This window comes from Liolophura sinensis, chromosome 7 (genome assembly GCF_032854445.1).
Source record: "Liolophura sinensis isolate JHLJ2023 chromosome 7, CUHK_Ljap_v2, whole genome shotgun sequence".
NCBI classification, from domain to species: Eukaryota; Metazoa; Mollusca; class Polyplacophora; order Chitonida; family Chitonidae; genus Liolophura; species Liolophura sinensis.
The window spans coordinates 1,949,281-2,021,369 of NC_088301.1; the positions used below are offsets into that span (position 1 = coordinate 1,949,281).

At 39.7% G+C, this 72,089-nt stretch overlaps 2 protein-coding genes across 2 annotated transcripts; one reads left to right on the forward strand and one right to left on the reverse strand.

Annotated features, from left to right (window-relative positions):
- Positions 1-2,918: 2,918 nt before the first annotated feature.
- On the reverse strand, positions 2,919-10,943 carry LOC135469876 (MAP kinase-interacting serine/threonine-protein kinase 1-like). Its single transcript, XM_064748505.1, has 8 exons — positions 10,650-10,943; positions 9,710-9,887; positions 8,068-8,165; positions 7,724-7,845; positions 7,365-7,501; positions 6,937-7,192; positions 6,460-6,759; positions 2,919-6,250 (listed from the first exon to the last, which is right to left on the reverse strand). Exons 1-8 carry the CDS (start codon positions 10,665-10,667, stop codon positions 5,938-5,940), a joined length of 1,422 nt encoding a protein of 473 aa, XP_064604575.1. The 5' UTR covers positions 10,668-10,943; the 3' UTR covers positions 2,919-5,937.
- Positions 10,944-11,491: 548 nt separating this feature from the next.
- LOC135469822 (calcium homeostasis endoplasmic reticulum protein-like) lies at positions 11,492-56,723 on the forward strand. Its single transcript, XM_064748431.1, has 20 exons — positions 11,492-11,635; positions 21,954-22,124; positions 27,990-28,240; positions 33,871-34,008; positions 38,271-38,347; positions 38,655-38,729; positions 39,682-39,793; positions 40,387-40,437; positions 44,606-44,644; positions 45,188-45,380; positions 45,699-45,895; positions 46,406-46,765; positions 47,690-47,807; positions 48,421-48,626; positions 49,256-49,389; positions 51,221-51,421; positions 51,904-52,047; positions 53,289-53,368; positions 53,794-53,988; positions 56,288-56,723. Exons 1-20 carry the CDS (start codon positions 11,611-11,613, stop codon positions 56,320-56,322), a joined length of 2,802 nt encoding a protein of 933 aa, XP_064604501.1. The 5' UTR covers positions 11,492-11,610; the 3' UTR covers positions 56,323-56,723.
- Positions 56,724-72,089: the final 15,366 nt, after the last annotated feature.

Genomic DNA, 72,089 nt, shown 5'->3' on the forward strand with positions numbered 1-72,089 from the left:
TAAATACTTCCAATTCAGACATGAGGAAGAGAAATAGCCATCTATATGTTATTACTGTCTTCATATATGAGGAGAATAATAACATATTGATGCCACAGAGACCAGTAGTATTCCGTCTATAGATTCGAATGGTCTGTCAGCATGTATCCGCTTTAAGTAAACATGAAAATTAAAACCTAACCAATGAAAGGGTGAAAACTGTAACCATTTTTCAGATTGGCGTTAAAAGGCGTGAGCGCGCGAGCTACTCAGCCACAGTTAGGTTAAAGTTTAAAATCGAGATACAAAGGCCTGCAGCTATGTCCAAGATGTCTATAAACCACTTGCAGAACTAGCCACAACACAGGTGAGTCGTTGTCCTCTATGCAACTGTTCACATTAGGCAGATTTGACTTATTTCAGTGATGTTTTGCACAGTATAGTCGACAGTGTCCAGTTTATGTGGTGGCTTATTCGTTGCTAGACAGTTTTCAAATTTTAACCGATTTTCGGGGATACCCTACACAATTTCACCGCAATCTGATTAGTACTACAAGCGTATTTTCCTTCGTGGATAAAGATCATTTTTACATGTATTATATGACGCCATATACATGCGATATGACTTTTTTTGTCAATTATCTACGGCACTCTGTATCATGATCGCAGACGTGTTTCTTCTGTATATTCAACATCCGCTTGAAGCATGACTTGGGTCTCTTTACCCACACAGTGGGCCTGCCCATGCACAAATCTACCCACTCTAGCACATTTCAGAACAATAAACCACTTATTCTGTATACACTATACTAAAGTTTTGTGTATGGAGGCGAGAGAATTGATGATGGCCTAGTTTTACACTCACTCATGCATGACGGCACTCATAGGGCCACTGACGGTGACAGGACACGTTTGGCTTAGAGGGAAAATCTCATCAAATGACGCGTACAAAACACTTTATTTTGTTCTCGAGACGTCACAGAAGGGGCCTTTGTTGTATGATATCCAAGTAATATGTTCTAGACTTACACGTGGCTTACCACATACCTGTCCATTCATTCCCTGGTGATGTTTTTTTTTACTTTCATTTCATTTCCACGGCTTATATGTTGAAAGAACGAGCTGTGAGGTATACTTAACATATTAACCTGAATATATGATCAACTATTTAATTACTTAAAAAGTTAAAATAACATTTACATACGAACTATTTTTGTTTTATTGGTCTTGACGTTTTAATTCTAATCATGTATAACCTTTCACAGGTGTGAGTTTCCGGCCAGATAACTGCTCTATTCTATACCTGATTGGATGATTATATACAGGGATACATCGACATCAAAGGCGCCAACCCGCGTTCTACGAAGCCCACGGCAGACTAGAGTTTCTTTTTTACCAGCTTTTCCACCTGTGAACAATACACGAACTTTGTAATGGCCATACCATCGTCTTCAATCGCTTAATGTCACCAAGGCCCCTGCGTCCAGAGGCGGGATTGAACCGGAGCAGTATCTTGTATGTTCTGAAGATAGAAAGGTGACATGCGCCTTAATTATGACCATTCTGTAACGACCGCTTCTGAAACTGTATAATAAGAGCCATAATGAGGTACAGCTCTAATGGTCTGCGAAAACAGGTGTTCGTGCCGTTTAGAAAGTGGTAATCTTTTACAGTATTTAGTTTCTGTGCGTGTCAGGATGTTATGGTTACGATAGCGGGGTAAGGATTGCTTTTGATGGTCGCTGGAGGAGCACTTTTGACAAAAATGACATGAATGAAAACCTTTTATGTGTATAACTGTATAGGTGGTCGTCGGTTCGAAACCAGGTTGTCTCAGCATATTTTAGCCATGTGCAACAGAGACTCTAATTAAAACAATGGATACAACAAACATTGACCTGTTTAATTTGGAGGTAAGCAGCCTACCCTGGCTCTGGAGCGCCCTAAAATCTATGTCCTGTTTACCAGGGTAGTCACGTTTGCCAGTTTGGAGTGACAGACAAGTGCTGAAGTGGATAGAGTGGTTTGTGAGGGGGCAGGGGGGGGGGGCAGGGGGGCAGCACAAGAAGCGGATGTCCCGTGCAGACAGCTGTGGCGAAGTAAGAACGGCTGTTCTGGTGTAAACAAGTCCGGTTTATGCGGACCTGCTCTCTCCCCACTACCCCTGGATCCACACGTTCATGCACCGAGTCACTGCGTGATGTGTCTGTATACAGAGTTCGTGTGTACAGAGACCCGATGGGTATTCAGGATCTCACTCTCCTACGTCTACGCTGACATGGAATTTATAGTGCTCATAACTGTTTCTTTATTTGGTTGGTGTTTTACGCCGTACTCAAGAATACGCTTATCACCTACATGTAGCAGTAAAATTCGACTGTGTCTCGTCAAAGACTCTGTCCACCCGAGTTGAGGTACAATATACTGTATCCCAAGTACACCCGAGACTGACAAACTTATTAACTTATTAGATGAGATATAAGCGTCGAATGTCGTACCACATATCCCACTCGGGAAGTGAGAAAGATCGACTCAAGATCAATTATCTCACGATTAAGTTCAGACAAGGAATGATTCTTTACAAAAGCTAACGACGAAAAAAAACTTGCTTTTTGTATATTTGCATTTTTTCCAAACCTCTTTGAAAAATACTTAAACTTGGTACATCGTTTTCCAAGTGAATGGAATGTTGACTATAGTCGACAAACCTGGTCACGCCGCAGAACACCTCAGACTATTCAAAGAGCGCACATACACTCTACATGAGCTGTCCACAGTTATAATTCAACAGGCACCTTGTCGTCCTTAAAAGTCTTTTGTAAGAAGTGATTCGAAAAAAAAGAGACAAAGCTCACTGTAAATCAGGCTTCAATTAATCAATCATTCAATGGAAACTACCAACATACATGTACACTTAGAATAATGAAACGGAGACAGTGTTCCAAAAGGTCGAAACGTTTATTTTCATCAGCATACACAGACGACTTCGTCACAAACTGAACAGGTATCGTCGTGTTAATCTCGTGACGAGATTAGCGTAAAATAAAGCCAAAAGAAACAGGAGTACAGTTATAGGTATAATGATATATAGTCCATAGGTTGTATCTCGTACCTGCAGTCTGCAGTTGCCATGTTCGTGTAAACATACAGCTTTAGGTTTGAGGGAAGATCAGCCTTGTACTAGTCACATACATAACAGTAATCAATAACATATACGATATTCATTTGTATATTAAGGATACTCCTGCACTTAATGACGATGCATAACTGACTTAGCAAACACAATCACTGGGTAAAAAAATAAACAAAAAGAAAACGAATCCCTCCTCTGTTACCAGTCCCTTAACAACTGGCGTTTCAATTTAACAACATAAATGCGTAGCTGGATCCAGACATATTGGGGGGAACACTGCAGCCTGGAACTCAGCCATGCTGAGATTCAAGAAAATAACCTCTACTCTGGACTGCTTGTATTGCCTGGCGGAAGATGATAGCTGGCAATGGGACAAGGAGCACATGAAAACCTGTAGATGACCAGGACTATTAGACAGGCTGCTTTCTGGTGGCCTCGTGTCTGCACAGTTGTGAAAGAGATTTGGCACTATAGATTCTATTGTAACATGAAAGTGCATGTATGCTATTACATTCCCTGAGTATTACAAATAACAAGGGTTGCTTTGAGAATTATCTAACAATTTCTTTGCTCTGTCCATCAACCACATGGTCAGAGTGAGCATCAAAGCATGTGAAAACAATGGAAATTAGGCTTGCCAGGAAGTCAGGGGAGACTAGGTGAACAAAATTAGGCCTGGGATACGTTAATACAGATGGGAATGTCATTTGAGCAGAAAATCACAATTGCTCTACATCATATCATTATCACAATACAGTTCAACCAAAGACCAGAGAGGCAAAAAAGTAAACCTTCCAACAAGTGAACAATTTGACCAAACACCCCATGCTATGGGTCTCCATTCGCAGTTTTAACATTATGCATGGAGATGGTCACAGCTAGTCTTGTGAAAAAGGGTGCCTCAAGTAAGTAGCTATCACCCTCACCCATGTCTAGGCCTACTACTATTCTGGTAAATGGCTGAAGTGTTTTTCAATACTGGCAGTTGGGTGTCAATAACTGACTACAAGCTATTCCCCATGACAAGGTTGTTCTTTGACAAGACAGCCGTGTTGAGGAATAGTATGGTACAATATATTTTACATCTTCATAAATAGCAGTCATCTGCACACAGGCAGTTGTCACATGTTCAAACATACTGTTGCATTCACTCATCTTGTGCTTTGGACTCTGCAGCAACATCGATAATAACTTCATATGCATGCATATACATGAATACATGTACAATCAAATATCAGTCCAAATATCCACTATCATACCAAATGCTTGCAAAACCTGCTAGTACGCAGAGTAATCTAGCAAAATTCAAACTGCGTTTCAATCACTCAACCGAACCAAGCCAAAAAAAAAAAAAAAAATTAACAGAAAAAGCTGCTCAGCTTTGAAATACACATCTACAAGTACAAAAAGCATATAAAAGTACAATCTCAATCTTCTAAAAAAATATTATGTGTAGCACAACTCTGCTATTATACATAAATGAGCCAGGGCTATTATTATAAAGCATACCACAAGTTCACAATATTGGTCCCAGGAACTATCCAGAAGACAGAAATTCTTCATACTGCTCACATCTAGCAAATAATGCTCAGTCAGTATGCCACTAGTACCGAATAGTGGAGCAATTATTTTGGCAAAAATTTTAAGCAAGCTAAAACTACACTGCTGGAACACTGCCAAAAAACATGTGAAGCTTATTGGATGCCAAAGATTGCACTTTTGAAGGGCAAATTAAGCACTGTTTGTGATGAGGTGACCAATCACAATCAGTTCATCTGTCACATTTACACACCTCAGTCATACATGTATAGGCCACATCGGTTCTATTATATAGAATACATATTTAGATCTAGTACATTTATCCGTTGACAGCATTAATCTAGCAGGTCAGTCACAGCGCACTCTCAGAGGTAGACATTCTATCACGGAACCCCACATCAGGAAACTGTGTACAAGGATATTTGATTGTCCTTTGATATCAATGAAAAAGGGTATGACTGGTATTACTGCATATGTAAATGGGAATGGGACCAATCTTTCACTTGTACATTTTGAGCTGAACTGTTCAACTATGACCCATTCAATGCTGGATTTACACGAAAATAAAATGCCCCTGCTCACGAACAGTATAAGTTTTATCAATCACAATAGTTAGCTTGGATTTTTCCATGGTATTATGCACAGGGCCATCTCAAATGAAGACTTGGATTTGGTATTTAGCAAAGTTAGACAAATATTTTGTATCTTACATGTACAACGATAACTAAAGTCTTTATGTTTCATGTCAACCAAAATGTATATAGATATAGTATTATGTTTAACAAATGCTCACATCTTTTTCCTTGTGCGATGATAACAGTGTGTGACCACAATAATGTACGGAAACTAAATGTTTATGCAGTTGTTCCCCCTGCTGACCCTTTAGCACCGACAGTCACAGAACAAGTTCCAGCAGACTGGCTGCTGGTCACACCCCATAGCATGAGGACAATGTTCGGTGTCTGGACATGATGGCTGGGCAGAAGAGGGCCTGCATCTTACCCATGGAGAAACCAAAACAACCTTCAGGCCACTCCATTCATAGACAAATCAAAACCAATTAACACATCTCATAAATAAGCACAGTGATCTTAATGCAACTTAAGTTCCAACAGAAAGGATTTACAAGTCCATGAACACCCTTTTCACAACCAAGGCCAAAAAAAAAAAAAATGTTCATTCATTTGATGAAAATGGAATTGATGAAGGAGAAAAAAATGAAACAAAATGAAATCGGTCAAATGGATGATGAAAGTATGAGCAAATGAGATGGGATTTTCCTGAGTTTACGGGAAGAAATCAATTGAGGTTTGAGATCCTTCAAAATCACTGCTGCAACTGCTTTGGCTGTTGCGCTGCGCTCGTCGCTTGGCTAAACTTGATGAGGGAGGGGACAGGCTCATAGGGGGCAGGCAGATGCCCTCATCACAACTGTCATTGTCGTCATCGTCGATATCCTTCAGGGGCTTGTCATCGTCTCCAACAAAGAATCGCGGCACATCAGGGTGTAGGTCCGATATGGCCAGGTGTTGTTGCATCATACGATTAATAGAAATGGCAGCGTCGGCAAATGACTCCAAATCCTTAGTGCTGTTATGCCTGGAAAAGACCAAAGCATTTGGTAAGTCCAAGTGCCAACAGGCGTCTGACAAAGCTTTTATAAAGAAACATCACGAGGTTATCTCTTACAAACCTTTTCCTTAAAATTTAAACGATCTTGGATTAGAACTGTCTGCTGGACAAAGGCTTGTAAATTATCTAGCTTAATTCCAACCGGGTTAACAGCCTGGTTTAGGAGGCATCCTTACCTGAGGAGAAGTCTGGGCGTCAGAAGTGGGGTTGCTGCTGGGGAGTTGGCCACCCAGGGGTGACACAGGACATCTCCGGCTGAGTATCGCATGGCAGGATCTCGTACTAACAGGTGTCTGATCAAATCCTTCGCATCTTCGGATATCACAGCCCAATCTCCCTCGGGGAACTCAAAGATACCATCTTGGATGCGGTTGAACAGACTCTCCTGACACTCCTCACAGGCCTCACCCTTCTCCCAGCCACAGTCCTCTCCGCACTGCCCATAAAATGGAGGGTAGCCGCATAACATGATGTACCTGGCAAAATAAATCACAGGTTCGTTATTTTTTTTTTTTTTTTTTTTTAAAGCTACACTGGTTCCTTTATATTTTGCTTAAAAATTTTTTTTTTCGACTTTAGCATACACGTATTGATTGAACAATCCACTCCTCGAAGCTTTGTTACAGGTGGAAGGTTTTCAGCTTGGTACTTACAATATTATTCCTAAGCTCCAGAGATCACATTTCTTGTCATAGGAGAAGGATTCCCCGACCCAGGCATCCACCACCTCCGGGGCCATGTACTCGGCTGAGCCTACTGGAGTCTGTAGCTCAGGTGTTGTCACGGCCTCACTGTCCGACTCAAACATCACTCCGCTGGCCAGGTCAAAATCACAGATACGCAACGGCACCACCTCTCCCGCCTGTTCGCACAGGATGTTTTCAGGCTTCAAATCCCTGTGAGCAATACCTGCAACCAAAAAAGCAGCCATTTATTTCAGGTCACAACATACATGCTTGAAACATCAATCTTATTTTGGTAACATCCCATCACAGAACCAATCCCTCAAATGAATTTTTTCACTACTCCCTTGAATCCTAGCAATAAGATATTTCAAAACAATATAAATATGAAAACTTACCTTTGCAATGTAAACAGTTCAAGGCAATGGCAATATGTTTCACAACCAAACTTGCTTCTCGCTCAGTCAAATGGCCTCGCCCTTCAATGTTCTCCAGCAAGGTACCACCATACATTTTCTCAAAGACTAAATAAAACCTGGAATATGAGGAGAACACTATTTAGCAAATCGCTTTATTTCTAAATGTACGGTAAAACTGTTACTCAACACGGCATATACATGTACATATAGCATTCTTCATGGATTTATTGTAATGTTTCAATGCTCTGATCATGTTACAGTGCGTGAAATCCTCTGCTCAACATTGTTTCAGTAGGTGGTCCTCTAGTTAATAGCATTACAGTAATAAAAATCCTCACCTTTCCTCCTCCTCAAAATACTCAACAAGGCGTAAGATGTTAGGGTTATCCTGGCACTGATGGAATATCTCGATCTCCTTGAACACCTTGCTGCGTAGCCTCCCTTGACTCTTTTCTATCACCTGTCAGCAGAAACATGGCACCCATTACAAATTGGTCAAATACATGCTGGAGGTAAAAACTGAGTAACTTTAAAACCTGCAAGGAAGAAAGTAAGATGCACACTCTGCATACTTAATTTACATGTCTATGTAACATTTTATATTTTTTTTCTGGGAGGAAAATAATATGGATTAAAAAACTACATGAATCAAAACTTGCACAAGTCTTGAGTGTAAACCTACCTTAACTGCATACTGCTTCTGGGTGTGATCATTGACATAGGTCCGCACTGATGCATATGCTCCCTTCCCTAAGATCTCTCCTGTTGGCTTATATATGTCTGCAAAAAAGAAATGAAATCTCTTCATAATGATTTGCCAGCTTGGGAGTTAATATATAGCACTGCGCCCGATGTACTAACACCTATACCTAAGTCTGCAAACTGCATGTGACATTTAACACATCTGGTGATTCGTTTGTTTTCTAGGTCAAAAGAGAACATCGACATGGAGTTGGCTGCTGCATTGATCAACATATAGACAGCTGGAGAGTAAATAAAAGGGGACAGCACATGACTGCCAGCTTATTGTTTACAATGAACAAGGTCAGCTTTCACCAAGGGAACTCATCCAATAGGTCAGAATGACTACAACAGCTGAGTGAGTCAGACAGTTGTTAAATATGTGACCTAATAATGTAAATGTTGCCATTTGAAACAACCAGAACAATATGTACAGCTGTCTCCTCAGGCGATATTGACAACATTTCTAAATTGGCAGAGGACCATTTAACGCCACGAATGCTAACATTGTTGTACAAAACAAGAAAATCAATGTCACAAATGACCTGTTGGTATGTGCACAAGGCAATTGTCCAAAAGATAACACAGTACACAGGAAAATAATCTTGTCAATTTATTAATGTAAACAAATTATAAACAACTGATGGTAAAAAAAAAAAAATATGTGCACTAAAGTACGTACAACCATGTTAAGTCTGCTGAGACAGACTGAGGTCATCGGTCTCTGTAACCGTGCTCTATGTCTTCAAATGCTGAAAACCTTTATGACCACGGTTTTCGCACAGGTCAATTACATTATGGTACCAAAACTAAACCCACCAAATGTGGTGCCATGGTGTAGTGCTGTGCTAAATGCATACACTTTTAAATTTATTGGATAAAAATTTCAAACAAAGCAAAGGTGAGATATCAGTCTGATGTAAGAATCAAAATAGCCTGTGATACTAGTTCCTTATACATGTACAAGTTAAATGCTCTCTGTCCAGGTGAGTGCTCAATGTATGAATTTAGCAGCACTGCAACTCAAAAGCCAGCCTGGGTCTATAAGCAGACCCTGGGCTGCCAGAGCAGCTGGGGCAGGGGTTCTTTGTGTCAGCTAGCAGGTTAATTCTAGCTCAAGCACAAAACAACCCAGTTGGCATGAATCTAGGTCACTGTGAATGAATGCTCAGGAAAAACCTCTGCTGACAACACGCATACATTAGCATATCATACAGGGCAGTCATGTGACCATGACATCGCCAGAGCGTCAACCAATCAAAATGGCCCAATACGCAGACAGGAACTGACAACACACACTCCGGGTACTAAGGAAAGGGGAGTTCTATTAATAGAACTGGCTTCATGTTGGGTTTTCCACATTTCTCTGCCAAATCACTGACACATACTACAAAATTTGCCTCACAGGTTTCAAACCTATCATTGGTCATTACAACCAAATATGTCCACAAGTTGTTGCATTATAGACAACCCAGGCAAATTCTACTAATATGATACAAAATAATGTATGCCTAGCATATTTTGTAACCTGTACAGCTGACAGATATGGCTACTGAACAGAGAAGCCTATCTGAACTACTTACCATGGAAATGACGTTCTTGTCGGTCCCTTGCTCTTCTCTTCTTCTTCCGTGCTTTGCTGGTCTCATTGTTGTTAGAATCATTCATTTTCAAACTCAGACTGAGTTCGTATGAACAATTTTCTAACAACAATGAGGTTGGCCTTGAAGCTGGCACAGGTATTGGGTTCATTGTCTCCATCTGAAAAAGAACACAAGAGTATAACTTTACTTCACAGGCTGTTGCCATTCCTTAATTGAAAGAAAGGGCGCCGGGGTGGGCACACAGTGGAGTGCTGATAACAAACTACCACAGCAGGAATTATTTATTTACTTATTTGATTAGTGTTTTGTGCCATATTCAGGAATATTTCACTTCTACGACGACGACCAGCATTATGGTGGGAGGACACCAGGCAGAGCCCGGGGGAAGTCCACGACAATCCGCAGGTTTCTGAAAGACCTTCCCACTTAACAGCAGGAATTAAGCCAGGATTATAAGTAATGTAACAATACTGTAAATCCATGTCACTGGCTTGAATCCACAGGTATTCTCACCTGTGATTCTCTTCACCAGAGGGGGTAGGGTATAGCTGTTTATTTAATCCACAGAAATTACTCTTACAAATATATATGTATTAACCCATCAATCAAACTATCCAGGATAATACTTAAAGAAGGTAATCTAAGAATGTAATAATTGGTCAACGTTTTCAATATCAATATTGGGAGTTTTCCAATCCTGAACAAAATTAACATAATAATAACACATGAAAGTCAAAAATAACCAATAGGTTTTTAAATCAATCAATTCAAATATTTTCAATTATAGAAAGGCAACAGTAGTCATGGATTAATTTCCTTATGTCAATTATGAACAAATAAATCTGACATCACTTCACCTCAAATAGTCCAGATATTAATCAAAGGTAAAGCTTTTATACAGCCAGTATTTTGTGCTTACCGGTCGTTCTGGAATCATGATGTGAAGTAGGGCTTTCACTAAGATGGTGAAATAACAAAATCTAGCCGAGTTGTATATAACTCTCTGGACACCTCTGGAACGCCGTGTAAAAGACGGCAGTTCAGCTTATTAACTGCTACAAAAACAAAGGCACAGTCCGCTACTTCAGCCTGGACGGTAAAGTCTCTCCTCCTCACAACTCTGGGTGTAAAATACACGAACATCTGAGCTCGAGAGAGCTATCGCCTTCTGCTACCTCACCATATCCTTTCTTCAGCCAACACTGGCTATGATGTCGTCAGCAGGCCTATTTATACGGCCCGTGCCTCGACTACGTAGCCAATCCGGGTGAGTCACGCCAGACAACCTGGCAGTTTTCGACCACGCTACATTTGTTTACGTCGTGGAGAGTGGCGAGATGTTTACATCAGCACGGAAGCCATTAAACACGGGATTTATGTGCAGACCGATCGCTCCACAGGCTAAACAACAATGCAATGTTACGCAATACTGTCACACCACCCCCGGGAAAATATATGGGACAGGTTTATGCAGCTAAACCCTTGAAAATATCAGTTACTCACCCCCAAAAGAGCTGTGTAGCCAGAGCCCAGCGCACGGTAGTCGGCCATCACATCTCTCACTCAAAACAGTGCTTCGTGGCTTTCCGTCTGTTAGATACATTTATATGGAAAAAAGTAAAATTCTTTACATACTCTCTTGAAATGAAATAAAAAAAAACAATTTGCTATGGAGATTGTTGGGAATAAAAAGTTGCATGTCTCAAATATAGGCCGTTAACGGAGTTTTCCGGAAACATCCGAAAGAGTGGAGCAAAGCTGAGAAAATGGCTGCTGCCATGGCACACTCATGACTTTTCCTCAACAACTGTGTCTCGTCTGTATCAAATTGTTCTTTTTCTCCCCCAAATCATACTGAAGATTGCAGCGATTACTTCAGGATGGATCTCCCTAAACCACCAGAAGGTAAAATGGTGTAATTTATCAAAATAGGTAAAAAATGGCAACACACTGTCGTTGTTGTTGTACATATAGCCGGTTACCGTTGTCCGTCTAAATGAAGGATTAAGCAGGAGCCGGTACATTTTTGGTGCCTGAAAATAGTATCATGACACTTTTTGCGTTTGTACTCCATGGTATTAATGGAGAAAATGTTCAGCTTGACAAGTAGGGGCCTACAAAAAGGTCAGTGTTAAATTCAGTTTCATAAATCTGTATGATCAGTTGACAGCGGCTAGAATAATATGATATAATACGTGAATATAATTCGTTTGCAATATTTCTCTCCTGTTGTATGTGTATGAAGCAGTGTAGTGAATGGAAAAAACAGTGAAGCCTGAGACTCGATTTTGGCTAATTGCACATGGAAGCTTCATAAAACTCATTAAACTGAGGAACACTGTATCCCCAAAATTGGTGAAAGTAATAGACAAGTCATATCTAATCTGTTGAACATGTGTTGTATACAGGGTCATTCCCCTCTGCATCTCGATGACCAGCTGTTACTTTCTCATTAGTTTGTTGACTCTAAAACTGAAGTCAGCAAGTACACGTGTATCCGGGGTCAAGGTGGACACAGAATGTGGTGGACCTGGAATTGTCATTGTATTTTTCTTAATTTTCTTAAGATATACATGTACTTACTTGAGTCATGCAGTATTCATGATAACAAATGGAAGGACTCTGATGTGTTCATCCATCATAAAACACACCTTGGACAGTTCTGAATTATTTCCAAACAGCTGTATGTGTGTCAACCAAGCTGTACATGTTGACAAGTGAATTGAAATCCCATGTCCATCCTCAGAATGGATGCATGGATTTTAGTTTCATGTCAGATGTCTTATTTGTAACAGATACAGAATGTTGTCAGCCTATCTTATTCTCTTGTGCCCTTCTTGAAAACATTAATGCCTGGAATAAATATGTACTTTTTTTGTAAGAATAATTGTATTTAGTACATGTAACTGCAATCTCACATAGGGATTATTGTCATGATTTTGAAGAAACCTATAACTTGTTTAAAATTGAAGCTATGCAGATGTATTAACATATTTAATCATTACAATTAAATGATTATTCAGGTCAATGTTTAATAACACTCCAACAGCTTACTCATTTTTTTTTTAGTGCATTAAACATTGTTGTTCATATTTGAGTTTGGACTCCTTAGCATAAGGTGTACTGACAAGCTGTCATTCAACATCATTTGCTTGATGGAAAGACTTTGCATGTAGCTTTAGTGCTTTTGATTCACAAAAGCGTTACGAAACTGTTGCTTATAGAATGTTGTTTAAACTACTTTACAAAGTTGTTGATACAGGGTGTTGTTTAGGCTACGACATAACACAAGAAGGATTAATACTTTGGATAGTGGCTTTACCTTTGTAGTCAGCTTTTGTTTTCTGATGTCATGCTAAAAGCTATCTCCATGTTTTGATATCCATTAGCACCAAAGAGAATGAGCCTGGATTAGGAATGACCCGACAAATAAAGGTACAATTGTTCACAGGGTGGGGTGACGGTGGCATACATTGAGGAGTAGTAAAGCTTGAAAGCAACCCCAAACATCCTTGTAGCTTAATCTACAGGGGTTCGATAGGAACTTTGTAGTGATACACGCATTACAGTCTTTTTCAGGCAGGTGGGTGGGTTTGTTATTTTTCCATGAAGCCTAACCAATAACAAAATTCCCAGTTTTTGAAATGTAAAAGAAGGTCTTTGAAACCTTCGGTTTATGCTTGTGGTTACTAATATTAAAGCCTGATTGTTACACCTACAAAGCAAGTACCTTTTCAGTGTATCAGTTGTTTATACTGTATACGGTGTCACATTTGTACATACATGTATTTGCAAGAGTTGTCTGCGTAATGGTGTTCAAGTGTAAAGACATATGCACATTAGGTGATCACCATGCTTTACTATGGTCTGTCACATGTGGAGCCAAATGTACTTATGTGAGGTTATATGCAAACTGGTTATTCGGATATAATCGTTTGTGGTATTAGAATGATTACAGGCTAAAATTATTTTGACTCAGTTAAAATGAGAGTCACTGATTCTCTGTATCACAGTTTACCAGCCCTTGTTTCGTTTCTTGTTTATTTCCATTTTACTTGTGCTGCTTTCATTTCTCAGTAGCTGATTGTATTTGTGGAGCGAATGTACGTACGATAGAACAACAGAACATCGTAGACTTTATGCGGGTACATGGATATTTATATCTCATGCCAACACCATCATAAGATTTACAGAGGATGTTCCCATAATTTTAAGAGGTGACTGTAAAGCACATTTAGCTTTAAAAGGTATTTGTTGATATTTGTGTCATTCATTGGGATGCTTAAACCTTTAAATTTCGATTGACAAAAAAATTTGTCTTGTATTCCTCGCCATTGAGGATTAACAGAAGATATAGTGTTTTTAGTGTTTTTAGCAGATTTTATTATTGGGAGCAAAAGCAGGATATGAAAATAAGAAACACATTTCTAAATTCAAAATACATAGTTGTGGGCTTATGTTCAAAATTAAAATAAGGGCTAAGGGCTAGAGCCCTAAGGGCACCTGTCCTTTAGGGCTTATGTCTCAGATTGGCTCTTAATATGGCTTCCTTTAAGGGGGAAAATTTCCAGGTGTGTTTGTTTGTGTTTGATAGATTGATAAGTTCAATCCATATGTTAACTAAGATCAAGGAATACAGTAAGCTATTAATAAGACCTGAGCTTCACAGTGACACTTTTGGGCAATGTGGTAAAAATCCGAAAGACATGTATCGGTAGAAATGTAAGTGTGAAATGTAGGAAAGAGTACACAGATAGTTTTTCTGGGTGGAATTTAACCGTCTGGGCTTTTATCTCTTGCTCTACTTCCTCAGCATTGACCGACCTCCATGACTCCTTCATTTGCTGATAGGGTTGGAACCTGCCTGTAAATTAGCTAGGTCATAGATAAAAACATCACCCCATCTTCTCCATGTACTCTGGCTCACCCCAGATTTTATTTATTAACCGCCCTAATAGCCAGAATCGGTAATCTCTGAAAAAAGATCTCTGGAAATGAAATTCTGTAAATGTTCCTCCAAACAACAGTGCCATCCTGTTTGCCCTCAGTTTAGTATCCTGCAGTTGGCATAGTGATTTTTAGATCTTCAAGGTATTTTTTTTCTGAGCAAATATCTACTATTGTAACTACATGTGCAACAGTCATGCCAGATGCTGCACTTTGTGACCTTACAGGTATGCAACGTGTGCATATGACAAGAAATGGATTTATGAATAGAAGATAATTACTTTTTTAAGTGCATTTTATCGGCGAGAACAATATTCTTTGCAGCCACTTGTGGGCTAAGTTTTCTTATCATGAATTTTCATGACAGATTTATCAGTGCTGCTTTAATGTTTGATTTCAGTGTTACAGTGAAAGAGTTACTAACAAATGGAAGTCAGTGCAACTTTATTTTTGCACATTACATTCTGAGCGTTTATTTCCATGAAATAGCTTTTTATGGCATCTTGAAAAAATGTCAGTTTGGTATGTGGGAGTGGGAAATTAATGTTAATGTAGTATATACATTTTTCTGCCAAGGCAAATTCATCTCTTTGGTTGAAATTTATATAACCTTGAGTTCTTGCTTGATCAGACTCAGTTACAGGTATAGTTTCATATGCCAAATTGATGTATATTTACAGGTAATGATCCAATGTTTCTGAGTACAGTGCTGTCCCTGGGGTGACTGTGTCACAGGGGTGCTCGTGTTATTTGTCAGGCTAGCCTAAAGAATGACCACTGTGTTTGGGAGGGTGGGGGTGACTGAATGACTTGTCAGTCTGGGTTGATACCAAAGCAGGTCGTTGGGTAAACAGTCTCCTCTACTTTACACCAGGTAGACAAAAGTTATCTCGTCATTTACTAAGTGATAATAGTCTGAACCTTCTCACCGTCACGCCATTCAGCAGATGATATGGAAGACTGCTCATTTGCATACTCTCCCGTCAACACAGATTTCTACCAATCAGAATAGAGATCCCCCACATCAGCCCATGGTATTTGTGCTCAATTGTCTCCTGACCAAGATTTTGCTTGCAGAGCCCTATCTGTTGTTCTGCTAGATTTCTCTTCCACATACATGTAGATGATTATTTTTCATATTTATAAATTTGCTTTTGACAGAAAATGTTTGTAGACAGCATGGCTGTTATATTGAATTTGAAACTACATGTAAATGTATTTTAACTGATCATAAACAATATCAACAATCACTTAAATTTGGTGTGTGAATTTGGAATGGTCAGTGCACATTTCCACGACTGCTGATTTTCTTCATGTAAGTCGATGAAACTTCTGGTTTTTGATGAATCCAAAGTACATGTACACCATGATGTATGAAAGAAATATTTTATGTCATTTGTGAGACTTTTGAGACATTCCAGGAAATTTCATTGTGGTTTTTAGCTCAGATAATCCTGCAGATCTGACTGGTTATAATGTGGTTTATTACTATGTACATGTAGATAAATTACATTTTTTAAATGATCAATGAATGATTTAGCCTAGAACAGAGCAGCTAAAGCAGGATTGTCAGGTTGCATACCCGCTAAATACATTTGTACCTTTTACAGTCATTGACTACAAACTTCGCACACTTTGCCTGATTCTGAGAGGTCAGAATTGTTCAAAGGCAAAATTACACCCATGTGAACAAAAGTAGTGTCCAGCACCAAGATTAGTATTTAAGGTGAGTGATTGAGTTCTTTGGGTTTAACATCGTACTCAACAATTTTTCAGTCATATGACGACGAAGGAATCCTTAGGGTGCATGTACGTGTAATGTGCTTCCTTGTTGCAGGACGGATTTCCACCGCTCTTTTATTTAGTGCTGCTTCACTGAGACGACTTACCGAAGGCAAGTAAGGCGCCCCACCCGAGCCATTATACTGATACGGGTCTACCAGTCGTTGCACTATCCCCTTCATGCTGAACGCCAAGCGAGGAAGTTACAACTTCCTCTTTTAAAGTCTTAGGTGTGACTTGATCAAGGATTGATCCTGGATCTACCGGTCCTGAAGTATTTTATGCCATTTGCCTCTAAAACGGAGACACTTTTTGGAGGACATTTTAGGTAATTCACCAAAACTTCAGCACTCAAAGGATGCAGTGTGTATGAAACGCTTGGTTTTTATTTCTTAATGTGTAGTACTAGTATATAAGATGGCCTGACGTATACAACTGCAACAAAGGTTTAACAGCTTTCTTCTTAAGGTGTAAAAATGGCTTTAAACTTTAAACCTCAGTTTTCGTAAGCCGCCTCGTCGGCCAGACGGGAAATTATTAAGTAACTTGCTGTGGTGGCGAGTCTGGATGATAGGCACAAAGCTGCTTCTGCTTCCCCACATAGGTTAAGCCACAAGAGGTTCTCAGTGTCTTGGAGACTTCCTGTTCTGAGAAAATTAACATGGGAGAGAAATTAAAAATAGAAGAAAGTTGGAATTGAAATGGCCTGATTTCACATTCTGGTTAAACCTATTCTGTAAGATGGACCGGAAGTTAGAGACCACCTGATCTTCTTAGTAACAACCGGCCTGGGTGAAGAAAAACAGTCCTCCCAACGTTATTGTGTAGGAAAATGCTTATTTTTGAATTGCTGGCAGCAATCTTGTATCTGTTGGATTTGTAAAATTTTCAGCTTTCCATATAGTTTTGAGTATTTCTGAAGAGCGTTTGTGATGTTATTGTGGACAACTAGGCTTTACTGGTTGCTAGCGAGACAGTGGCAGAAAGTGACCTTTTCTGCAATGCTTTAACATTTTCGCGGCCATTTTGTCTTAGACACAAAAGGGTGGCCATGTGACCTCCAACTTCCGACCCGTCTTACAGAATGCTTTCCCAGTATGTTAATTGATGACGTCTTTGCTAAGAAATAAGATAAAAATGCCTCAAGAATGAAAAATTTTATGCCAGATTTGCAGTTGAGACAGCCACCATTTTTGTAGTAGAAATGCCACAAGATCTCATAGTACAGGCAATAATTTTCTCTTGGTGACCTATGATTTGACCTCTTGGCATTATTTTTCATTGAAACTCTTCATTGTAAATTGTATGTCCATTTGCAGTGGCATGGGGTAAAAACAATGGAGAAAATGAAAATACATGTACCAAGAAATTGTTACATCGCAGTGTTGGCCTTTTATTAGGCATAGAAAGATACTACAGGATTAGAACTTCAAAGACCCCTGTCTGTGACTGGGTGACAGTTTGACTGTGGCTGCTTTGTTGTGGTGAGCATAGGAACACAACCTTAATTTGCTGAAATATGAATGTGGCTTCTTCAATCTTCTCATAATAAGATGTCAGAAATAATATAAAGGTGGAGAAAATTAGAACATATGTAACCTCCTCAAAAATGTGTATATATTTCTGACTTTTCTAACTTTGTGTGACATGTCATGTAATGATCTGGAGTGCTGTTGTGTCCACATTGACCCATCTCACACCACATCTGTGGAGATTTCTGGTCTACTTTTCTGGTCTAAACCTTCTCTAGTGAAAGTTTTCAAGAGTGATGAAGCCATTCTGAGCACTGGTTGTGAACTTGTCACTGTCATATTGTAGATAGCCAAAGAGAAGATGAGAGACACTAACAAGTGACAGTGTGAATTTAACATATGCCCTTTGATGACCTTTACAGATAAGACTAGCTTTCACAGAAAATAGCTACCTTAGCGGAATTTATCTCCTGTAGGTTCATGTATACTTCAGTATTACATACCCTTGGGGTCAAAGAAAGGCAAATTAAAAAAGCCAAAAAAAAAAAAAAAGTATAAAAAGAAAAGATGAAAAGATGTCTTACTCAAGGATGTATCTGAAATACCACAACTGGTTGGTTTACAAAATTTAACGTCATTAATTTGTCTGACATCTTAGTTAATGATTATTCGGAGGTTTTACATCGTTGCGGATCCTGGTAGCACAACACTGTTCAATGGGATTGTCAACATATTTGTTCTCATTTTCTTATTTTTCTTTGTCTTTCACTGCTGTAAGTTGTCATGAATTAAGTCATGCTACGGGTACCTTTATGTTTGAATTTAGTGTCTAATACAGCATAATTTTGGATAAGTGTTTTATTGCGTAAGGAAAAGGTACATGTATGCATAAAAAATAAATTGTGACAGTGGCATGAACAGAGCAATTAGAACATTGAAGAACGTTTTTCATTTGCTCTTGTTTTCTTAGGAAAGAATTCATGTGATCAAATTTAATAATGATAGTAACTAAGGAGTAGGAATTTTATCGTAATATCATAGATTTACACATATAAATACAGTCAATCAGTTGTTGCATTTCCTGTTTGCATATGTACCTAGATGTATTTGTTTGTCTATACATATTTTCAAGCTTGGCGTCGGATTTAACAAAAACGTTCTTAGGTTACAAGTTAGATTGTACTGTTTATAAAAGTTTGTGAAAATGGAAGCAAAGTTTATTCAGACATGTCTTGTATCTGACCAGTCTTTCACATGATGGCGTTTGTTTCTTGGGGAAGATGTCCACTATAGAAAATAAAGTATGTGCAGTACTCCCTGCCTACAGTTTCCCGGCCATTTGCATGAACTTATCAGAGTGAATGGGACTTCTGTTTGCGTACATAGAACTTACGATGTTGATATGAGAGTTTTTAGTAGGAACAGGTCCTTGACAATATTTTATCTCTTAAGATAACTTGTTTGTGTTCTACATGGATATAAAACTCATGGATATATAACACTACACGGATATATTCTCTCATGACAGGCACGTGTCTTCAAAATCGGAGCGTTTCACTATCACAAGAGTTCAAGGCAGTCACATGTGTCTTTGATAAATCCATAACAGCCTGAGGTTTTGAGGTTTTGACAGTTTTCTGCGTTTTTACGTATTTGAATTGTTGTCAGGAAAAATGAAATGCTGTAAGAAATAAGAGTATTAATAATATACACGTGGGTAACATCACAAAGTTTGTACACTCATAGTGACTTTTGATTTGTTTTGTCGCAGCAGTTCAGTGTACATTCTAGCATTGTTGTCAAGCATGGCTGTGATAATCTCATATCCTTAGTTTTGGGGTTGAAGCAGTGACACATTCAGATTGATTCAGATAATGTTTGGAAGATAATCATGTACTGTAACTCTGGATTTTAAAAATTTCATCGTTTTGTTTTTGCCCCTTCGCTAGTTACAACCAATTGAAAATATTTAATCAGTTGGAATAATTTGTAAATGTGTATTTATTTTTACTTCAGATTTCGCAAAATAAAGGAATACTTTTTGTCTCATACATGTATCTCCAAAGATAAAACGATTCTTTATTTATATAAATACAACCACGAACTAATTTTCTTGTTACATGTACATGAACAATGTATGTGGGTCCAAGTTACAGGAAAACTCAATATTCACAGGATAGAATAGATGGTGAAAGGCCAATGGCTGCAATATCTGAGGATACTTGTTTCATGTTATACACATTTTATTGTTCATGCAGTAGCCAGATTTGTGAATGTATACATGGTGCATGGACAGTTCTAAGTGTAGCATCTACAGCAAACTCTCTTTGACAAGGTATGACATAGCTGGCATGCTTTCATAGGCTCAGTGTCTACATGTGTCTTTCCAGGCCACCCTTAGGAAATTTCCTTGCCACCTGTCACATTAAGTAACAGCAAACTTCCCGTTAAGGTCAGGCATGGTTCCATTGTGCCTTACCTGTAACTTGGGGTGCCTTTGTCACAGAGTGGGGTGGTTGGGTTGGAAGGGTTCCAGGACCAGCAGGGTATTGATTCTGTTAGTTGACCTGACCCACTGCCCTGACCACTGCAGTCACACCTGAACCCTATATGAGCTTTGCCACTTAACTTCTGAGAACCCTGCTGGTTTGACATGCCATTGTTTGAGATGATCCCAGTTAGCTTACATCATCTGCAGAGCATTGTCTGTATTGTTTTCAAGGTCATTTATTCTCTTAAGTGCATTTAGCATGAATCTGTTGATATGGGTCACTTAGGACTAAAACTGTTTGCCTTAAGGTTTCATAGTGGTATCAGGTGTGAGGTTGTCTAGGTTAAGAAACTCATGGAAAGGAAAGAAACGCAGACTGTTTGTAGAGTGTTAAAGTATTGGATATGTTTCATTGAAAAGAAGATTGTGAAAGGGGCTCATCGTAATATGTGAACTTTTAAGCATTGCTGATTTCATGTGTTTTCAAAGATTTTAGGAATAAAGCTACATCGGTAGGTACAGATTCAATAAAATTGTCTTAAAAATGCGCATTTCTGAGAGTAGGGGGCAGAATGAGGCTATCATGGAAGATTATGTGGTGCTATATGAACAGGCCAGACGGATTGTTCACATGCGGATCAGTCCAAAGGTTTAATGTTCGTGGTTCATTCAGGGTTGACTGGAATTGGAAAAGTACTTGACAGTAGCTTATCAACAAGAGAAAGATGCATTGAATGAAGTTCCATTACAGAGGGAAACACAAGATATAACTGGAATTTCAGTTTATGTGTGGAGTTGATGGAGCAGAATCTCCCATTATAAATAGCCAGTTTTTTTTTTTTGGAGAGTACCTCACGTGTCTCTTAATCACACGAAATCCATGAAAGAATGGTTGTCCGGTTCTTTAAAGAGACCAATTACCGGAGAGGTTTGGTAAAAAATTGATGAACGCAAGTCCAGTCTAGTTTGTGCAAGTATTTTAGATAGCCTAAGGAATTACCATTCACAGATATAAGCCTTGTCTTTATAGGTGTTACCAGTCAAAATCTGTCTTCATGTATAAATGTTAAACTTCATAATGCTGGTTGCCCTATAACTTTTCCAAATTTTAAAATCATATTAACAATAAATGGTACAGGTATGAGCCTGGTTTTATCTCAAAGGCATTAATCTAAGCTATTCTTGGTAATTAGAGAAATTTGGTTTGACTGAACATATATTTTTGGCAACAAAAAATCAACAGTATATCAATTTTATCCATTTCGGTTCATTGATTTGCCGTTTTTACGCACATTGTATCATTGGCCACTTGTGTTTTTAAGAACCATATGTTATCTGCTGTTGACCAAGAAACCCGTTTTATACATGAGCACATGTTGAAGAGCCCACAGTTTATAGGTTGATCCCCAGTTTGCATATCGCTGGTCATGATAAGTTCCATTTAAGAGAGAAAGTGTTTATTGGACTTTCAGAACATTTAACAGTGTGTACATTATCAGTTACATAAGTTGTTTTGTTTTTTCCTTTTCAGATCTTGAACTAAAGAACATTATAGACAAGTTAGCCAACTTCGTGGCTCGGAATGGTCCAGAGTTTGAGTTCATGACCAAAAACAAACAGAAAGACAATCCCAAGTTTTCTTTCCTGTTTGGTGGGGAGTATTTTAATTACTATCAGTACAAGGTGACAACAGAGCAGACAAGTAAGTCCACATGTTAGCCATCAAGTAAGTTTACCATCAAGTAAGTTCACTATCAAAGGATACAAGAAAAGGAACTATAAAACAAAGATTATGTTTCTATGTCAAATGAAGAAAATTATGAGCAAGAATTGTTGTTAAAAAAAATGTCATTTGGAGAGTTATATACCTGTTAATTACTGGGCTATATTGTTCATATTTTCCGTCAACGGTCAGATTTCTTCAGAAATAATGTCATCATCGATCTTCCTCGGAGTTTGGTGAACACCCACTAAGTGCCCCCAGCCCAGTGAACAGGTCGCTATAGTGTGGGCAAGGCGACATGTACACAGCTACTGCATGTCGTCTTGGGGCCAGCTTAGCGTCCCCTGAACCTCCCTATACCGGCCCCCATTCCGTCTGTTCGCCCCACCCCAGCCCAAATTAGGCCAGACCTATGCAGTCTGTCCCACACAGAGTTCTTTTTAAACAGGGGTCATTGATGACCTCACTGCTGCAAGGGACTTAATTTCCAGACTGACCGCTGGGGCCTTAAGAAAACTTTACTTTGAAGCCATTTTACCCCCCAAAGTGAAAGTAGAAAAATTTGTTTGTACTGTTATGTTATTACACATGATAATGTGCAGATTAAGAAATAAAACCAAAGAGTTTCATGTATCTTTCAAGTAAGTTCATATGTTGGCCATCAAGTAAGTTCATATGTTAGCCATCCAGTAAGTTCACAATCAAATAAGTTCATATTTTATCCATTAAGTAATTTTGCTATCAAGTAAGTTCACATGATGGCCGTCAAGTATGTTTACCATGAATTAAGTTCATATGTTAGCCATCAAGTAAGTTTACCATCGAGTATGTTCACATGTTAGCCATCATGTAAGTTGAGCATCAAGCAAGTTCACCATCAAGCAAGTTCATATGTTAGCCATCAGTTAAGCTTGAAAGTTTATCTTCCAGTAAGTTTATAGATGTAATTTCTGTCAATTACATTCACAGGTTTACCATTAAGTCAGTACCAAGATGACATATGGCATTTATAGGAGAGGTTAAATGTGCATATTAGTGCAGTTTTTCTTCATAAAATGGGAGTGTGCTTTATAATGAAATTATATTTTCGTTATCAAATACACTCCATAGTTTTCTGGAAAACTTGTTAAACTCCTTGGTGACAGCATGCTGGCTATAAAGGGGGCTTGTAATTCTAACTTTGTCAAATAAGAAACTTGAACTCTGAAATGTGGACAGCCAACATGTAATTGCTGGTAGGGGAACATTTTTACTTTGACGATACGAAGCTAAATTAAAAGTTGAAACTAGTTACAGTTTTCATATATAGGGGATGAATGTAAAGGTTGAAACTAGTTACAGTTTTCAGATGTAGGGGATGAAGGTAAAGGTTGAAACTAGTTACAGTGTTCATATATAGGGGATGAAGGTAAAGGTTGAAACTAGTTACAGTGTTCATATATTGGGGATGAATGTAAAGGTTGAAACTAGTTACAGTTTTAATATGTAGGGGATGAATGTAAAGGTTGAAACTAGTTACAGTGTTCATATATAGGGGATGAATGTGAAGGTTGAAACTAGTTACAGTGTTCATATATTGGGGATGAAGGTAAAGGTTGAAACTTTTCCAGCAACAATACAGATAGGTGACCATTGTCTGGCTGGTAAAGTACCCCAGAATGAGACATCAGCATGTGACAGATTGTACATGTTCACATGTATCTCTCTTTAGTTCCTATCTTGTTTGGTGTTTAGGGCTGTTTATTGATTGATGACCTGGTTTCAGGGGGAGATAAGACATGTGACTTCAGCAGCTGTGATGACTGTCACCACCAGGGGGCTCTGATCTATCAAGGCTCAGACCATAGCTTCTGAACTTTTATTTTTTTATTTACTAAATTTTTAGTTTTAAACACAGAATAAGTAGATATACATGTACATGTAAATTCCCCGCATCTGCTGTTAAATTCAGTTTTACTCTAACTCCACCCGTAATTAAAGACATGGGCGGTATGTATTTGGCAAGACTGTGTAGTTAAACATGTTTTTGGTGCCAAATTGTAAGCTCTAAGCTCACCAGCAATTTAGCAAAATCAGTTATCACTCTAGACTTCATGGAGTAACACAGCAAGGGTTATTTGTGTAAATGTTGAGTTCATGTACATATTATTAGCTTCTGTTATTGTGCGTGTTGGTGGAGCATTCTAGGAGTTGTTATTCATTGTAGTTTGTATGTGATTATGATGCCAGCTCATACATTTGCATATCCGGACTCTTGATCATAAAGACATATGCCTTATAAGAAGAGGGAGTAACTTATATGTAAGTCTTAGGGTGTGTCAGAGGGCAGCTGTTCAGAAACTCCAGGTAGTCAGGTGTGTCATATTACCTCACCTGGAAATTTACAGCTGGTCAAGACTGAACTGTTTACTTGTGTGAGTAAGCCATGTCATCAGGTGATTAGCCTAAGCTTGGTCGGCTTGTGGCCTGACTCACTGATGAGAACCACTCACCTGTTCATATCTGGTTTTAATAACACAGATTTCTTTTGCTTTGTTGTTTTTTTTTTCAACTTTTGTTCGTGTTTTGGAGGAAGTTATCCTGTTTTATAATGACTTTTGTGCACTTGACACTCCAAATTCTTTGATATATTACATTGCTTTTGTTATGGTTTTGAAACATTGTTTTATTTTTCTTTGTGAGCTAAATTATATTGTAGTAGTAATCCCCTTCTTCCCCCAGTAAGGGTAATTGTAAACGGATTGCAGAGACACGTGTATACATGTGGGTAATTCGTATCCCTTTGTTGGTTTAGAACAACATTTGTCTTCTTTCTTTTTTTTTGACTATTTTGAATTTTGTTCAGCAATTTACTTTTTAATAAAGAGCATTGTGTTAAAAATTACAACTGTAGGTAATTGATGGTCATGGATGGAACGTAAGATTCAGTTCTGATAATACTCTTCATGTTGCATGGGCCTCAAAAAAGATGAACATTTTTTATCTGTAAACAGAAGTTTCATGCCCTCATGTTTTTTTGCAAAAGTGGCCTGCCTGAGAAAATGTCTGCTCTCCAGAAAAAATGGTGAGGCAAAGTCACCCAGGTCAGTTAGTACTATTAATATTATCAATCAAATACATGTTCTGGAAGCTCGTTGACTGCTTTGGGAACCCCCCCCCCCCAAAAAAAAGAGTTGTTTTTTGCTTGAGATTTCATCGCCCTTTGTCTCAGTAGGAGGTTACACATTGCAAACAGTCAAAAGTAAACCTGCTGATAATGGTTGTAGACAGAATGTATGTATTACATGTACAGATAACTGTTTACATGTAGAGATAACCCTGTCTGCCCCTGTTGTGTGAACAGTTACACCGCTGAGGTCATTGGTCTCTATGGCCTGTCTGTACTGCTGTTTTCAGGCCACACCTAGAGCTCTGCAAACATCTCCAGCAGGAACATCTGTTGATTTGCTATACAAACATGGTCTCATGTACTCTGTACAAAGCATCATCTGGGATGTCTGGTAGCTAGCTATAGAGTATCCCTCTTATGTGTGTGTATTAAAAAATACACGTTCATTATTGATACTAGTACATATCAACTGAACAGAGATAGTTTAACATTTAACTGAAAAGACTGGTAATGTTCATTGTGTCACAATAGCACATGCACAGTTGTACATATACGGTACATGCACACAGGTGCCTTCACCAGTTGTATGTATACAGTACATGCATGCATGTGCCCTCACCAGTTGTGCATATACAATACATGCACACACGTGCCTTCACCAGTTGTACATATACAGTACATGCACACACGTGCCCTCACCAGTTGTACATATACAATACATGCACACACGTGCCTTCACCAGTTGTACATCTACAGTACATGCACACACGTGCCCTCACCAGTTGTACATATACAGTACATGTATACATGTGCCTTCAGCAGTTGTACATATACAGTACATGCATGCATGTGCCTTCACCAGTTGTACATATACAGTACATGCATCCATGTGCCTTCACCAGTTGTACATGTACAGTACATGGACACACGTGCCCTCACCAGTTGTACATATACAGTACATGCACACACGTGCCCTCACCAGTTGTACATATACAATACATGCACACACGTGCCTTCACCAGTTGTGCATATACAGTACATGTATACATGTGCCTTCAGCAGTTGTACATATACAGTACATGCATGCATGTGCCTTCAGCAGTTGTACATATACAGTACATGCATCCATGTGCCTTCACCAGTTGTACATATACAGTACATGCATCCATGTGCCTTCACCAGTTGTACATATACAATACATGCACACATGTGCCCTCACCAGTTGTGCATATACAGTACATGCACACAGGTGCCTTCACCAGTTGTACATATACAGTACATGCACACACGTGCCCTCACCAGTTGTACATATACAATACATGCACACACGTGCCTTCACCAGTTGTGCATATACAATACATGCACACACGTGCCTTCAGCAGTTGTACATATACAGTACATGCACACACGTGCCCTCACCAGTTGTATGTATACAGTACATGCATGCATGTGCCCTCACCAGTTGTGCATATACAATACATGCACACACGTGCCTTCACCAGTTGTACATATACAGTACATGCACACACGTGCCCTCACCAGTTGTACATATACAGTACATGCACACACGTGCCTTCACCAGTTGTACATCTACAGTACATGCACACACGTGCCCTCACCAGTTGTACATATACAGTACATGTATACATGTGCCTTCAGCAGTTGTACATATACAGTACATGCATGCATGTGCCTTCACCAGTTGTTCATATACAGTACATGCATCCATGTGCCTTCACCAGTTGTACATATACAGTACATGCGTCCATGTGCCTTCACCAGTTGTACATATACAGTACATGCACACACGTGCCTTCAGCAGTTGTACATATACAGTACATGCACACACGTGCCTTCACCAGTTGTACATTCACAGTACATACGTACATGTGCCTTCAGCAGTTGTACATATACAGTACATGCATACATGTGCCTTAACCAGTTGTACATTCACAGTACATGCGTACATGTGCCTTCACCAGTTGTACATATACAGTACATGCATGCATGTGCCTTCACCAGTTGTACATGTACAGTACATGCATCCATGTGCCTTCACCAGTTGTACATATACAGTACATGCACACACGTGCCTTCACCAGTTGTACATATACAGTACATGCACACACATGCCTTCACCAGTTGTACATTCACAGTACATGCGTACATGTGCCTTAACCAGTTGGTTTATTGGAATGGTGTTTTACGCCTTACTCAAGAATGTTTCACTTCTACGACGGCAGCCAACATTATGGTGGGAGGAAACAGGATGGAGCCTGTAGGAGACTCTCGACCTTCTGCAGGTTGCCCTTCACCAGTTTGTGTATGGAATTTATTATGTTGTATTCTTGTCAAAAAAGCTTCATTGTGCAGTTTGTGTATACATGTTCATATATGTGAAACACATTGTTTATATTTAGGCTTCGTAGACATTGAGTTATAAATGCAATGAAGAACAATGACTGAAAAATAAAAGGAAATGAATCATTACTAGAAATCCTTTGAAATGATTGGACACTTCTGACATGGTGAATATGATTTGACACTTCTGAAACGCTGAATATGATTTGACACATCTGAAACGCTGAATAAAATTTTCACTTTAGACTGGTTTATAATGTTACCGCAGAGCTAAATGATTACCCACATTATTCTCTTCAACTTACCAGTTACATTACGTTCTGTTAGGAAAAATGATTACCCTTGTAATGTACATTTCTGTTCTCTGTTGTCAGTTATTAACCATCAGAAGCAAAAACTTGCAGAGCAGCAGCAGAAGTTAGCGCAACAACAAGTGATAGTTCAGCAGGTGATTACCCAGCAGGCCATTCAAACAGCACCATGGCAACAAAACCAGCAAGCGACTCAGCAAATCCAGCAGCTCCAGCAGCAGATACAACAACAACAACAGCGGATGCAGGAGCAGATCAAACAGAGCGAGCAGAATCTGGCTGCGCAGTATCAGAGCCTGATACAGCAACAACAGGTGGGTGGTCATGTAAAACCTGGTGGAGTTCTGTGTATTGATGGGTTGAAAGCAGGAGAGAATTAGGGTGCTTTCGGTTATGCGAAATCACCAGCTCATAAGGACCAATCAAGTAACAGTAGCATTCATATAACATGACATGAATGGTTGGGCCTGGCTGGTGACACAGGTGTTTTTACACAGGTGTGATTTTAAGCGCCTATATGATGGAGAAGCAGAAGCATAAGGTGTGGCAGGAAATATCAGATCACAAAGCTTTCTGTTTTTGCCTTTTCCAGAGCAGAAGCGTAAGGTGTGGCATGAAATATCAGATCGCAAAGCTTTCTGTTTTTGCCTTTTCCAGAGCTATATATGGAATTACTATTCCAGTACATGTACACTCATTGTGTATTGTGGTCTAGGAGGTTTTGCAGATCTTATCAGATATGATAGTCATCTTCAGTAGATTCTATACCCAAAACATCTTCCACAATACATACGTTATTTGCTGGTGACTCTTTTTTTTCTATGTTTAAAATTAATTGTGTATAAGACCTCAGTTTTGTTCAGGTATTTCACATGTGTATTCGTACAGGAGTTTGCATTTAGTTCTCATCTCTAACATTGGTGTTTGGTGTTGATTGGGCTAGGGGACATGAGCATATACCATCAACCTGTTGTTTCATGAAGGAAGTTGGAAATGTTTCATATTTGGTACTCTAATATTATCTTTTTTATTTGTACGGGTTTGTAGGTTAGCTAGTAAAGTAATGATTATTATGGCGCCTGCCTCATGGATGAATTAAACAACTCTATATGCCTCCTCATGGTGTTGCCAGGTGGATATGGATTCTATGGATTATGTGGATTCTACAATACAACGGCTAATACCTTATGAACAATGTTTGTGGGATTATGTGGCTGGATTAGAGTTGAGCGCTACTTTGTTATTAGTGGCGTTAATCGTTTTGATGTAATCATTGCATAAAAACCAACCGATCAGTGAAGGGCTCAAACAGTGTTAAGCTGTGTATAAGTTTATGAGTCAGTGCCTTACCAGTGCTGTGTAAACTGTAATGTGACTGCTAGTGAGGTAACGACATCAGGCATAAAAATAACCCAAAGCCGTAAGTCAGATTTACTGATGACAGCAGCATGGCCACATTAATCTCACTGTGGCTAAGTATTTGACAGATCCAGCGCTAACTGTGCTACTAAAGCTGTGGTTTTGCTGTCTTTATACACCATGACTTTCTCCCATTATTGTTTATATTAAGACTGAATTGGAACACAAATTTCTTCCAAAGGTCTTTCGGTTTGAATGGGAAAGATAACATTAGACTAATCCAAGGATGTGGACCTTTATCGTCTTTAGTTACCCAGTATTTAAGAACCTCTGTGATTATACCAACACAGCTGGCAAACAAATATATTTTCATGTATAAGCTGATATGTTTTTTTTATCCCATGCATGCTAAAGTATAACTGAACAGTTACAAAAGAGAAATGACGCTTATCTTAACTGTGTTACCCAGGGTATCTGAAATCGAACTCCCCTGTAATAGATGGGATTTAATTGTCATGCACTTATGTTGCGTAGATGTATGAGAGATCAAACCGAGATTCAGTGTTTGCTTGAACACTGCATAAAAGAGCAGTCACATAAATACAATTAATTGTTCAAAATAACTTGCCTTACGTAATAATGTATGTTGCAAAGCAAACATCTTTTTTAGTTAAGCAGTGAAATTGACACACATTTCATGAATCGCCAGTGTTTGTGTGAGAACATTAACATAAACATTGACTTAGTGCTGTTAAGGAGATGGATGCCTACAGGACATCCTTGTTGTATTACTTGACATAGCCCACTGAACCTTTAGGGGCAGGGTCTTCAGGGGAGCACTGTTCCTAAAAGGCGCAAGAAGGTATTTTGAACCTCCCAGGAAAATATAGTTTCCCCCTTGGCAGAAAATAGGCAGGGCACAGAACCTTTCTGATCTATGTTAAGCCTGAAGAGATTAGGGAAAATAAAGTGTCACTGTTAATGTACTGCATATGGCAGCGAAAGAAGTATCAGCTTATGGAAAAGAGCAGGCCTGAACAAAAGAGTATATGTGTATGTACAGTGATGTATCTGCAGGTATTAAAGCTACAGGTAAAAAGATGTACAGCATTTACTTTTGTATATTAATATAAAATTGGTCAGTGCGTGATCATGGGCTGATGTTCCCTATTGTTACGTAATGGATGTCAGGACCCACTCAGCCATGGAGCCCTCCCTGTATATATGTATGTGTAACCACTTACCGGAACATGTATTACAGGTGAACATGCAGTGTGACGAATGCTACATTAATTGTGGAATATTTTGGAAACATTATTACCTGTGTACTCCATTAGGAGATGGTATGTTGAGATCAAAGGGCAATGTCTCTGAGTATTGACAGGTAAAAATATCAGCTCATGGTACGTCCTACAGGTATACAGAGTGTTTAGGTGCAGGTGTTAAAACTGGGGGTAATAGTAAATATAAACCGGGTTATTGTATTACAATGGACTGATGTGCCCTATTGCTACATAATGGATGTCATGAACACGTTCAGGTGAAATACAGTCTGTTGAAATCAAAGCGGTACAGTAATTAGTCTGAGTGAAGATGTAGAAGATGTCTGCAGCAGTTCTATCACTTGGAGAACACCTGGCGCAGAGGTTAGACTTTCAGAGAAGGTTAACATGAATCTGATGGCTCAACAGGGGTGGGGGTAGGGGAGAAGCTAGAAGGTAATGGTGGAAGCTTTCCCTGGCCAACCGGTCATGAGTGTTTCATTGTAGAGTTCTCCACCCATAAACCACACAGGTAGGAGTTTCTTTGTTGGCGGACAACTGTGGCACTCTCTGGAATAAACAGCCAAGATGACATCAGAAATTGCTTACACAAAAGTCTTTCCACAAGATGAAGAGCGTAGATACACTCATTCATCATGCTGAAGGAGAATTTGACCACCTGTGGCTCGGCTTCATGTTACTTTTCCTTGTAATTGTGTGCGTCAACCCCAGGTAAATCAGTAGCCCTTACGTGAAGCTGTGCTATCACACAGTCAGCTATCACACAAGTAAACTTACTTCCTGGCTCTGATGTCGTCTTAGACATTTTCATGACAATCAGCCTACTAAATATAGGTTTGTGTACAAATGTGGGGGTAAATCAGGAAGGTAGCAGATGCAGGTCCTTTGACGCAGGTCTGGCTGCTCATCTTCAGGAGTGGTAAATATATTTATGTTTACATACTGAAATTTTGTATTTTCACAATTTATATATACATGTATATATATAAACAAGTAACACTTTGGGATTCCAAACCTTATCATTTGGGATTCCAAACCTTATCATTTGGGATTCCAAACCTTTGACCCCTAAACCCTTGTGAGGGGTTGTGAAATGCCCTGGATCAGGCCTGCAGTACTGGTCAGTATGGTTTTGAGGCTTATACATGTACATGGTTCACACCATACAATTAACACATGAAAAATGTGTCTGCCTACAGTTACCACTGGGTGGTCAAGTCTGTATTGAAAAACTTCCAAATATTGAGGAAATGGTTACATCAGCCTGCACTTTGATGAATGAATTCATTAGTTTGTTGATAGATTGAGATCCGTGCACCTTAGTAACAGTCTCAAATTAGAGTGTGGTATTTCGAGTCCAGAAAACATTAATCCCATCACAACATAGTATGGAATCGTTGATTTATCAGTTATCTCTGGGGTGTCTCTGTGCAGTGGGTTGCCCAGGCTTAATAGAGCAGTAAGCTTTAGTAAGTTTTACGGACTACGAATCGTATACGAATGTCGGACATGACGCATATATTTAAAAGCTTTACCTGTAGTGATATTGTATTTGAATTTTCCTTGTTTTACCTCAGTTACATTCGCACTGATTTCATCAGTTATGGTCAGTGTCTGTTATGTACTTCTCAGTTATTATTTATACATGTAAAGGCCTGCATACAGTATATGGTTATTGTAGTATGAAATGATCTGAACTCAGCTGTGATGAACATACAGCGTTTTACATATGCATGAAGGTGGGACTTTGTGATCGGCTAGCCTAATTTATACAACACATACAGGATGTTTTATTTGTACTGCACAGAATATGCTGATAATACAGTATAGCATGATACACGTAGGTATTTCAGCGTACAGAAACGTTGAGAAATGCTAATGAAATTGATGCACATGTAGACGTGTGGACATGGATGTGTGTTTTCAAGGTTCATGGCAGAAAGGAGCTTTGATTTTCAGTTTTGGTTTGATTGTAATAGAGAAGTACAGTATAGCATGATACACGTAGGTATTTCAGCGTACAGAAACGTTGAGAAATGCTAATGAAATTGATGCACATGTAGACGTGTGGACATGGATGTGTGTTTCCAAGGTTCATGGCAGAAAGGAGCTTTGATTTTCAGTTTTGGTTTGATTGTAATAGAGAAGTACAGTATAGCATGATACACGTAGGTATTTCAGCGTACAGAAACGTTGAGAAATGCTAATGAAATTGATGCACGTGTAGATGTGTGGACATGGATGTGTGTGTCAAGGTTCATGGCAGAAAGGAGCTTTGATTTTCAGTTTTGGTTTGATTGTAATAGAGAAGTACAGTATAGCATGATACACGTAGGTATTTCAGCGTACAGAAACGTTGAGAAATGCTAATGAAATTGATGCACATGTAGACGTGTGGACATGGATGTGTGTTTCCAAGGTTCATGGCAGAAAGGAGCTTTGATTTTCAGTTTTGGTTTGATTGTAATAGAGAAGTACAGTATAGCATGATACACATAGGTATTTCAGCGTACAGAAACGTTGAGAAATGCTAATGAAATTGATGCACGTGTAGACGTGTGGACATGGATGTGTGTTTCCAAGGTTCATGGCAGAAAGGAGCTTTGATTTTCAGTTTTGGTTTGATTGTAATAGAGAAGTACAGTATAGCATGATACACGTAGGTATTTCAGCGTACAGAAACGTTGAGAAATGCTAATGAAATTGATGCACATGTAGACGTGTGGACATGGATGTGTGTTTCCAAGGTTCATGGCAGAAAGGAGCTTTGATTTTCAGTTTTGGTTTGATTGTAATAGAGAAGTACAGTATAGCATGATACACGTAGGTATTTCAGCGTACAGAAACGTTGAGAAATGCTAATGAAATTGATGCACATGTAGACGTGTGGACATGGATGTGTGTGTCAAGGTTCATGGCAGAAAGGAGCTTTGATTTTCAGTTTTGGTTTGATTGTAATAGAGAAGTACAGTATATTATTTATACTATATGTTGGGAGTTTTTTTTAATATTTTAGGAGAAGGCTTAGCAGGCTTTTATTATAATATAAAAACTTAACATAAAAAAAACAGTGGAATATTAAAAGTTATGTTGTATTTTAGCAATTTATAGCTAAAATGTGCTGTACCACATGTTATGTACCACCCACAGGTCATGTACCATAACAGACGGAATGAGTTGTGGTTTGGGTTTGTGAAATGGAGCTCACACAAAATCATGTGACCTTTTTGAACCATTATTCATAGAATGTAAAATTGTTTATATGCATCATTTAATTGTTGAAATTCTACCTGCTGTTGTAGATTCAGATTGAGGATGCCATTCTTAAGGCTCGAGACGAGAGGCTACAAGCGCTGAGTGAGAACAGTGGGATAAGCATAGATGACCTGAACAAAGTCGTACAGCCGATCATCGAGTCCTGTACCAAAGATGCCATCTCTGTAAGTCACCACAGATAGGTACAGCCTATCACGGAGTCATGCACCAAAGATGCCATCTCTGTAAGTCACCACAGATAGGTACAGCCTATCACGGAGTCATGCACCAAAGATGCCATCTCTGTAAGTCACCACAGATAGGTACAGCCTATCACGGAGTCATGCACCAAAGATGCCATCTCTGTAAGTCACCACAGATAGGTACAGCCTATCACGGAGTCATGCACCAAAGATGCCATCTCTGTAAGTCACCACAGATAGGTACAGCCTATCACGGAGTCATGCACCAAAGATGCCATCTCTGTAAGTCACCACAGATAGTTACAGCCTATCATAGAGTCATGTACCAAAGATGCCATCTGTGTAAGTCACCACAGATAGGTACAGCCTATCACGGAGTCATGCACCAAAGATGCCATCTCTGTAAGTCACCACAGATAGGTACAGCCTATCATAGTCATGTACCAAAGATGCCATCTGTGTAAGTCACCACAGATAGGTACAGCCTATCACGGAGTCATGCACCAAAGATGCCATCTCTGTAAGTCACCACAGATAGGTACAGCCTATCACGGAGTCATGCACCAAAGATGCCATCTCTGTAAGTCACCACAGATAGTTACAGCCTATCATAGAGTCATGTACCAAAGATGCCATCTGTGTAAGTCACCACAGATAGGTACAGCCTATCACGGAGTCATGCACCAAAGATGCCATCTCTGTAAGTCACCACAGATAGGTACAGCCTATCATAGTCATGTACCAAAGATGCCATCTGTGTAAGTCACCACAGATAGGTACAGCCTATCACGGAGTCATGCACCAAAGATGCCATCTCTGTAAGTCACCACAGATAGGTACAGCCTATCACGGAGTCATGCACCAAAGATGCCATCTCTGTAAGTCACCACAGATAGGTACAGCCTATCACGGAGTCATGCACCAAAGATGCCATCTCTGTAAGTCACCACAGATAGGTACAGCCTATCACGGAGTCATGCACCAAAGATGCCATCTCTGTAAGTCACCACAGATAGGTACAGCCTATCATAGTCATGTACCAATGATGCCATCTGTGTAAGTCACCACAGATAGTTACAGCCTATCATAGAGTCATGTACCAAAGATGCCATCTGTGTAAGTCACCACAGATAGGTACAGCCTATCATAGTCATGTACCAAAGATGCCATCTCTGTAAGTCACCACAGATGGTTACAGCCTATCATAGAGTCATGTACCAAAGATGCCATTTGTGTAAATCACCACAGATAGGTACAGCCTATCACGGAGTCATGCACCAAAGATGCCATCTCTGTAAGTCACCACAGATAGGTACAGCCTATCATAGTCATGTACCAAAGATGCCATCTCTGTAAGTCACCACAGATAGGTACAGCCGATCATCGAGTCCTGTACCAAAGATGCCATTTGTGTAAATCACCACAGATAGTTACAGCCTATCATAGAGTCATGTACCAAAGATGCCATTTGTGTAAATCACCACAGATAGTTACAGCCTATCATAGAGTCATGTACCAAAGATGCCATCTGTGTAAGTCACCACAGATAGTTACAGCCTATCATAGAGTCATGTACCAAAGATGCCATTTGTGTAAATCACCACAGATAGGTACAGCCTATCACGGAGTCATGTACCAAAGATGCCATCTGTGTAAGTGACCGCGGATAGTTACAGCCTATCATAGTCATGTACCAAAAATGCCATCTGTGTAAGTTACCATGGATAGGTACAGCCTATCATAGAGTCAAGTACAAAAGATGCCATCTGTGTAAGTCACCACGGATAGTTACAGCCTATCATAGTTATGCGCCAAAGATGCCATCTCTCTTGTACCAAAGATGCCATCTGTGTAAGTCACCAGGGATAGGTACAGCGTATCATAGTCATGTACCAAAAATGCCATCTGTGTAAGTCACCAGGGATAGATACAGCCTATCATAGTTATGCGCCAAAGATGCCATCTCTCATGTACCAAAGATGCCATCTGTGTAAGTCACCAGGGATAGGTACAGCCTATCATAGTCATGTACCAAAAATGCCATCTGTGTAAGTTACCATGGATAGGTACAGCCTATCATAGAGTCAAGTACAAAAGATGCCATCTGTGTAAGTCACCAGGGATAGATACAGCCTATCATAGTTATGCGCCAAAGATGCCATCTCTCATGTACCAAAGATGCCATCTGTGTAAGTCACCAGGGATAGGTACAGCCTATCATAGTCATGTACCAAAAATGCCATCTGCGTAAGTCACCAGGGATAGGTACAGCCTATCATAGTTATGTACCAAAGATGCCATCTGTGTAAGTCACCATGGATAGGTACAGCCTATCATAGTCATGTACCAAAAATGCCATCTGCGTAAGTCACCAGGGATAGTTACAGCCTATCATAGAGTCATGTACCAAAGATGCCATTTGTGTAAGTCACCAGGGATAGTTACAGCCTATCATAGAGTCATGTACCAAAGATGCCATTTGTGTAAATCACCACAGATAGGTACAGCCTATCACGGAGTCATGTACCAAAGATGCCATCTGTGTAAGTTACCATGGATAGGTACAGCCTATCATAGAGTCAAGTACAAAAGATGCCATCTGTGTAAGTCACCACGGATAGTTACAGCCTATCATAGTTATGCGCCAAAGATGCCATCTCTCTTGTACCAAAGATGCCATCTGTGTAAGTCACCAGGGATAGGTACAGCGTATCATAGTCATGTACCAAAAATGCCATCTGTGTAAGTTACCATGGATAGGTACAGCCTATCATAGAGTCAAGTACAAAAGATGCCATCTGTGTAAGTCACCAGGGATAGATACAGCCTATCATAGTTATGCGCCAAAGATGCCATCTCTCATGTACCAAAGATGCCATCTGTGTAAGTCACCAGGGATAGGTACAGCCTATCATAGTCATGTACCAAAAATGCCATCTGCGTAAGTCACCAGGGATAGGTACAGCCTATCATAGTTATGTACCAAAGATGCCATCTGTGTAAGTCACCATGGATAGGTACAGCCTATCATAGTCATGTACCAAAAATGCCATCTGCGTAAGTCACCAGGGATAGGTACAGCCTATCATAGTTATGTACCAAAGATGCCATCTGTGTAAGTCACCATGGATAGGTACAGTGTATCATAGTTATGTACCAAAGATGCCATCTGTGTAAGTCACCATGGATAGGTACAGCCTATCATAGTCATGTACCAAAGATGCCATCTGTGTAAGTCACCATGGATAGGTACAGCCTATCATAGTCATGTACCAAAAATGCCATCTGCGTAAGTCACCAGGGATAGGTACAGCCTATCATAGTCATGTACCAAAGATGCCATCTGTGTAAGTCACCATGGATAGGTACAGCCTATCATAGTCATGTACCAAAGATGCCATCTGTGTAAGTCACCATGGATAGGTACAGCCTATCATAGTTATGTACCAAAGATGCCATCTGTGTAAGTCACCATGGATAGGTACAGTGTATCATAGTTATGTACCAAAGATGCCATCTGTGTAAGTCACCATGGATAGGTACAGCCTATCATAGTCATGTACCAAAGATGCCATCTGTGTAAGTCACCATGGATAGGTACAGCCTATCATAGTCATGTACCAAAGATGCCATCTGTGTAAGTCACCATGGATAGGTACAGCCTATCATAGTCATGTACCAAAAATGCCATCTGTGTAAGTTACCATGGATAGGTACAGCCTATCATAGAGTAAAGTACAAAAGATGCCATCTGTGTAAGTCACCAGGGATAGATACAGCCTATCATAGTTATGCGCCAAAGATGCCATCTCTCATGTACCAAAGATGCCATCTGTGTAAGTCACCAGGGATAGGTACAGCCTATCATAGTCATGTACCAAAAATGCCATCTGCGTAAGTCACCAGGGATAGGTACAGCCTATCATAGTTATGTACCAAAGATGCCATCTGTGTAAGTCACCATGGATAGGTACAGCCTATCATAGTTATGTACCAAAGATGCCATCTGTGTAAGTCACCATGGATAGGTACAGCCTATCATAGAGTTTTGCACCAAAAATGCCATCTCTGTATGAAGCGGAACATCTTAGAATTGATCTTTTGCATTAATTTTATTAGAAAGTGGGTTGTAGGTCTAAAACAGGATGACCTGTTCTCTGGTGGACTGCCATTGTAAAAGTGAAATATTTTCAAGTACAACAATAAACACAAATCAGTAATCCCAAAACTTTTTTTCTTGTCAGAATGGCAAGACCTGGATATTCACCAGAAGTGTGGGAGATGCTCAGTGTGAATTTGTCACTTTGTACCTGCTCAAAAGGTAATAATGTGCATTAGTAAGTGTCATTTGTAATTATTGCTTTCTTGTGAAGTGAAATTTGTGCTAAAGTCTAGAATTTTCTTTTGGAAGGGACACAACTCTTGAGACTGACAGTGAGTTGGCCCCTTTATGTTTTTTTTTTTTTCAATTTGATTAATACATGCATGTGTTCATACTTTATATGGCCGTTATATTACATTTAGTGGAACAGTCTTTATGTATGTGCAGCACTTTTAAAACTTGAAATTAAAAATAAGCATGAGTATTAAAGTTACCTTCTGAATACTGTATTATTTCCCTTTTACAGGATAACTGCAAGAGAAGCAAGTTTTCAGATGAGACTACATCTCATTTACCTAATCAATGACTTGTTACATCACTGGTGAGTTTGGCTGTGTTTTGGGGTTGATGCGAAACACAGGCTGTGTTTTGGGGTGGATGAGAAAGACAGGCTGTGTTTTGGGGTGGATGAGAAAGACAGGCTGTGTTGTTTTGGGGTGGATGAGAAAGACAGGCTGTGTTTTGGGGTTGATGCAAAACACAGGCTGTGTTTTGGGGTGGATGAGAAAGACAGGCTGTGTTTTGGGGTGGATGAGAAAGACAGGCTGTGTTTTGGGGTGGATGAGAAAGACAGGTTATGTTTTGGGGTGGATGAGAAAGACAGGTTGTGTTTTTGGGGTGGATGAGAAAGACAGGATGTGTTTTGGGGTGGATGAGAAAGACGGTGTGTTTTGGGGTGGATGAGAAAGACATGCTGTGTTTTGGGGTGGATGAGAAGGACATGCTGTGTTTTGGGGTTGATGCAAAACACAGGCTATGTTTTGGGGTGGATGAGAAAGACAGGCTGTGTTTTGGGGTGGATGAGAAAGACAGGTTGTGTTTTGGGGTGGATGAGAAAGACAGGTTGTGTTTTGGGGTGGATGAGAAAGACAGGGTGTGTTTTGGGGTGGATGAGAAAGACAGGCTGTGTTTATTGATGAGTCTCAGGCGGGAATAGTGATTGTAGATGACTGTGATCCTTCAAACACAGTTGTTAGTAAATCATGTCATTGTGACTATTTTTGTGGAGCTCTTGTGAGTGAAATGTCATGAGCTGTTAAATTATGTTCAAGGACAAAAGTTTGTCAAAACTGATAAGTCTTTCACATGCATGCATAGTCTTAAAGATCATCGTATTTACATGTGGCGGACGTGCTTAGTGTGCCGGCATAAACACCATAATTGTTTCTGTTCATTGCACATACAGGAATGCAGAACATTAAAGCTATAGCATTTAGATATTGCTCACAGCTTTTTTTTCTGGATATTAACAAGCAGTATGCTCGGTGTTACAGCCAGAGGAAAAATGCTGATGACCTGAAAATTGCATTGGAGAAAATTGTGGTACCTGCATTTTGTACAGCAAGCACTGGTGTTGAGGAAGAAAAGAAGCAGAAACTGACAAAGGTATGTAGTCTTGTTTTTATTATGATTTGAAAATATCTTGATAATGACGTTTACAACAACAAAAAAAAGAAAACGTGTTGAAAATAGAAGTGAACAAAGTATTAAAGCCTGTATGATGGGCCACGATGCAGTTATGCTGCATGAGACCCACATGCCTAATTAAACTTGTCCGATCCATTCAGATGGTGTGGGCTTGTATTAGGAATGTCCTGCTTGAAGAAGATAAAGTTGTGATGTGATGGGAATACTGTTGAATTCATCACCTATCTATATTGTATAAACATAGTGTATGATAAATAAAGGGGAAAACTACCCTTTTATGTAGTGAGCAGTACGATGTTAAACCCCAAGCATTCATTCATTCACTCATTCACTCATTCTCTTGTCATTGTGTCACTGAGAAATTCTGGAGTAAGGCCTTAAGCAGCCATGAAATAAAGTCGTCCTAGTTTGGTATGTGGCTGGGATTGGTGTACATGTAGGAACAGTGTACCATGGATTCCATGGAAGAGCAGTTATTATTTGTTTCTCTTGATATATCATCGGTTACGCCATGGTAAAGATCTGTCATTCTGGTGCTTGTATTTTGACAGCTGCTTAGTTTGTGGGAACAGAACAAGTACTTTTCACAAGCCACTATTGAGGTAAGTTGTCTGCCCTGGGAATTTTATGGGATATTTAATACCTGTAGATTATTGTAGAAACTTTCTAATAGTAGATGCATGTCTTCATCGGCTTGCCCCATTAGACATTGATGATGGTTTCAATCGGCCTAATTTCATGTAATTTGAAATGTGTGGTGAAAGTGCCTTTATTCATTTAAAACCTTTGATATAAAGTTTGGAAGACAAAGACAAATTTGTAACGTCTGTTAAATTTTAATAGCAAATTTCGTATTGAGTTTGAAATACTTTGTTCATCATTAACTTTGCTCAGAAAACTCTAAATTTATCCACAATATTCCTGTTCATTTTCCCGTACATTGTCGCTCTAGCGTTTGAAGGTGAGATTTTGTTTATTTGGGCATGGGTCGCGGCACATCCTATGCTTGTGTGTGTGTGTGTGTGTGGTGTGTGTATGTGTTGGGCTCATTTCCAAAACTTTTCTTTCAAAGTGGTTGCATAATTTCACATTTGGTTAATTTTCTTTATCATGGGATAAGTGAAAAGCCAGAAAAGTGTAGTAGGGCATCCCTTTTCAATTGACAAGCCTCAAGGGCTATCACCAAACTAATGCAGTGAACTCAGATCTAGCAACCACTCCCCCATATTGACTTCACAAAATAGTGTATTTCATCCTGTATGGTATGTCAAAATGCACACAAGAGCTTAAATGATAGTTTTGATGTCAGACTAATCAAACTTCACAAAGATCTCTAAATTGACCCTATAAGTTAGATGAATCATTCAGAATCCAACAAAATGTGTCACTTGAAAAACTTCAGGTGAAATAGAGTAAACCTAGATCTGAAGGAACGCATTCTCCCAGCTTCTCTCAGCTTCTCCAGTGATCCAGTAAGCACCATTGCCACCCATCTTGCCACATACATTTATTCATGTAAGGATACCAGCAATCCACATCAGATGTATGCCCCTGCCAACAGCAATCATATTCTGAAAGTTTTCCGAATTTAGGAATGTCAGTACTGTACTGATTGCAATATGATTTCTGTTGTGCTCATTGAGTGACACAATTTGAATCGGTGATATAAAGATGATGAGATTTATCTGATTTCACGTTACATTTGGCTTAACATAACATAACCAACAACGTATCACCTGAATTTGACCCTATATCTGGCATTCCAGGACAAATCCAGTGGCACGAACATTAGCTTGTATAACTGGAAGTGGAATTCTTCCCGGTCTCGCATTCAGACTATCACATTGTCTGACTTTTCTCTCCCTTATGCTTGCACCAGGATGGGATCAGATTATTGGGTTTTGTCATTCGTGTCTCTTATCTCTTCCATGTCATGAGTTATTTTCTTTATAGATTTATTTGTTTCTGCATTTTCACAACATTTCGTCAAGGTAGGTTTCAGCACAGCCAGGTTATCATTGCAAATACATATAGGTTCTTTCTCTGTGTAATTTAAGAGGCATTGTTTTTTTTCTGTTTATTGGTCACTTGTTTTCTATGGGTCTATTGGTGAGAATTGTCAGAGGCCCATTGTACAGGCATGAAATTGTGAAGAAATGGCCGGAAGTAGTTTCACCCAAGTGTGACATGTCAGTGCGCTTAACATTTAAGATTTACACCATTTAAGCTAGCCTGCGTTCATGTATTTAACAGCCTAATAATATTTAGGCCTGTCGTAAAAGGCTTTGTTAGTCATCAAAATGGTAAAAATAAAGAATGTGGAAGTTATCAGACGGCGTGTACGCCATTTGAACTTGGCCCCAGCGCTTAAAAAATAGATGATACGCTTCTAAATTAAAACAGAGCGTACTGAATACGCAGGACAATTATATTTTTTACGCCTAAATTCCAGAAAGCTATAGTGTACATGTGAGATTTAAAGCAAACAGTCCTGTCATAATTGAAAAGTAGATCTCCAAAGTAGTTTACGTGCGTGACGCTCTCCATGACGTGTTAGTTTTCAGAAACTGAAGATTACAGCAAAGGATCATGTACCACTACCCTTAGTCGTGGAGAATGACTACTGTGATATTTGTGTTCGTGACATTCTTTAGTGTTTGCCATGAACGAGATGTAGCAAGGGCTAAAGAAAATGGTCATTTGGGTTACAATACAGCAAGTTCTGCTACTGTACTGCATTAAATCATTCTAATATCGCTCCAAAGTTGTTTTTTTTTATTCTTCACCGATCGTCAGTTATTTGTACTCTGTTAAAGTGTCATCGAGGGTCCAGTTTCCAACGTGTACATGTATCGGTGAGGAGAGAAGCTAATGCAGTGAAATATAACGATATTTCTCGTTTTCTGAACAGCTAGTGTTCAGAAACACTTAAGATTTATACTATATAATGCCAGTAAATAAATCTTTAAATGTAGGCCTACATTTGGATTTAGAGTAAGAAGTGGGCCAAGATTTGATCCCAAAACTGCAGTTGTTCATGTATACAAAAATGTTTCGACAGGTAAAAACAAAAAAAAATTACCAGTTGCATTAGGCAAGTTACCATAGCATGAAATAATACTGCAACCACTGCTGTCAAAACAAAATTAGAAGGTAAAGTTGTCAGAAAGAGCAGAAATAATTAATTTATTTCAGAATGTTATGACAAGTCATAATACCGGGCAACCGACATATAGGCTACATAGTCTAGATAGTCTACATATAACGGTATGTGTAGTTTTACATGTGACTACAAGAATCTCTACCAGTAGGTCGATGTAGGCCTCTGGCCCATGTATGTCTTTCGATTTTCTCAACCCCCTTCGCTCAGTCAACTTCACACTGTCAAGGTGTATTGCTGGACCCAAAATAGTGAAGTGTGGAGCATTTTAAAAAATGTATACTCCGGTAGGCTTACCCAGTACTCCCTCTCTTGGAAAAATAGGCAGTACCCCCCAGTAGTTTGCTGTTAAATTGTGGAATGAGCTGTTAGCAATCGTTTGCAATATGTGATGAACATTTGGATATATTCCTGAAAAGACTGAAAAACAAGGTTGACAGATTGTACATATATTTTATGTATCCTTGCCATATTTGTACTGTTGAGATAAACCTATACAATGTAAGGATCAAAACATTTATTGTATTATGATGTGTTGCCTTGATCTGTTGCCACATACGGCAGTGGTACAAATAATGTAGATATTCATGCTCACACTAACCAAACAAATAGAAATGGTAATGATTTATTTGCAAAAAAAAATGTTGGGAAAATGTCTACATTCTTACATTCTGGTGCAATGCATTCTCTTTAAAGTCATCTCATAATGAGGTGGGGCAGGGTCTTACAGACAGAATAACTCAGGCCCTTCGTGGGTGGAGATGACCAATGAATTGTACAAGATGACAATTGGTCATTAGTTACAAGAAAAATAAAAATAGGAGAAGAGCAGTAGGCCCATTTCACAGCCCTTTTGCTCTAGTTTTATTTTGAGGTTTCGGAGGAGAGGGTGTTTTAGCCAAATTTTCATATAGCATCACATACATATACATGCATGCGTGAAGATTCTCAGATTTTTATTTTAGGCAACCGATACGATCAAAGGGTCAAATTATGCCAGGTGTACTGACCTCTTGACACTCCCAACCCCACGTCACCTGGCTTCTGCTATGTTAATGTTGAACATTAATACTGTGTGATCAGAATTAAAAATAACGCTGATGAAATACATGTGCACTACTGACAGATTGTGTTACCTGATATATTTGATTGCTATAAACACTAATGGGTTATGCTTTCTTCTGGCAATGGTTGAAATCCTGTCAACGTCTGATATACTGTAGATCACAATCTTTTGAAAGCTTTCAAATGTTTAAACTACTACAAATTATGGATTGCTTTCCTAAGGGGGAATAACTCATAACTAGAAAGACTAGATGTCAATACTTATTTACTATTTGGTAGCATATTCTGTATTTTAATGGAAAACCTGATTTATCCTGATAATCGTATTAGAGTGCCAGGATGCTTGGGTGTGTATCAGTGTTCTTCCTTTAACCCTTACTCTCCACAAGATGGTGGAAATGCAGCCAATGTTCTTCCTTTAACCCTTACTCTCCACAAGATGGTGGAAATGCAGCCAATGTGGCAGTGAACCGTAATCATACATAGAATATTTAGAAATCAGTACACGTTTTTCTTCGTATTTAAGCTCATGGTTCTCTTTTCAGCAAATGAAAGATTGTGCCCCAGTGTTAGCCAGTTACCAGGTAAGAGTACAGTGTGTAAACAGTGCTCCAGATATATATGTTTTGTGGCAATGCAGTACCCCTCCAATATTATCTCCCATACCTGTCTAGTGAGTGATTTGGCCTATCAGTACTACTTAACGTGTGTGCATAACTAATGTGTGTCTCATTTTTTCTAGACATTGTTGTTACACTCATTTTTTTTTCTTAACTAGTATACATTTCAGGGAATTTTCCAAGGGGTAAATTATGCCAATATGCACCTTATCTGGAGCACTGTGTACATGAGGATAAAAAGCAAGTGAATTAATAACAAGTTTACAAGCATTATGACTCAATCTGTCATTTTATGCAGATAAACACTTATGAATTTCATCTTGCGAGACTGAAGATTGTTATGTTTACCTGAATATGGTGTATCTCACAGGCCAAGGGAGATAACCCCATCAAGGGTTACTCTTGAAATGGGGTAGTGTTTTATACATTAACTGTTGCATGTTTTGTTGAATGAATGAATTAGATGATGAAATGTGTAACATGTATTTACTTGTGTGCTACCGCCAGGCCAGCTTGATCACAGACCACGCCCACATTGTGACCCAGATTACTGGCTCAGTCCAGCAACAGTACTCTCAGCTGCAGAAACAACACCAGGAGTACGCTGCACACCTGAACACCCAACTGCAGGGGCAGCAGCAGCAGTTACAGCAACTCCTGCAGCAGCAGCAGTCTGCTGCACCGCCGACCACCCCTCAGGGTAAGTGGCTGGTTTAGCACCTCACTGTGCCCTCAGGTCAAGTACTGTATTGCACTGTTGACACTTGATCATGTCATCAAATATTCACTTATAGAATATAGCATATAGAAGTTGCTATATGTGTACATCAGGACACCATCAATTCATGCAATAAAACACCTGCTGATATGATAACGCATTTCATCTTGCACTGCAGGTACATCGTTGCCGATAGCTCAGCCTGTTGATATGATAACGCATTTCATCTTGCACTGCAGGTACATCGTTGCCAATAGCTCAGTCTGCTGATATGATAACACATTTCATCTTGCACTGCAGGTACATCGTTGCCGATAGCTCAGCCTGTTGTGGTCAACCCTGTGTTAGGCCAGTCAGCCCCCACCCTACCAGGTGCCCCGGCTGTGGTGCAGCCTGTGTCCCAGGCCGGGGTGATAAGCTCCAGTCTCCCTGGTGCCCCTGGGGCGGTGCAGGCTGTCTCTCAGGCAGGAGTGATCGGTGCTGCTATCCCTGTACAGGTACATGTATCTATATCTCTCCATTAGAGCATAAGACAAACACTCTGCCAAGAATTGGCTCAGTTGACAAATGATAATAAAACTTGAGACATTTTATTTGTGTAGAACCAGTAGATTTGTGTCTAACAAGTGAAGGAGGATGTTATAAATGACTTAAAGGATTGATGCAAGGCCTGGTTGGTATTTATTTGGAGACTATTCCTGTATGACCTTATGAGAAATAGATGTCGTCCCATCCTTTAATAAGAGGATGGTCAGTTGGATGGAGATAAAACTGAGCCAAGCAAAAGTCTAGGCCTGAGGCTCACTGTGGTTTTGACAAATATCACACCCACTGGAAGAATGGGTAATGTTTTGATCTTTGTGTGAGGGATGACTAGTTGGGTATTGTTACCTTACATTAGCTTTGAAAAATCAGTATGCACCAATGTGCATGTTTTCTATATAAATGTTTTTTTAGTAGTGAGTACCATTGTACCATTTGCCTTTTCTTGCCATGATTCATCACAGACCAACATTCCAACTGTGGCCCCAGTGGGTACCTCCTTGGTCAGCACTCTGGTCACCCCTCAGACTATCCCCCAGTCCGTCATTGCTGGGCAGCCAGACACCCAGATCACAGCTTTAACCAGCCAGCCTGTCTTCACACCTGGTATATCAGCACCAGGTCCCACGACCTCCGCCACAGCCACCTCTGTGAGTCTGGAGAGCTCGACCCCCTCTCTCCCCACCCTGGCGACTGCAACCCTAGGACCAGCTATCAACACTAACATCCCACCTCCGGCATCAGGCCCCACCATGGCCCCAGCATCAGGCCCCACCATGGCCCCAGCATCAGGCCCCGCCATGGCCCCAGCATTTCCTAACCAGGTACAGCTGTCATCAATGCTATTTTGGAATCTTACTGTGATCCTTGTGACTGAATGGTCTAATGGCCTCTTAGAGATCAGTATCATATGACCATGTCCAATTTGTTCTGCTGTAGCTGTACATCAGGACTTTTGTCAGGTGTCAGTTTTACGTGCTGGGAAATTTTTTCTCCATTGTTGTAACAGGTCCTCATTGTCTAGTCATTAGTGTGCTTGCACAGCCCATTGACCGAGGAGCCTCTCAACAATGGGGTGCTTGTTAATTTGTCCAGCTCAGTCTGTCAGCAACCTCCAGATGCTCATGGGCTCCCTCGGGCTCTTCCTGGTTTCTCCCACCATAATGCTGGATACCTTCAAAATAAGTGAAATATTCTTGAATACGGCCTAAATGTCAAATAAATGAATAGATTTTGATCACTATATAATACAATGACATCTGTTTGAGAAATATTCTATAACAGAGTCTACATATAAAACAGTGTTGAACTTCCTGAGTGGATTTTCCTGCACATCTAACGGTCACACATTCCATGAGTCAGCCCTCTGCTCCATCTATTAGAGCCTGTCTTGAAGCTTGAAAGCTTTGATACACACCCCAATTCTTCTAATTTTTGGGACACCCAGGGCCACTTTCACAAAGATGATGTACTTGTACGATATGGCACATATGGGACGACGGTACGTTAATAGTGACATAACAAATATCGTACGACAAATGTACGATTAAAAATGTCATACCCTGCTTTGTGAAGCAGTTGTGAAGACTGTTGATGTTACACATCAGTAGTATTTGTGAGGAGTATTTTTACACTTACAACTACTGTTGTTACCCCTGTAATGTATGGTGATCTGACATGCATTCTTTTGATTCTGCATGCTTGTTCTGTTTCTACATGCTGACTGTTTCCTCTTATTTGTCCCCCAGCCCCCACCAGGCCACCCAGCGGGAGGACCTCTCCCACAGTTCCCACCATCTTTTGGCACTCCACCTCCAGGCTTCCCACCTTCCTTCAACAGGCCACCACCTTATGACTACAACATGGGTATGTCACAGTTTTGCTTTTCTACATGTAGTTCTCACTGACACTTTTTCTCACTTAAATTTTGCCACTTCAGTTCGCAAGGCATGTGAAAGGTCACAGATAGACGCAGTTGTTTTGTGTGTACAGCTATTTATATTTATGAGTGACTTGTTCTTAAGTTTAACACAACACCCCAGTACATAAATACATAAATGGGATAAGTACATGTGTCAGTATCATTATCCATGTATGTTATACACTTGATTGATCTCTTGTAGCATACATTGTAATTAGAACAAGACTTTTGGTTGAAATAGTAATTGGCTGGCATAGTGATATACATGTAGATAGCTGCACTAGACACCACTAGACCTTTACATATGAGGCTGCTTGTTCAAGTCCGCTCCTGATTGGCTGACGCTGGGACATGCACACGATAGCGAGCAGTGATTTTTGCACTGAGCTCCGCATAGTTCTGTCGAGCCATGTACATATGCCAGACTGATGCTGCTGAGCACAATTTTATAGTTGTATAAATTCATTAAAAACCACAGCATGCACATGTGTACATTTAATGACAGGATATTACATTTGTGATGTAAGTTACCAAGGCTGTTTATCTATCGTGTTACAGGTCCCAGGGGTCCTGCTGCTGCTCTTCCACCTCACCCTCCAGACTTCAGCACCCCACCCCCAGGCATGCAGCTTCCTGACTTAAGTAAACCCCCGCCGGGCTTCCCATTGGCCACTCCGCGCCTACCTCTACCCCCGGAAGTGGATCTCACCCCATCAGTGCCATACTATGAGTTACCTGCTGGTCTAATGGCGCCGCTTGTCAAGGTAAATACATGCAATCTCAAAACAGAAGTAACCTGCGGCTGGTCATGGGTTTCCTCCCACCATAATGCTGGCCTTCATCTCATAAGTGGGATATTCTGTGTACAGCTTAAATCTCCAGTCAAGTAAGTAAGAAAAAAAAAAAACAAAAAAAACCTCATTTACTTTTCATAATATATTTTTCTATACATGTACATCAAGTAATTTTACTGCCAAGTTAATTTCCATGTATCTCATAAGACAAAAAAGATGTTATCAAGTCACCTACATTAACGCCAAGCCCACCCATGTCAAGGCTAACCTGAGACGAGGCTAGAGTATCATTGGCCATGGCATAATGGGGTGAAAACAGCTTATTTGGCAGGTCGAAATATAGAAGAAATGGTAATATACCATCATTCAGTTCTACACATGTTATTTTGTTTATTTTGTATGATGTTTAAGAATTTTTTCCAGTACAAATCCTGATTAAATGTATTTAAACATTCCAGACAGGTTGTTTGAGTAACACCCTGTGTGGAGCCATATGATGGTTTTATAAAGTCAGCCTTTTCCCAGTGGCATGTGACACAAAGGCCAGTCATGAATATTCTTACTCTTTTCTGAATGTTCTAACTGTGCTCTTCCCATAGCTTGAGGACACAGAATACAGACCTCTGGACCCACGAGACATCCGCCTACCCCCGCCAGCTCCACCCAGTGAGCGACTCCTGGCAGCCGTGGAGGCATTCTACAGCTTACCCACCCATGAGCGCCCTAGAGACAGGTACGGCAGGGATAGTCCCAGTGAGCTGCTTTATGATGGCATTATTATAAACATTCTGACATAGGTATATTTGGAGACTGAAGAATGGTATCTCTGATTTCACCATTAGGAAACATAGGTATATTTGTGAGACTGAAGAATGGTATGTCTCATTTCACCATTTGGAAACATAGGTATATTTGTGAGACTGAAGAATGGTACCTCTCATTTCACCATTGGGAAACATAGGTATATTTGTGAGACTGAAGAATGGTACCTCTCATTTCACCATTAGGAAACATAGGTATATTTGTGAGACTGAAGAATGGTACCTCTCATTTCACCATTTGGAAACATAGGTATATGTGTGAGACGGAAGAATGGTACCTCTCATTTCACCATTTGGAAACATAGGTATATTTGTGAGACTGAAGAATGGTACCTCTCATTTCACCATTAGGAAACATAGGTATTCATGTGAGACTGAAGAATGGTACATCTGATTTCACCATTAGGAAACATAGGTACATTTGTGAGACTGAAGAATGGTACCTCTCATTTCACCATTTGGAAACATAGGTATATTTGTGAGACTGAAGAATGGTATGTTTATGATTTCATCATTAGGGAACCACTGAAGTTAAACATCATAGTTTAGTAGATACATGTATGAATGTCACTGTCTTTGCATTAATTTATTCATAGTCCAAAACTGAGGATAGATTGTTTTTGCATTAAGTTATTCATAGTCCAAAATTGAGGATAGATTATCTTTACATTAAGTTATTCATAGTCCAAAACTGAGGATAGATTGTTTTTGCATTAAGTTATTCATAGTCCAAAATTGAGGATAGATTATCTTTACATTAAGTTATTCATAGTCCAAAACTGAGGATAGATTATCTTTGCATTAAGTTATTCATAGTCCAAAACTGAGGATAGATTGCCTATGCATTAAGTTATTCATACTCCGAAACTGAGGATAGATTGTCTATGCATTAAGTTATTCATAGTCCAAAACTGAGGATAGATTATCTTTGCATTAAGTTATTCATAGTCCAAAACTGAGGATAGATTATCTTTGCATTAAGTTATTCATAGTCCAAAACTGAGGATAGATTGCCTATGCATTAAGTTATTCATACTCCGAAACTGAGGATAGATTGTCTATGCATTAAGTTATTCATAGTCCAAAACTGAGGATAGATTATCTTTGCATTAAGTTATTCATGGTCTAAAGCTGAGGATAGATTGCCTATGCATTAAGTTATTCATAGTCCGAAACTGAGGATAGATTATACGGTTCTTCAACTAAAACTTACACAAGCTTACATGTGAACAACACATAGTGAAGGCTTTAGTAACGAGAGTGAACAAAACTTCAGGAAACTTTCAAAATGAAACTTTCCATGGAAAGAAAACTTTTTTTTGTATGGGTCTTTCAAAGAAACTTGAAAATAAAGACAGCGGAAAACTTGAGTATTTCTTTTTCATGCATATTTGAGAAAAAAGCGAGGAAAACAGCAGAATGACAATTGAAACACCGTGAGAAGAGTTTTCCTTTTTGGTGACTTATCTTTTTAATTTTACTTACACACTGATTTCACATAAAGCTTTTATGTCAACCTTTCCAAAGCGATCTGTGGTTGCCTTCGGTAAAGCGTCTCAGTGAAGCAGCACAAGATAAAAGAGTGATGGAAATCCGTCCTGCAACAAGGAGGCACATTACATACGCTCTAAGGACTTTCGTTCGTCGTCATATGACTAAAAAATTGTTAAGTACGACGTTAAACCCCAGTCACTCACTCACTCACCCCAAAGTGATCTGTATGTGTTAATGTTTGTGTTACAGTGAGGGCTGGGAGAAGCTAGGGCTGTATGAGTTCTTCAAAGCAAAACAGAAGGCGAAGAAGATAAAGGAAAGGGAACGAGAGATGATGCCGAACAGAAGGTCACCTTCAAGATCACCCATACCAGACTTCCGGCGCTCTAGGTCAAGGTCACCGGTGAGGCGGAGACGCAGATACAATAGTGGCAGGAGAAGCAACTCTCGGTAAGGGGTCATATGGGAATGATGAATTCAGAATTCTTTCACTGTTCCATGGGTATATGGGTCAATTTAATCTTGTTACAAAATTGAGATAGAAAATTCGCTAATTTAGGCTTAACAGATGGTACTGATATCCGATTTGTTCCCAGATTGGTAAACGACCTAAAATGACTACTTGGCACATTTTCCATGATAGGCCATGTAGTCACCCTTGTTTTACTGGTCATCACCCTTGCTTTACTGTACATATTGATTGATGCAGCCTACATTGTTTCTTGTTTGGGCACTAATTTCTATCGAGTCTGTGTTGCCTCAAAACGACGGCTCATCTCCTCTAACAAACCCACCTGTATTGTCATAGTCGTCATCAAACCCCGTCATTTTGCTCAGTCAAGAAATGCTACTTTTTGTAATATATCTGAGGATGAAGTTTCTAGCGTATAAACTATCAAAGGAATGATCTTCATGAGTGTGACTGATTTCAGGTCACGCTCCTGCTCGAGGTCACATTCTCGTTCCAGTTCACCCCTTCCGTACCAACGCTCCAGCCGCTCCCCATCTCCCACCAGGGCCTCACACTCGCAGAGGAAGTCACGCTCACGCAGTGCAACCCCACCCAGGGCAAGCTTGTAAGTACCTGTGCATCAGCACTTTACTATACGTGTGGAAAATACACATTTGTTTGTGATAAAGATACAGTTTGTGTGTGTGAAGATACAGTTTGTGTGTATGAAGATACAGTTTGTGTCTGATGAAGATACAGTTTGTGTGTGATGAAGATACAGTTTGTGTGTGATAAAAATACAGTTTGTTTGTGATGAAGATACAGTTTGTGTCTGATGAAGATTCAGTTTGTTTGTAAGGAAGATACAGTTTGTGTGTGATAAAAATATAGTTTGTGTGTGATGAAGATACAATTTGTGTCTGATGAAGATACAGTTTGTTTGTAAGGAAGATACAGTTTGTGTGTGATGAAGATAGTTTTTGTGTGAAAATACAGTTTGTGTGTGATGAAAATACAGTTTGTGTGATGAAAATACAGTTTGTGTGTGATGAAGATACAGTTTGTGTGTGATGAAGATACAGTTTGTGTGTGATGAAGATACAGTTTGTGTGTGATAAAAATACAGTTTGTGTGTGATGAAGATACAGTTTGTGTGTGATGAAGATACAGTTTGTGTGATAAAAATACAGTTTGTGTGTGATGAAGATACAGTCTGTGTGTGATGAAGATACAGTTTGTGTGTGATGAAGATACAGTTTGTGTCTGATGAAGATACATTCTTAAGCGATATTCTCATTCTGACTCTCTGGTCATTGAAAGGAAAGTCTGCCAGCAACCTGCCAGTGGCCATGGATTTTGCCAGGCTCTGGTTTTCACCAAATGCAGATTCGAATAGTGACTAATTATGATTCTAGTTTGCAGTTATTCCATTTCCATGGTGCCTGTGTGGCTGGGGAACCTCTCACCAATGCTGGCTTCCCCTCCGGCCGTATGTGAGGAGGTCTGCTGGCTTCCTCTCCGGCCGTATGTGAGGCGGTCTGCTGGCTTCCCCTCCGGCCGTATGTGAGGAGGTCTGCTGGCTTCCCCTCTGGCCGTATGTGAGGTGGTCTGCTGGCTTCCCCTCCGGCCATATGGGAGGTCTTCTGGCAACCTGTGGATGGTCTTGTACTTCCCCAGGTCCTGCCCAGTTTCCTCCCACCATAATGCTGGCTGCCCTAGTATAAGTGATATATTCCTTAGAGCGCTGTAAAACACCAATCAAATAAATAAATATCACGTTTCCACTGGTGGTTTGTGCAGAGGGGTGTAGGTGCACTGTTTTGTCATTTGTGTTCCTCTCTGATACATGGTACATCTACATTCCAGTGCTGAACCCCTGATGAACACAGGGCCTGTCTCAAAACTAGGAGAGGACAACAAAGGGCATCAACTCCTCATGAAAATGGGTAAGCCAATATGTCATTTCTTTTGACTATCTAAAACATATCTAACAAGAACAAATTCAGTAGCTTTTCAGTTGATTATTTAGATTACATAATATTATATCTATTCCATTTGAACAGTTTACCATCATGCTCAGTCATGTGCTTGATGCCTAGCACATATAATTGTTAGAGTTTGAATAAAATTTACATTATGTCTGGACTTTTTAACTGTTTCAGTAACATTGGATCTTAATGACGCATGTTTCATATTTATAAATGAAAACACTTAAAAGTTGATTTGATATCAATATAGGGAATATGTTTAAATCCAGTGATGTGTATCATAGACTTATGTTAACTAGTATTAGTCTGGGATAATAAATCTAGGAAATGATGTGTGTGTTCCTTGTACTGTAACAGTTACATGAGTTTTCGGTGTGTGACAGGTTGGGGAGGTCGTGGACTTGGGGCCACAGAGCAGGGTATCGTGGAGCCTATAAGTGGGGGAGAGGTCCGAGACAGGCAGGACAAGTTTAAAGGAGTTGGGATCGACATCAAAGATCCGTTTGAACAGTTCAGGAAGAATAAAAGTGCTGGGTTCATACAGAGAATGAGGGCCAGGGATGAGAACATCAAAGAGAGTAAGTCTCATCTCAGTGGTAACCTGGGGGCGATTCCCTAGAAAGTCCTGGCTGGCTTCACATGAATATCTGAAGGCTATAATCTCAGGAAATTCACCTGACTAGCTGTGGTACAGTAGAACAATCCAAAATCTGGTGGAAAGCATAGGAGACCTTATTGTCTTACTGGGTACAAATGTTCTCACTGAAGCTGGACAGCTCCTGGCCAATAATGCCATGGGCTCAAATCCGGCTCTTACTGGTTTGGCTTTGTCAGATGTCGGGTGAATGGTCATGATTGTGGGTTTTCCCCAGGCTCTGCATGGATTCCTCCCGCCATAATGATGGCTACCGTAGTAGAAGTCAGATATTCTTGTGTACGGTGTAAAACACCAATCAGATAAATAAATATAACAGAAAACTCCCTCAGTATGATATGAAGCCCCTAAATAGGCGCTTCTGTAGCCAAGATGGCTAGCACGCCAATGCAACTCAGTGACCCAGGAGCCTCTCACCAAGGAGGTCACTGCTCAAATCCAGCTCAGGCTGGCTTCCGTATGTGGGAAGGTATGGTGAAAACCTGTGGATGGTCGTGGGTTTCCCCGGGTTTTTCCGGTTTCCTACCACCAAAATGATGGCCACTATGGTATAAGTGAAATTTTCTGAGTATGATGTAAAACACAAGTGAAATAAATAAATAAATAAATAAATATTGGATAAATGTGTAAATAAAGTTTAGACATAAGTGGCCAAGGAAACGTTAAGATGAAAGGAAAAGTTACTACAAAAATGTGAAAACTGCTAATGCATTCACTGACTTGTGAGTGCTTGAGAGCACTAACAACAGTGGTTGATGATGAATGATGAAATGGATTACATGTAGTTAAAGCTGGAGAAAACATCAAAATAACACAAGGTTCAGATAAAGGAGGGGGCAAATTAGTTGGCAATGTGGTCTTCGGTATTTTTCCATTTTTATTTAGAGAGAAAACAGACACTTGAAATAATGTTTGTATGGTGGGTAGTTGGGACCACCTGGGTATACATTGTCTTTGCGTAATAATTTTGTAAACAAGGATGTAACGCAAGATTAATAAATATATTTATACTAGAATTTTGTCTTCATCTTAAAAATGTGTTTGACATGGATATTGATCATATTTATATTTTAATATATTCATAAATATAATCATAATTCAGATTTAATGCATGTGTTTGGGTATAAACAACAAATTTGCATTCAAATAAATCTATTAGACATGCATCACATTCTTATTTAGGACATTATTTTTGGCATCGTGTTTATGTTCACAAAAACAAAAGCCATTGTTCTAGGCCGTGTCAGTCATGTTAAGTGTGCGAAGAAACTTATTCCGGTGATGTCTTGGTTGAATGTTGTAGGAAACAAAACGCAAATAACTTGATGTCTTTGAAGTGATTCCTGGACGTTCCTGGTTTCTTATACAATACAGTATATCAGAACAGACCATTTCTCAGTTATTATTGAGCATCTCTTCAAATATTCTCAAAAGAGTGCCTAGGTGGTAATTTGACAAAGCACGTAAAAGTGTAAAAAGGCAGAGCGATGTTTTAGAAATATTCACTTTTAATTCTAGTGTCACTGTGTCCGTAATTTTAGAGAGACTGCTTGTCAAAGCAACAATCCCGTGAGAATACCCAGAAAAGAGAGATGAGCCATTGTCATGTTATCTTAAATAATTCGGGCGCCGCCCCCCCCACCCACCCACCCACAAATAAATAAAAATAGGTTTTCATTGACTTTCATCTGATTTCGGCATCATTTTTATGTTTTTGTTTCCTTGTGCCATTTGACCCACATTTGGGTGAAGTATAGTAAGAGCTGAGCTTATCCCTGTGAGAGTTATAGTACAAGAAAATGAAGTTCTGAGCAGCCATCCTTAGGTGTAAACTAGCTTGCCTTTGTCATGTAAGCTGCTCGGTTTGTAGAAGGTTTTGTACAAGCAGTTTATAATTGAGGGCTCTTCAGTTTTCTCACCTGCATACTGTTGTGGTAAAGTGTAAGGGAAACATTGTGGAGTTTAGCCAGATTTATCTGGAATTTTTTTACAAAATGGTTTGATTTTCAGGAAATTATATAATGTTCACTAAAATTTATATGTAATTTGCTAATTTCTTGAATTTTAACTTGTATTACAATGATTGGTGCTAGGAGATCCAGTCTGTAATCAAAACGTCATAGTTTATCTCATAGCTGCTACTGTTTATACAGGGACAGGAAATATCACTAAGTGCTTTCGTCCAAGTTTTGAGGCAAAAATAAACCTGTCTTTGTTCACAGCGAAGAAGAAGCCAGACGATAAGAACGGAGATTGAGAGGTACATATGTGTTGTGAAACAGGAAGAAGTGCTGCCGTCTGATGTACTGATGAGGAGAAGAATTTTGTGTATAGTGCAGAGACATTGTGTCCAGATTTGGGAGTACAGACATGGTTTACAGACCTGATGGATAGACATAGTGTACAGACCAGGTGGATGGACATGGTGTACAGATCTGGCTGATAGACATGATCTACAGACCTGGTGGATAGACATGGTCTTCAAATATGGTGTAGAGACATGGTTTACAAACCTGGTTGATAGACATGGTTTACAAACCTGGTTGATAGACATGGTGTACAGATCTGGTAGATAGACATGATCTACAGACCTGGTGTAAAGGCATGATGTAGAGACCTTGTTGACAAACATTGTGTTGACAGACATTGGAGTACAGACATTGGAGTACAGACATGGACATAGTGTTCAGGTCTGGTAGACAGACATTTTGTACAGACATGCAGACCAGGTAAAAAGACATAAATTGAAGACGTGGTGTGCAGACATTTGGTGTAAAGGTGATGCACAGAAATTTGATACAGACATGGTGTACCATGTGGTCATGAGGCTGATCCACCACAAACCTTTAGGAACCTGGTGTCAGCGTGCAGCACAGTGTCTTGAACCTATTGAGATGCTCCCAAGGTGCCTCCTGGGTTACTGTGACTAGACTGTGAACCTTAGAACTACCAGAGAACCATTGAAAGAATTCTGAAATTCACCACCGAGACACCAAGGAATTGTAAACATTGTAGGGGTGTGTATGTGAAAGCTCACAAAAGGTTGTGAACTAATAGAGAGCCAGGCTTCCAAAGGGTTGTACATATACATGTATTGTACAAAAGAAAGAAGACCAGATGGTAGATGTAACAAAGAAATGTGTATAAACTATAGAAGAGTTTGTTGTTTGTCATGTTGGTTGGATTTTACCCCAGGAGCAGGTCCCCTGTTCACCTTTCCTTTGGGTACACACAGAGACGTTATTTACCTCTGTTATGACAGTATACACCTAATCTCTGCCTGCAAATATACATTTTAGGTGTTACTCACAAGTTTAGTCCAACAAACTGTTGTGAAATTAAGAGTAAGTCTATGCTATAAAGCCTGCCAGCTTTGTGATTCTGACATTTGGTTCAAGGTCGTTCAGCTTAGTTTTGGATAGCCTGTACAATTTTTGGTTAAGAAAGAAGCCTAGTTCCTGCTGGTAGTACGTGTACAGGAACCTGTGGGTAGTCGTGGGTTTCCCCTAGGCCCTGCCTGGTTTCCTCTAGCATAATGCCAAATGCTGTCATATAAGTGAAATATTCTTTCGATTGGCGTAAAACAAATAAATTTTGGGATGCCAGCATGATATGACAATATTTCAAGATATACACGGGTTAATAGATTTAATCCTTGGTTTACCTGAGTCGGGGAGACCTCAGGAGTCCGGATCAAACTTGGGTCGGGCCGTACCAAAGAAAATGGTACTTGCTGATGAGAGATTAGAGCAAGGAAACGAGAATGGTTGGCCAGGTGTCAGTACAGTGTGATTGGGTGGGGTGTCACGTGTGGTATCTTCAACATGATACTTCATTGGCAGCTGTACTTTGGCGGCATAGATTCGCCCTGCAATAAGAAGACACAATATATGTACACACACCTAATGGCTCGTCCTCATCATATGACTGAAAAATTAAGTATGACATTAAACCCAAAGCCTACATACACAGTAATAATTCAGCGGCGCGCAAGTGGACTAAGTAAGAGAGAAAGGACGAAATAAAACTGATCAAAATTAGTGACCGAGGCTGTCATTATGACCTCATGTCGTCACACATGATTGTCATGAATGCTTGACAAAATGCCTCAATGCAAAGTATGCAGTGTTTGACCTTAAAGGTAAGGGAAGATTTCTCTGTAATCTGCAGCTCCCCCCCCTCCCCATATCACTAAAGAAAAGACCCACTTCTCTGTAACCCGTGGCTACAGAGCAGTTGGACGTGTAAGAAAGTTCATGTGGCGAGAGCATAACGTCATAGTCTCTTACCTATTTGGCTGTAGTGTTTTGCTTATGGTGTACAAGGGATTTTTGCAAAAAGCTACGGTCTGAAATCATTTTTTCTACTAACTCAGCATGGTATATAGCAGAATTCTATTCAGGAGTCTATTCATCTGAGAGCATGGGTTTCCGGTGTGATCGTGCCCAAGTACAAAGTTGATTTCAATTCAGGAACTATTAGTAATGATTTCTCCAAGCAGCTTTCTTCTATCTCGACGTTTATTAAATCGATAATTCTGGTAAAGAATCCAGGAGCAGTGCCTAGGCGGAAAGTGATTTGAATTCTGCCCATGTTATAGAAATGCTGATACAAGGAAACTGCTCAACCTCCAATACATAGCTAGGGCCTACGTGCCGCGTGCAAACATATCACAATTCAACCAGTACAACATGCAAGGTCTCTTTGAGATCGCTTGGCCATGTTCCCAGCCTAGCTGCTACATTAACAACTCTGAAACATGACATTTACATACCCAGATCTCGATCCTGTCGTGTGCTCTGTCCTCAAAAGTGTCAAAGCTGTAGAGGACGAAAACCAGTTTCCCGTGATCTTAAAGTAATTCTGAATTCATATCGCCTCATTATGCGGGAGAAATAGAAGCCATAACGTCGCAATTAACACAAATATAACCGAGACATCCACCCTCCAGAAAATGGGATATTAAGTTTAACAGAAAGTCTGTTGTCTGAGTGATGCAAGAATGTATTCTGTTGTTACAGGAGATTGTTCTGTTAAATGTTGCCCCAAATATTCTGTTAAATCAACTTAAAGATTGTATTAGACTAACAGAATATTATTTTGAATATGACACAGTTTTCTGTCACAATTAAAGAACAAGACAGCACCTGGCTAAAACATATTTGAATCGAAAGCAGATTTCACCGAACAACTTGTAGAACAAAATGACAGCACAAATGGCTGGTGTGAATCAAAGTAGCCATCATGAGAATTTTATTCAGTCAAACTCGTTGCTTTCAGATTGCGTAGCCTAAGCTCAGACGTGGCCTTGACCCATTCATTCCATGAAGTCACGTATGATAGCACAGAGCTAATGATAAAACATCATTTTGAGGTCGTTTACGACGATTTATTTGCGTGTAGCCGAAGGGTCATTCCACGCAGTGTTGTGGGACAGATATGTGTTATTTAGGAACCACCACAGACGTAAAATCAGTTGATTTACAAGCCGTGTAATATTCAACGACGGTATTACAAATTACGTCAGACAGCAGCATACCATCTCGGCCCAAACAGCATTCATCAGCCCGGTAGACCCTAGGCCTACTTAGACACGCTGTTCAAATTATACAAATACATTTTTTGTCGTTCATGTTAGCCTTTAGTCAGCATGCAGTTGGTTAATAACAAATATTAGCGTCGGTGAAAAATTCATTAGGGATGCCGAAGGTTTATGGAAATGAGAAGGTATCTCACTGGACAATACTTAAAATTAATTAAATCATATGATAGACCTATAATTTTGTCTCTGAATTAATTAGAACTGATGATATTAAATTTTCCTCTTTGTTTCTCTCGCATGCAAATGACGTTTTTTTCTACTTTCTTTTATTAAATACACTAACATTATTGAAACGTTGTCGTTTAAGCCGATTTTCTTTCTCTCACGTCCTCGATCACTAGGTCAGCACTGCTCTTATCTTAGAAGCCACCACTACAAAAGTGAAGCACAAAACACAGCGACAGTCGAATGCCTCGATCAGCCTCAGTGGTGCTTAGATTCATTCCTATTTGTGTCAGAGATGAGCATGAATCCAGTTGTACAACAATCGTATTGTAATTTTGTAAACATTTAACAGGAGTCCGAATTATTGGTACCAGCACAACACCTCCTGAGGTTACGACCTGAACCAGGAATGCCCCGGTCATGCATCTGCAGGCTACTCGTAAACTGGATAAACGATGTAGTAAGCATACTGTATGAACATTTCAAACAGTGGAAGAAATATCCTCTCTGTGTGTCCAATTTCCGAGAAAGCTATTTAACACTTGGTCCTTCATTGCCGAAGTCCACAACATTAATCTACCATAGACATAGAGAAATACCATCGACGTGAGAGAACTAGAGTAATGGTGACGTCACCTTGCTGTCAATCATGGAGACGTTTTGAAGCTGTTACAAGACGAAGTTTCACTAAGCTTTTACTGGGCTGGGGTGAAAAAAATATTTAATGCCGGTTTGAGATACTTTGAATGGTAGTCTTTCAGTGGACATAACCATTATCCAGGTGCTGTCTTTCACTTTAACGGATTAATTTTGGGTGCACTTGGTCTGCATCCAAGCTTCGCAAACCGCAAAGGTCGAATCACGTGCCTCCCTTACTAGAGCGGACTCTTCCCAAATTTAAAATCTAGTTTGTAATTCCTTCTGTTTACTATAAAAGCGAAAGAGATTTCAAATAAGTTGCCAATCGCCCTTATAATGATGTAATCTTGGTTTCAACCCAAACGTTCCCCGGACGATGCTGGTTGCAGTTGACTCGTTTTGAAAATGGCGATTAGCGAGGTTTTGCTTAATTTGGATGTAACAGGTACATGCTCTTGTGTGTTAGTTGTAGCGTTCAGGTCTGTATTATTCACGAGTTACTAGGCGAATTATTGTAGAACGAGAGGAAACGTTTTTGTAGCGTAGAACTTTGACGTTAAACGCAGCACACTCGAAAAGACCGTTCTCGATAGTGGTGAATGGAAGCGTACAGGTCTGCAGTTCTGCAGAAAAGTAAGCTGGGAGGAATGAAACCTCTAAGATGTAAGGAAAACCATATCTCTGCCTGCACGTTCAGTCTAGGTTACAGGGTTTCACAAAGCGACCGTAGTTGTATGGTAAGCCGATTTGGCGACCTTTACATGTATACAATAGCGTATCCAAAATCTATATCCCAATTTCGAGTTCTGATTAAGGGCAAGTATATTCTTACAAATGTTGCAGGTTCACTCCCCCTCCTGGGACATTGAACTTGTGGATTTCCAGGAGGAACTTTTGCCTTCCATCAGTGATATGTACATATATGTACATCACACACGGGGAAGTTCGTCAGTAGCTTGTCGGTGACTAAACCCGGACACTCCGGTTTCTTCCACTGAAAAGACTGACGGACATCGTAAATTCCTGGGTATAATTTCTTGTCAAACACGAGTGAAAACAAGGCATGGTAAAACGAACGAGGTTCATTATCTATGTCCACTGTGAAATTAAACAACAGTGAAGCAGTAGTGTGAGCGCAGCAAACAATAAATTTGCTTTAGATTCAAGCCTTTCTTTTATTTGTTTTGTTTATTTGGAAGGCAAGGCTTGCAACTTGTGGTTTTCTCACGGTGATCAATGGGAACATGTTTTTTCACTTGTTCGATTAGGAGATAAAGTTTACATGTAATGAATGTACAGAGGCTAAGCAATATATTTTATGTGAATAGATATTGTTGGAAGTGCATATCACCTCGGAGTGGTCACTTCAAAGTCTTGTCCTGATGATCGAACACGCCGATATTATCAAATATCAATGTTGTGCCGTTCCTGTATAATTAGTGTCGATACTTTGACCGTATTGGTCGCAAAACCAAACTTTCCATTCAGACGACAGCTAAGTTATATGGCCCACTGAGCTGTAAGTACCCTCTTACCTGTCATACTGCGGCGTTCATGTGACCAACACGACGTTACCACGCGAGGATTGTTGGTGTTTCCATATTGTAATTGTATACCAGATGCTCAATTTTCACGTGGAATTATCCGTGTTATAATCGATATACAGAAGGTTAAAATTAGATAAGTTATAGAGGCAAACTAACGCATTGGGCATAGTGATTAGACTTCTATGCAGTGAGCCGCTATCACGTGTTGTCAGAACTACTGTAGGCGTACCGTAGGGTTAATGACGTATACTTCTCATGTGATCAAAGAGTTTTATATGCTGTATGAAGTCTGAATACATAGGACTGACAAACAGATGTTATAGCGAAGTGCACGCGCAATAGTGTACACTGATCTAGTTATTTATCCCTCTGCGATTCCCCAAAACGAATGTACACTAGGAAATAAATTCGTCTCAATGGAAAAGTGGTATTGTGTAGTGCATTTTGGCCCAAGTTTTTAAAGTCATTTAAAATTAGGAACAACTGAATGGTGATCTGAACCAAGAAACCCACTTACCTTGCAGAGTGAAGATCAAAAGTGAAACTTCCCTCGAACTCCGAGATGCATATAAAATCATACGGTAAAGCGATGTGGCCTTAAGGTTACTGTTCTTTACCTCAGGTCGCAAAGTGTAGGGTAAGGACAGTTATCGATGCACAGGGCCATGTTCAGACGAAATTTGGGCAGCTGCTAATGTAGAAAGATTGATGTGGCTTACATACATGTATGCATATCAATTAGCCAAGTTTTTCATCACAAGGATTCCATGTGTCAAAAGTAGACGAGACAGCATCTAGATTATCACCAACGCCTGGTTAGATATTTAAGGGTAATTCCACAGGCCAGATAAGTCTTAGCAGACGTGAGATTCAGGTGAGAGTTGATCTATTATTCGTCAAATGTAAAGGATACAACGATCATTAATTAGACAAGGTACATAGTAAGTTTTATCGTTAGTTGGGATTTACTCTTTTGGGGTTTTGGACTTATTCTAAAGGCTGACATTTAGCAGAGATCACCTAGGGTTCCGAAGCAGTAACATCAGGGTCTGACGTTTAATCCCCAGCAGATCACGTTATCGGCGTACAGCCCACTCGCCCAACATGCCTCCACAGAGAATGGGACTCACAAACAAAAAGTAGTTCGGTACTGTTACCTAACCGACGCTCAAAATGACATCCAGCAATTTGACAAGACTCTGTGGGTTTAATGATGATGAGACAGTCAAGAAATTCAGTGAACAAGGCAAAATTTGACTGGAATTTGCTCCAAGACTGGTCAAGATAAAGAACATGGCGAGAATACGATCAGCAGACAACGCGACATATCAAAAACAATCCGAATTGTTTGGATGGTCTCCTAAAAACGTTATTCACTAAAGACAAAAGTTGTTTCAATATATTTAAAAACAGGATTTAATATGAATTCCTATGGGTTAATAATGCTCAAGCCTCTGGGGTTGTATATTTATGACATAGTCCAAGTGTGATCCAGTTATAATGTGCTCTGCGATGAAGATTAATTACTGTTGTAGTCTTATAGTGATGGATTAGAGTTTCCTCATTTGGGTAGAAATCTGGAACACAAGTGCGCCTTCGGACGTTTATTCCACGACAGACCGACTGTTTAAAGGGTACATGTACTCTTGAGTTTTGTATCTTAATATGCAGCTAAGGATGTGGCCCATCACACAAAATTACAAAAAAGTGGCTTAAAACTAGACCTTTCCCAAAGCTATAGCGAGCAGCCGAAAATGAAATAGCCTGTTGTGGTGACGTTAACGGCGATAGCTGTCAAAACAAATTTGTTCATTATGTCATCTTCTAATATTCCCGAACACTGACGCAAAATATGAATAAAAAATATCGCAGAGATGTTTTTCTCAATTTTGGGGCAAGTCAGTCATGTTCCTTGAAACCATACTCCTCGTATTATAGTACCTCTTCATGTGTCTTTTAACAACGTGTGTATGATTGCTTTTGACAGAAGACAGGAAAATAGTGAAACCGTTTATGCTTTTTTCAACATTAGGGAGCCCAAAATTTCAGATGTGAGATGTTTGGATCATTGTCGTTCATTGAGTGCGGTCAAAGTGCGTTCTTTGTCAGCCATTTAATGTTGTTTCTGATTGACATCACATCTTGTTTCACTGAAACAAATTGAACATCACCGCATGCGTACTAAGTTAGATATGTCAGTGGTAACGGAGGTCACTTTGGTGAGACCTGCAGCTCCTGTTATAATCGTTCTGCTTCTTTTAGAACAGAGAGTTGTATGGACCAATGTTCCTCTGTTTATGGGGAAGTCTGTCTTAGTTTTACAGAACATAATTGTAATGGGGTACGTCTGTGCGCTTCACGTTCCTTACAGGAAATTTGTCTCGTCCATGCCTGTTGTTCACGTTGAAACGTCAGTTCAGCCGCGGTGCGCATTAATCGATTGTAATACAAACTAGTTACGGCAAATGTTTACCCTGTTACATGATTTAGATTTTCTTTCTGCTTTTCGAGCCACTCGTAAACCGTCTATTGTGTTGCTGTCAAGTGTGAAGTGTATATGGTGGCTTACAGCGCAGTTTGGTATATTGGGCAGAACCACAGATTTACTGAGTAACTGGTTTATATAACCGACTTATAGACCCACAACGTACACAAACCCAGACCACATCTTTGTCCCTGGGAATCACAGCATAAAGGGTACCAGGAACCTACATGCAGTAATGCATTTTGTTAATAGCTTCGAATAAATGAAACTTTATTTGAACAGACATTAAAAGAAGTCATTTTTATGCTGGCGTCTTAGAAGTATCGACATTCCAAAAAGTTTTAACAAGGACTTCATATCCACTGTTGGCGTAAACAAACGTTATCACGGAATTCTATCCCTCGACGTGCTTGAATTGTGAAGACGTATAAATCATTACTCTGGGTGGCGTGTTGTGTAACAAAAGAAACCATTTTTCTACGTCATCGGAAAGAAAACGTCATGTAAAAGGTAAACTAATGTGGATGGCTTTTAGAAGATTACATTCTAAAATCAGGCATATTTCCAATATGTCTTTTTGTTATCTTGGACAAACGGGATTTAGCGTGTATAATGGATGCGTCTGCCATTACCGTGATTGTTTTCAATGTGTCTACATGCTGTATTGATTCATTAAGATATGAATTGTACCTATCGTTTCGTCTTTGGATAAGACAATTTAATCCAAACTGTGTAGTTTTCTCAAAAAGTAGATTGAATATATTATTAATAGCTTTCCATATTAATTCACATAATAAGTGTCAACAATCACTAAACATGCTATATTTCCACCGGTTCCCAGTTCTGCAGTGGATTGCAGGGTAAGCTTCCCAGAACAGTATCTTTAGCCTAAGCGAACGACATGCGCAAAGATTCATCGAAAGATTCTCAAAGCTCAAACCCATGACATTGGTGGTCGTAAGCCTCAGCTATCTCGACGGTTCTGGCTGTGTTGTCATGTTTACCCCTTAAACTGACGTTCCGTACTTCAGCACTAAATTTGATTGATATCAAAGGATGTCTCGAATGCTCGGTTTTGGTTCTATGGTTAAACTGATGACACTGGATGGTGATCTAGACAATTTAGGTTGATGACACTGGATGGTGATCTAGACTATTTAGGTTGATGACACTGGATGGTGATCTAGACAATTTAAGTTGATGATACTGGATGGTGGGTTGGAGTATTTTAGATTAGTGCCACTGGATGGTTATCTAGACTATTTAGATTGATGATACTGGATGGTGATTTAGACAATTTAAGTTGATGATACTGGATGGTGGGTTGGAGTATTTTAGATTAGTGCCACTGGATGGTGATTTAGACAATTTAGGTTGATGACACTGGATGGTGATTTAGATTATTTAGATTGATGACACTGGATTGTGGTTTAGATTATTTAGATAGATGACACTGGATGGGGATTTAGACAATTTAGAACAGTGCCACTGGATGGTAATTTTTAGTTTTTAGATTGATGACACTGGATGGTGATTTAGACTATTTAGATTGATGACACTGGATTGTGGTTTAGATTATTTAGATAGATGACACTGGATTGTGGTTTAGATTATTTAGATAGATGACACTGGATGGGGGTTTAGACAATTTAGAACAGTGCCACTGGATGGTGATCTAGACTATTTACATTGATGACACTGGATGGTGGTTTAGATTATTTAGATTGATGATACTGGATGGTGATTTAGACAATTTAGGTTGATGATACTGGATGGCGATTTAGACAATTTAGATTGATGACACTGGATGGTGGTTTAGACAATTTAGGTTGATGACACTGGATGGCGATTTAGACAATTTAGGTTGTTGACACTGGATGGTGATTTAGACAATTTAGGTTGATGACACTGGATGGCGATTTAGACAATTTAGATTGATGACACTGGATGGTGGTTTAGACAATTTAGGTTGATGACACTGGATGGTGATTTAGACAATTTAGGTTGATGACACTGGATGGTGATCTAGACTATTTACATTGATGACACTGGATGGTGATTTAGACAATTTAGATTGATGACACTGGATGGTGATTTAGACTATTTAGGTTGATGACACTGGATGGCGATTTAGACAATTTAGATTGATGACACTGGATGGTGGTTTAGACAATTTAGATTGATGACACTGGATGGTGATTTAGACAATTTAGATTGATGATGCTGGATGGTGATTTAGACTTTTTAGTTTAATGGCAATGGATGGTAATTTGGAGTATTTAGATTGATGATACTGGATGGTGATTTAGACAATTTAGGTTGATGATACTGGATGGTAATTTGGAGGTGATTTAGATTGATGAGACTGGATTTTGGGCCGTCAAATTGTGATATTTCAATGCATGCCTCAGACGATGTGGCCTTCTACCACGTTGGTACTTAGTGTCTCAGTGGACAAAGTTCATTTTGTGAATCATCCGAAAATGTTGATTTTTGTTCGAAAATGGCTGCATTGGCATTTAAATCCTCGACAAGACCTAACTGTTTTTTCACTGCTCTCTTTGGTCTTCAGAAACCCATTTACTGTTGGTCTCTCTCTGGCATATTGTAAGTGCTGTTTACAGATGTTAGTCTGGCGTGACCACATTTAGTTGAACTGTTCAAATGTATGTTTTTGATTTTGTCTTACCTTATATTTGATATTTTCAGTGCGAAATTTTCTTTCGTATTTTTGGATGTGGTCTATTCTGTGCTCTGTTCCCTTATGATTTGGTTTTAGCTTGTCAGTGTACAATCCGACTGACTTGTTTACTACATTTGCAGCATATGCAAAGCTGTTTGGCCCTCTACTCTGTGGATACCAACAGAACTTTGCTTCAATTTCCACAATGTACCAGAGCAAAAGAGTCCATATTCTGGCACTGATCATCATTGGAATTCTCCTAGGCCACATCGAATGTTTCCCCGCATCTTCTGTGTTCATTAACGAGGTGAACGCCGATACGCCTGAAAACCCCGAAACCACGGAGTATATAGAACTCTGGAAGAGTGACACTTCTGCCCTGGGTTTGTCGAGATTTAGAACCGTCTTGTACTATGGAGATGATCGTAGATCAGCTTCGTATAAAATATTGACCTGTGAGACTACTGCATACCCGGCAATGGCGCCGTTGTCATCAGTAGTACCTCTGTAAACCCTCGTCCAGATTTGGTTATACAAGACGTTACATGGATTCAAAATGGAAACAGCAAAGTTGACGCGGTAGCGATGTATTTGGAGAAAGGCAACGGCAAGTCCTTCGTGGATGTTAGGTCTCCTAACATGTAACATAACCAGAGTGATAAGCCGTGGTATGGACATATTTTAGGGAACTAAAAGGCAATACACAACTGAACTTTTACACACCAGAATACGAAATAAGGAGATAATTTAAAGAAGAGTATTTCTGTTCACAAATGTTGATCCCCGTTTATTTAACACGTAACATCGTTAGTGATCTCTAACCCTTGCCTATAAACATGACATCCATCATTTAGGTAAAACAGTAGAAAACAAAAAACAATCACAATAACAAACAGATAAATATGCCGTCAAAAATTATTAAGTATACATTTTACAGTTTGAAACAATCACAACCTTTCAAAATATGACGATAATGAAATCGCATTAAGAACGAATAGAAGAGAATAAAAGACATAAAATGTTAGTAATGCTCTCTGGGAAAATGTTCCTGTAACACCTACGACCTTGAACGTGGACAGTGACCTTGTGGATGTAATCGCGCATGACAGACGGTTGGTCACCGACATCTCCCCCTTCATGCCTCCTCTTCCCACCCAATCAGCGGCCTTTAAGGTGGAATCTTGCAATAATGAGGCAATGAGCAGGTGCTCGAATTTCCCCAAGACGATGTCAGCCTTCACTGTTAGAGAGTTATCTCCCGGTGCCCCGAAAAGCTGTCTGATCTTGTCCCCAGGTCGCCAGGTCCTTGTTCCACCACTGTTTTTCAGGCAAACCACGTCATTTAAAGTCAGTGCTTTTTGGGTCGGCTGTTTAAGCAGCTTACTCCTTAGTGATTGTGGGGAGTGTGATAGAAATGCATGTGAAGTTATTTGTGCTTTGTTGGTCTGCGTGGATTAATGTTTGTTTGAGCGTTGAAAGACATGGAATAAGTTTCTACGCGTCTGCAGTGGACGTTTGAAGCTTATACGTGGTTTGTTAGCGATTACTGAGGAGCAACTGTGTTATGAAAGGCACCCATTTGAGTGGATTTAATGTGTTCTATTTGGGTTATTCGGTCCTATATATACGACATTAATATCCGTTGGGGGAATAAAAAATCCAATAAAGCTATTGGAAGGGTAAAATGAAAAATTTCGTGTAGCCTGAAGACGAAATAGTCGAGATAGGCGCTGTTAACGTTCATTTAGTTCTGGTGCATAGATGTGCACAAATCTAACGACTTCCCCTTTCAAATCCGAAAGGCTTAGCAAGGCTAAAACTGTGAGTATATGTAGCGGAACATGCTACATATGCAGAACATACATGTACTAGGTGTCGGAATGGCGATCTAACTGAGAGCTGGTTGAGGTCAGCTTGGAACAAAAAGACATGCCCTGAATCAAGTGTAATCTTGGGCCTTGTACCCTTTCGGAAAACTACGCTTGATTATTGCTACATGATGTACAACGCATTGACCATATTACTTAATAACTAGAAAGACCATCTGTTACTTGATAACTGGAATCCTCGTACATATCTAGGCGTCAGTACCGGCATTCATAGGCATATAGCAGCCGTCAGCCAAAATGGACGTTTCAATTGAATAATCCGTACGTTAAATACAAATCTCCAAAATACTGAGAAAGTATATAAAGTACGAAATTAAGACGGAATGATGCAGAGAACTCCTTAGTAGTTTTTAATGATGTTCAAAAGACACAAGCAATGTTACGGGCAAATGCGTGAAATCTGTATTTAAATCGTGTACCATGCTAGTATATGTAAGTTGTCGATGATGAAATATGTATCTTTGTTGCATTTTGATTGAAACTTTTCATACGGTTTATTAGATGCAGTGATGAAACTATGTACGTAGGACTGGATATTGTCTTAATTTACTTACAAAATAAAGAGCAGGTATATGTAACATCTTTTTTAACATTGAGAAGAAGTCGCAGTGTTCGTCAGTGAACTAAACGATTGAATGTATGGAAAGTGTGGTGCGTGTAAAAATATTCAGACAGATCACAGGCTTCAAACAAAAGTAAATGATCTCTGTGCGGTGGTCGAGCTAACACATGAATTGCTTCATTAACGTCTCGTTGGAAATGAATAAAGTAACAAAGACATCAACCTAAATACATGTAAATAACAACTCAAACTCTTAATGTCTTGAAAGAGAAGAAAAAGAAACAACAACCCAAAACCGCAACTGAACCAGTATAACCAGATTGGATTGATGTAACGTACAAAATAATGTCTTATAATGACGGTCGTAATTACATTGTATCGCTTTCTGGGCAAACTATTCAAATACATTACAGGCATGACACTCCTTTGTAACCTGTGTATCTTTCTAGCTGAAGACTTTAAGCAAGGAAATCAGCACTTTGCATGTCCCTGACACTGCTTGGAGTTATATCATTTTTCTGTCACTGTATTAAGCGTCGTCAGTGGGTTTCAGGTTGCCCTACTTGGCTTGGTTCAATGGCTTGGCTCCTTGGTTTTGAATCATATTCATTTTGTTTGCGTTTTACTCACCTGCGTTTTTTTACTTTGGCTTTGTGTTACATATTTAAGTAAGGTATGGTGGCTTTGAGATGTCTGTTCCTTGGTGATAAGAACATGTGAAGGTTGTGTAAATGAGTCTCATAACGTGTGTGCCTTGAGTTCACCAACACCGGAGGGTTATGTTTCTCAAAACATACTTGGGTGTGTGACTTGAGATCACAACATCAGAAGGTTGTGTAAATGTGTCCCATAACATACCAGAGGGTTGTGTAAATGAGACATACTTGGGTGTGTGACTTGAGATCACCAACACCAGAGGGTTGTGTAAATGTGCCTCATAACATACTTGGGTGTGTACCTTGAGTTCACCAACACCAGAGGGTTGTGTAAATGAGAGATACTTGGGTGTGTGACTTGAGATCACAACACCAGAGGGTTGTCTAAATGAGACATACTTGGGTGTGTGACTTGAGATCACCAACACCAGAGGGTTGTGTAAATGTTTCTCATAACATACTTGGTTGTGTACCTTGAGATCACCAACACCAGGGGGTTGTGTAAATGTATGTCATAACATACTTGGTTGTGTGACTTGAGATCACCAGAACCAGAGGGTTGTGTAAATGTTTCTCATAACATACTTGGTTGTGTACCTTGAGATCACCAACACCAGGGGGTTGTGTAAATGTATGTCATAACATACTTGGCTGTGTGACTTGAGATCACCAGAACCAGAGGGTTGTGTAAATGAGACATACTTGGGTGTGTGACTTGAGATCACAACACCAGAGGGTTGTGTAAATGAGACATACTTGGGTGTGTGACTTGAGATCACAACACCAGGCGGTTGTGTAAATGAGACATGCTTGGGTGTGTGACTTGAGATCACCAACACCAGAGGGTTGTGTAAATGAAACATACTTGGGTGTGTGACTTGAGATCACAACACCAGAGGGTTGTGTAAATGAGACATACTTGGGTGTGTGACTTGAGATCACAACACCAGGCGGTTGTGTAAATGAGCCATACTTGGGTGTGTGACTTGAGATCACAACACCAGGCGGTTGTGTAAATGAGCCATACTTGGGTGTGTGACTTGAGATCATCAACACCAGAGGGTTGTGTAAATGAAACATACTTGGATGTGTGACTTGAGATCACCAACACCAGAGGGTTGTGTAAATGAGACATACTTGGGTGTGTGACTTGAAATCACCAACACCAGAGGGTTGTGTAAATGTTTCTCATAACATACTTGGTTGTGTACCTTGAGATCACCAACACCAGGGGGTTGTGTAAATGTATGCCATAACATACTTGGTTGTGTACCTTGAGTTCACCAACACCAGGGGGTTGTGAAAATGTATCTCATAACATACTTGGCTGTGAACCTTGAGATCACCAACACCAGAGGGCTGTGTAAATCTGTCTCATAACATACTTGGCTCTGTACCTTGAGATCGTCAAAAACCAGAAGGTTGTGTAAATGTATCTCATATCATACTTGGCTGTGTACCTTTGAGTTCATCAACACAAGAAGGTTGGGTAAATGTATCTCATAATATACTTGGGTGTGTGACTTAAACCCACCAACATCAGTAGGTTCAGTAAAAAATGATACACTGTCTTGGTCTATAGTGTGTATTATAGATTTCAAGTTGAAGAACTGGACATTCATGGTCATTATGTACAAATGAAAATGCTGTGTTCCAGAGTTCCACAAAGATTGGTACTGGAATCTCTTTGAAACCTCGACTCTGATCATAAAGTGACAACAAATAATCACGCGCACACCCGTTTGACACACCTCCCAATGTGTACATGTAGTCGATATGGAATCCATTTTTCCTCG

Excerpts from the sequence above, each read along its gene's own strand:
- LOC135469876 (XM_064748505.1), bottom strand. Across the intron at positions 7,846-8,067 it reads AGAAGCAGTATGCAGTTAAG|GTGATAGAAAAGAGTCAAGG; the intron begins GTAGGTTTACAC and ends TTCTGCTGACAG. Across the intron at positions 7,193-7,364 it reads GAACTGTTTACATTGCAAAG|GTATTGCTCACAGGGATTTG; the intron begins GTAAGTTTTCAT and ends TTTTGGTTGCAG.
- LOC135469822 (XM_064748431.1), top strand. The coding sequence starts at position 11,611 with ATGGATCTCCCTAAACCACCAGAAG. Across the intron at positions 45,896-46,405 it reads GTGCTGCTATCCCTGTACAG|ACCAACATTCCAACTGTGGC; the intron begins GTACATGTATCT and ends GATTCATCACAG. Across the intron at positions 46,766-47,689 it reads CCCCAGCATTTCCTAACCAG|CCCCCACCAGGCCACCCAGC; the intron begins GTACAGCTGTCA and ends TTTGTCCCCCAG.